Source organism: Nicotiana tabacum, chromosome 9, assembly GCF_000715075.1.
Source record: "Nicotiana tabacum cultivar K326 chromosome 9, ASM71507v2, whole genome shotgun sequence".
Taxonomy (NCBI): domain Eukaryota; kingdom Viridiplantae; phylum Streptophyta; class Magnoliopsida; order Solanales; family Solanaceae; genus Nicotiana; species Nicotiana tabacum.
The window spans coordinates 104393994-104466082 of NC_134088.1; the positions used below are offsets into that span (position 1 = coordinate 104393994).

At 41.2% G+C, this 72089-nt stretch overlaps 1 protein-coding gene and 1 pseudogene across 1 annotated transcript; one reads left to right on the forward strand and one right to left on the reverse strand.

Moving 5' to 3' along the window:
• Positions 1 to 253: 253 nt before the first annotated feature.
• Positions 254 to 697, forward strand: LOC142164068 (uncharacterized). Its single transcript, XM_075221239.1, has one exon. The coding sequence runs from the start codon at positions 254 to 256 to the stop codon at positions 695 to 697; it is 444 nt and encodes a 147-aa protein (XP_075077340.1).
• An 11055-nt stretch (positions 698 to 11752) lies between these two features.
• Positions 11753 to 42629, reverse strand: LOC142164069 (agmatine hydroxycinnamoyltransferase 1-like; annotated as a pseudogene).
• Positions 42630 to 72089: the final 29460 nt, after the last annotated feature.

A 72089-nucleotide genomic window follows, 5' to 3' on the forward strand; every position in this document is an offset into this window, starting at 1 on the left:
ATCCCGCCCCAACAGTCTAATTAATTTTTATATTTGTTTCTTTTAAAGCTAGTTGTAGCAAGGGCCCACAACGCTATGAAGTACCAAGGAGTCTGGATCATAAAGCAGGCAGTTGCAAAGGTGATTCCTGGTATTGATAGCAAGGACGAGTGGCCTTCTTACTGTGATAAGATAGAGAGACTCAAGCCGATTTAAATATGGAAGCAAGTTAGATGGCAAACCCCCTCAGCGGATACTATCAAGGTCAATACCAATGGGAGCTTTATCAAAGAAACTGGTGCAGCAGGTATTGGGGGGTATTGTGAGAAACAGTAATGGTGACTTACTCATGGCTTTCTCAGTCAATGTACAGAGTAATAGCAACAATATGACTGAAGCTCTTCCAGCTGAGTTTGGAGTGAAATGGTGTAGCCACCATGAGCTCACTAATTTTGTTCTTGAACTTGACGCTCTGATCATTGCAAATATGTTGACAAAGAAAGAGGCCAACAATCTCAAGATTATGCAGATTATGGACAGCACCATCAACTCCATAAATGATGCTAATGTCTGCGTGCAACACTGTCTTAGGGAGGCTAACCAAGTAGCTGAATGCCTGGCTAAACTCGCAACTACTTCCAATCAGGCCAAGTTTTTCCAGAACTTCCAACAACTCCCAAGTATAATTAAAAGTGTATTCCTTCTTGATAAATGGTAGCTGCCCACAATAAGAACGAAGTATGAAAAATCTAATTCCTTTGTTAGCTTAAAAAAAGAAAAAAGTTGTAGCAAGGTCAATACTTCAACTCGTGACGCGGAATTATGGAATCTCATTTTTGACTTGTGAGAAATTTCAAGAAAATTTTACACTTGTTTCCTTTACTAAAAATATAAATAAAAATCAAATTGTGGACAGTAAGACCGCCCCGACTATATGAGTGTGATACTGTGATACAAGTTTATTTTAGGATGGATATCTAAATCTAATTTTTTCAATATGTCAATAACACGTGGAATTTTTGTTTGACGATGTTATTTACGTTATTATTTTTTCAATAAGTCCTTTTACATGCGGATAATTCTTTCTTATTAGCAAAAACACATAGAAATATTTTTTGATAGTGGGGATCGACATAAAAAAAAAATTGGTGCACTTGCACCCCATATGTTGTTGACTAAATCTTTTGGCCCACCTAATTTTACTATTTGACCAAGATCGAGAGGTTGCATCGAAGGATGGCCTCGTAACAGAACATACTAAATCACAAGGACAAGGTACCGAGTTCAGAATCGAGGTACCTATCGAGATCGAGGCTAGTAGCGATCGAAGTCAAATGAGACAGATATCGAGCAAGATCGAAGATAGCATAATAGCAGAAAGGAGAGATATCCGTGACTGGTCGAGGATCATGGCATAAATCTTGGTGACTGGTCGAGGATCATGACATAAATCTCGGAACGGATCAAATCAGAAACGGTTAATTAGCTAATCATGGGATTTTCTTCTGTAATTAGAATTATACCATAAGTGAAATTCCTCTACTATATAAAGGGGTTTTTTAATCATTTGTAAGAGACGGTTGACAGATATCAAAGCAATATAATTCTCTTTCTCGTTTATACTATTGTTCATCAGCTTGTTATACTTTAATTGTTCTTGCATCAACCAGTTCAAGGGTATCCAAATTCGAGGGTTGAGTTCCATCCTAACACTGGTTTGCTTTACTTTATTGTTAATTTTTATTACTTATCCTCACATTTATCAATTGGTATTAGGTGAAATCACGTATCCTTAGAATCATAATATAAGTTTAATTGTTATCCAATTTTAAGGGTAAACAGTTTGACGCCCACCGTGGGGCTAAGGATAATAGTGATTGCTTAATATTGATTCCGATAACACACACTGCTTTACACTTGTTCTCGTAAGAATCTTTGCTTTCAGGATAAACATGTCAAACTCACATGCGGCACCTACACATGGTGACTGCGGCCTCAGATTTCACAGGAAAAATGACAATATATCCCCCCTAGGGATCGAGGTGCCTCAGGCTGACCTTGAGGAAGCACCAATTGCAAATCTCGTCGATGTCAGTTCACACGTCGCCCTAAATGCAAATTTGGGCATTGATCCCGAAGGTAGCATATGAAGGGAAGTTCGATAAGGTGGTCGAGGTACGCAGGGCAGAGAAGATGGTGGAGTTAGCCTCCAATTGATATTCGAAATGTTACAGGCTCAACAAGCTGTTATAGCACAACTACATAATCAGCACCGAACACCAAATAGGATCGAACCAGAAGTCGTCCATAGGGCCGAGCCTATGCCGGAAAGGTCGAACACCAACGAATCTGGGACTGACCCCGCTATTATAAAAATGCTCGTGGAGCTCACTAAATGGATTGAATCGGGAGAAAAGAAAATCGAGGTAAATGACAAGAAAGTAGAGACATATAACTCCGGGGTTGACAAAATACCGGGGGCACCACTGATTCTAAAGGGTATGGATTCAAAGAAATTCTTACATAAGCCTTTCCCCCCAAGTGCGGCTCCGAAACCCATTCCAAAGAAATTTCAAATGCCAGAAATTCCTAAGTACAATGGGACCACTGACCCTAATGAGCATGTCACTTCTTATACATGCGCAATAAAAGGGAATGACTCGGAAGACGATGATATCGAATCAGTTCTACTGAATAAATTTAGAGAAACCTTATCGAAAGGAACAATGATATGGTACCATAATTTGCCACCTAATTCCATCGATTCCTTTGCCATGCTTGCAGACTCCTTCGTAAAGGCACATGCCGGAGTAATAAAGGTTGCAACTAGGAAGTCAGACCTCTTCAGGGTGAAACAAAAAGACAACAAAATATTGAGGGAATTCGTATCTCGGTTCCAGATGGAAAGCATAGAACTACCACCAGTCACAGACGATTGGGTTGTTCAAGGCTTTACTTAAGGTTTGAACGAATGAAGTTCGGTGGCATCACGACAGCTAAAGAAGAATTTAATTGAATATCCAGTGGTAACCTAGGCCAATATACATAATCGGTACTAGTCAAAGATCAGGGTCGAGGATGATCAATTTGGGACCTCTTCCGGTTCCGTTTATCCAAACAGGCTCGTCGGCAGAACTCAAAGGGATATCAACAGTGAACCCAGTTGGGCAGAGACCGGTATCAACCATACAACGTAGATCTTAGAAACAGTGGCCTAGGATGCAATACCATGCGAAATGAACGAAGGAATGATTGAGGACAGAGATCTCTTGGACTCATGAGCAAAAGTGGCTTTGATAAACATGCCGATCCCATAGAAGTACCACAATTATCAGAATACAACTTCAGCATCGACACATCAGGTATTGTGTCAGCCATTGGGAGAATCAAAGATACTAGATAGCCCATACCCCTACAAGCCAATCCATCCCAAAGAAACCCCAATAAAATCAGCAATTATCATGGTAACATGGTCATAGAACCGAAGACTGCAAACAACTAAGGGAGGAGGTGGCCCGTCTATTGAACGAGGGTCACCTTCGAGAATTCTTGAGCGGCCGAGCTAAAAACCATTTCAGAGACAGGGATGCAAATAGGAAAAACGAGCAGGAAGAACCACAACATGTGATTCACATGACCGTTGGTGGGGTCGATATTCCACAAGGGCCCGTGTTCAAACGCACTAAAGTATCAATCACCAGGGAAAAATGAACTCAAGACTATGTGCCAAAAGGCACTTTATCATTCAATGATGAGGAAGCAGAAGGATCTCGCAACCCCATAATAATGCTTTGGTAATCTCTATCCTTATAAATAAAATTCAGGTTAAACGTATTTTAATTTATCTAAGAAGCTCGGCAAATATTATTCGATCGAGGGTCATGGAGCAGCTTCGCTTACAAGATCAGATCGTACCCGCAGCTCGGATTCTCAATGGCTTCAACATGGCGAGTGAAACAACTAAAGGAGAAATCATCCTACCAGTAAATGTAGTCGAAACTATTCAAGAAATAAAGTTCCATGTGATCGAGGGCGATATGAGCTACAACGCACTGCTCGGAAGACCCTGGATTCACAACATGAGGGTGGTCCCCTCAACCCTTCACCAAATGATGAAGTTCCCAACACCGGATGGAGTACAAACGGTGTATGGGGAACAGCATGTTGCCAAAGAAATGTTCGTGGTCGATGAATTAACATCGGTATCAGCTCTTTCGTCAACAAAGGGATCGGAGTCCAAAGGAAAACAGGAAGCTAAATACCAACCACAGCCACCAGCCTCGACTCAGTTGGAGAAGCAGGGAACGGACGAGGACGATGACTACTGGATCCCTCGATCCTTCATAATCCCCGAGGATTCCGATGCCACCAAATCGATGGTCGAAGAGTTGGAGCAAGTCATACTAATCGAGCATCTACCCAATCGAGAAGTATACCTGGGTACGGGGTTAACCCCCGAGCTCAGGGAAAAACTCATTAAATTGTTTATCAATAACATGGATTGTTTTGCTTGGTCCCGCCTAGATATGTTAGGGATCCCGCCGGAGACTAATACACATCGATTGAGCTTGGACCCAAAGTTTCGCCCGGTAAAACAAAAGAGAAGGCCCCAGTCCGAGGTAAAACATGAATTCATCAAGGTCGAGGTAGCCAAACTTCTCAAAATAGGATCCATTTGGGAAGTAAAATATCCCGAATGGTTTGCAAACATAGTCAAAGCCCCTAAAAAGGGAAATACACTTAGAATGTGCGTAGACTATAAAGATTTAAACAAAGCATGTCCTAAAGATTCTTTTCCTCTGCCGAATATCGATCGCATGATCGATGCCACTCCCCGCCACGAGATCCTTAGTTTTCTCGATGCCTATTCCGGGTACAATAAAATACAAATGAACCTAAAGGATCAAGAAAAGACTCCATTCACCACTAAGTACGGTACCTATTGTTATAATGTAATGCCGTTTGGACTAAAAAATGCTAGTGTCACTTATCAACGCTTAGTAAATCGAGTGTTTGAAGAACAAATAGGTAAATCAATGGAGGTTTATATTGACGATATGCTAGTTAAGTCCCTGTGAGCATAGGACCATTTGACACATTTGCAGGAGACCTTCGATATACTAAGAAAATACAACATGAAGCTCAATCCAGAGAAATGTGCATTCGGGGTCGGCTAGGTACCTCGGTTTTATGGTATCAAATCGGGGGATCGAAATCAACCCTGATAATATCAAGGCAATCAAAGACATCACAGTCGTGGACAATGTTAAGGCCATACAAAGATTAACAGGGTGCATAGCCGCCCTAGGCCGATTCATCTCGAGGTCTTCAAATAGAAGTCACAAGTTCTTCTAACTGCTCAAAAAGAAGAACGATTTTGCATGGACCCCGGAATGCCAACAAGCATTGGAAGAATTAAAGCGGTACCTCTCGAGCCCGCCACTGCTTCATACTCCAAAAGTGGACGAACAATTGTACTTGTACTTAGTAGTCTCAAAAATCGTAGTAAGTGGGGTCCTAGTTCGAGAAGAGTAAGGTACGCAATTTCATGTTTACTATGTTAATCAAACTTTAGGTGAGGCCGAGACCCGGTACCCACACATAGAAAAATTAGCGCTTACCCTAATAAGCGCCTCTAGGAAATTAAAACCATATTTTCAATGTCACACGAGCTGTGTGGTGACTACTTACCCCCTTCGCAATATTTTGCATAAGCTCGAACTTTCGGGTCGATTGGCCAAATGGGCCGTCGAGATCAGTGGGTACAATATCGAGTATCGACCTCGAACGACCATCAAATCTCAAATCTTAGCGAACTTTGTGGCCAACTTTATGCCAGCCCTCGTACCCGAGGTCGAAAAGGAACTATTAATAAAGTCGGGTACATCTCCGGGTTAGGCATCGTTTTGAAGCTACCCACGGGTAATACAATTAGACAAGCTATCAAAACTGCCAAGTTAACTAACAATGAGGCTGAGAATGAGGCCATGATTGCAGGTCTCGAGCTAGATAAAGGTTTGGGAGCAGAAGTCATCGAGGCCAAATGTAACTCCCTGCTCGTGGTAAACCAAGTCAACAAAACCTTCAAGGTTCGAGAAGATCAAATGCAAAGATACTTGGACAAACTATAAGTGACTCTACATCGGTTTAAAGAATAGACCCTACAGCATGTGCCTCGAGAACAAAACAGCGAAGCCGATGCCCTCGCAAATTTGGGGTCATCAGTCGAAGATGACGAGGTTAGCTCGGGGACTGTCGTACAACTTTCAAGGTCAGTAATTGAAGAAGACCATGCCAAAATCAACTCCACAAGTCTGACCTGGGATTGGATGAACAAATATATCAAGTACCTAAAGAACGGGAAGCTTCCATGGGATCCTAGGGAATCGAGGACTCTACGTACGAAGGCTGCACGATTCACATTGGCCGAAGACGGAACACTGTATAGAAGGATGTTCGATGGACCATTGGAAATATGTTTGGGACCAGGAGATACCGACTACGTCCTACGAGAAATCCACAAGGGCACCTGTGGAAATTATTCTGGTGCTGAATCATTAGTCCATAAAGTCATCAGAGCAGGATACTATTGGGCCGATATGGAAAAGTATACAAAAGAGTTTGTTTGAAAGTGCGACAAATGTCAAAGGTATGCGCCGATGATTCACCAAACCGGAGAGCAACTCCACTCGGTCTTATCCCCATGGCCATTCATGAAATGGGGAAATGGGGAATGAACGATGAATAATTACCAAACAATTGGAATATATCACTCCTCAAACGATATTATTGCTAAGGTAGGACCTTCTCAATTTTCATTTATATTTTATACTAACCATTTGCAGGTGTTTAATTGATGACATCAAAGGATTCTTCAAACACAAAGTCCTTAGGTCTGAAAGCACGCGTTGTTCCATCGAGATTTTTAACGAGGCAACCATTGTTCGTGCTAACTTAGAGAAATTCAACAGTATTCGAGGCTCCTTTACAATCAAACTCTATACTGGGGGGGGGGGGCATCACCCTCGAATAGTTACAAGGAAAATATTTCGTGTCGACAGGGTCTCGATAGGAAAATTTTGTAAGGGTCAAACAGTCGAACGAACCATGCCTATAGAGATTACTCGAGCCCTAATGGCAATTATGTACACATGTTAATATATTGAAAAAATTATTTTTTCCTTGCCAGATATTTCATGCCTTAGAGAAATTTTTACTTTACAATGTTATGCTTGTGATCTGTTGTGTAAACTGACTTAAGGGCCTGTCACAACTAAAGTTCAAACAATTAACCCCGCACTCGGGGACTGCCATCCAAAAAATCGACATGATCGAATTACTAAAACCTCGAAATTGTAAGACCTTAAAATAGGCAACCCTCAATTTTATAGGCCACGACCACCCCTCTCGGGGACTGATACTTCGAACAAATTCAAAGTATAACAGGGGAACAAGCCCAAAAGGTGAATTCCAAGTTAAAGGCTACGACCAAATTAACACGGTTCAGAGACGTCCGATTTTCGTTATAAAACAGGCATTCGAATATTTTCATAAACTGGTTAAAAAGGCTACCCTCGGCTGAATTACTAAGAGTCTCGATAATATCGACCCTCAAAAACCCTAATGGGTACAAAGTTGTTCGAACTCTCGAACAAATTCTTTATTTTATGCTAAAGCATTACGAAACAAAGGGTCTCAATAATATCGACCCTTGAAAACCCTAATGGGTACAGAACCGTTCGAACTCTCGAGCAAATCCCTTATTTCATGCTAAGGCACAATAGATTTTATATGATTAAACAATAAACTTTTCAAGCCGAAAGGGGGAGAAAGCCATTCTTTTTACTATGGTCGTATCGGCCTAATTCAAGAGCTTAAAAGGCCATTTTATTTTTGAGTTCGAGAAATCATCCTCACTTAATTAAAACCTAAGGGTCACCCTACTCCGAGTTCGAGCAAGTACTCACTCGATTATAAAAAATACACTAGTCCGGCTTCGATCAAATTGCCTAAGCCTCGAACTTATGAACAAAATTTTCTTAAGGCACGAATGAAATAAAATTTTCACAAGGCAGAAAGTGAAATAAAGATAGGTTGGAAAGGAAAGAGATCTTTATATATATGAGAATATTTACAAGGTCCGATCAGGATCCTACATAAAATATCAAAAGTGAAAAATCCTAAGGTTCCCAATTTTCTCCGGGGGCAACTTCTTCTCCATCGTTCTCCATCGAGGTCCTCCCCACTCTCGGACCCGCTCTTGCTCTCGGCGTCATCATCATCATCGGAGGAGGCCAGCGCTCCAGCATCAGCTTCACGCTCTCTAGCTTTTAATATCTCGTCAGTAAGATCGAAACCTCGAGCGTGGATCTCCTCGAGGGTTCCCCTCCGAGATTGGCATTTGGCGAGTTCAGCAATCCAATGTGCTCAAGTTTGAGCGGTCTCGGCTGCCTCTCTCGCTTGGACTTGAGCAGCTTTAGAATTGGCCCGGTAGATGACCACGATCACATCTGCCTCGGCTTTTGCCTTTTCGACTTTAGATTTGGCCTTTGCAAGTTCGGAAGCCAACCGAGCCTCGAGATCCTCTATTTCCTTTTCCTAAGCCGAGCTCTTCTCCTTCATGCCTCGAAGCTGACTTTCGACCGATGACAATTGGGCTCGAGCAGTCTCCTTTTCTGCAACAAAACGGTCCATACCTTTTTTCCACCCCAAGGACTCCGCCTTCATCATGTTGACCTCCTCCCGGAACTACTCAATCCTATCGACCTTTTGCTGTAACTATGAGAGTGAAATGTTAGCCACCGTTCCCGAATCGAGCCCATGAGCTTTTAAGATTTTTAATACCTGCTCGATCAGGTCGGTCTGATATTTGTGAGACGTGGCCAACTCAGCTCGGAGGTCCTTGATCTCTTCTTCTTTTTGCCCACTGAGAAAGTTGAGGGCATTCCTCTCCTTGGTAAGCCTTTGAATATCGGCCTCGTACCGACTCAGCTCAGCTCGAGACCAAGAAAATGCTTCACGATGAAGCAGTGAGGCCTACGCAGAAAGAAGAAAAGATGTTATACATGAAGAGAAAAATGAACACAAGGGTAATACCAACAAGGGTAATTAAGGCTTACCCGATTCAGAGCTTGCTGCGCTTCATTGAAAAGGCTCGATGCCCCGCCTGGGTCCTTCCTCGAGACCTCCAATTCGCTCAGACCGATAGAATCTTCGACCCCAGTAAAGTGATCATGGAAGGGTGTCCTCCCTTTCGTGGGCTCCTTCAATGGAGAGGGTCTTCAAGGCTCAAGCCTCTTGAATCATCTCCTCAGAAAATGAGGGGAGCAGCGGGGAGCCTCTAATTTCTATTGCCCCAAGTGGATCACTTGGGGTGTATTCTCCATCTCGAGGGGCCTCGAGACCAGCCCCTACAGTCGTACCCACCGTTGGCTCATTATGGTGGGAGGCATCTTCAATCCTCGATGACTCGGGGACATCACCTAAGTCTCTTCTCGAGACCTCCTCATCTCGAGAAGGAGTCTCTACATCCTTTACCGATTCAGTTGCCTTTGGAGCCTCGGTGCTCATTCCCACTCGGGCCACCAGCCCGGAGTCGTCTTCTTCCTCTTCCTCCCTTAGACGCCAAATAGAGTCTTCGGTCGGGAGGATGATGTTATTCCTCGGCTTACGAGCTGCCTTCTTCTTAGGTTCTAGATCCTCGGAGGTTGAGGTTTTTATTCTCTTTTTGTCCTTCACCAGTTTTGGTGCCGGGATTGAAGTCTCCTCCTCAGCAGATAGGGTCCTCATGAAAGCATCTTTGCCAAGGCCTGTATGAAAGGAAATTAAGTAAGAAATGCTTTAACAAAATCATCAAAGACGTGGAAAAGGGGCTTACCATGCATTTTGGCCTCCCATCAGCCCTTTGATAAATCGCGCCATGAGCGCTCGGCATATTTAGAGGCCGAGGCCAGGTCCCGAACCCGGATCTTGAGGTTAGGAATTGCACCGAGCATCCAAGCGACCGCTACATCATGGAAAAGGATATTGATGAGAAGAAGCAAAGGAGCAAAACAATAAATAGGAGCTAACAGTGGGATTGTACTTACGTTGCATATTCTATTTCTCGGGAAATGGCATCTTCTCTGTTAGGATTAGGTTTGAAGTCCTCACTCAAATGAACCAACCCATCCAACCTCGGTCCTTGTCCTCATCTATTCTCGAGAACAACACTTTGGTTGCCCGGCGTTGGAGTTTGATTAAGTCGCTTCGATAGAGGCAGGGGCTGTACAACCTGATGAGGTGGTCGAGGGTGAAAGGCATCCCCTCAACTTTGCTCACGAAGAATTAGAGCAGAATAACAATTTGCCAAAAGGAAGGATGGATTTGGCCTAGGGTTATTTGATATTGACGGCAAAAATCAACGACGATGGGGTTGAGGGGGCCCAACGTGAAAGGGTAAGTGTAAACACTTAGAAACCCTTCCACATGGGTGGTGATGTCCTCTTCGAGGGTCGGGATCACCACCTTTTTTCCCTCCCAGTTGCAGTCTTTCTTTACCTACTTAAGGTATCCCTCAATTATCGAGCATATATACCTCGACACTGGCTCACATCGACCTGGAATTGATGAGGCTTTATCAGTCTTAAAGTCGGAAGTGAGGATGCACCCCATGAGAACACACACTTCAGGGCACGGCACCAGTGTTTTGTCGTCGAGCGACCGCGATGAAGAAGTGTTTTCCTTCTGAGGAGCAATTTTTGACGTTTTCTCCATTTGGATTTGAAGTTAAAATAAATAGATATGATAAGATTTGGTATTCTAAGAAGAGGTTAGCAGTGAAAATCGTAGATTTGCAGATGAAGAACTTAGAAGATGTAAAAAGCTTTGGAGATTAGCAATTTGAAAGTAGAAGTTCAAAATGGTAAAGAGAGGAGCTATTTATAGATATCACAATGACAGTTCAAAATTGGCGGTGGACGACCATCAACTGACGCGCATTTAATTCCTTGATAACTGTACAGACGGGACATTTCGGTCACTTCTTTGCTTATGTCATGTGGATGATGTCATGACAGGTCGAGGTAGAAAATCGAAGGCTCAATTCGTTTCTTGTCATTTAACTCCAAACAATGAGGGGATATCTGTATACGGTTAAAACCGGGCCCACCCGATTTTACTATTTGACCGAGACCGAGAGGTTGCATCGAAAGACGGCCTCGTAACGGAACAGACTAAATCACAAGGACAACGTATCGAGTTCAGAATCGAGGTACCTGTCGACATGGAGGCTAGTAGCGATCGAAGCTAAATGAGACATACATCGAGCAAGATCGAAGATAGCATAATAACAGAAAGGCGAGATATCTGTAACTGGTCGAGGATCATGGCGTAAATCTCGGTGACTGGTCGAGGATCATGGCGTAAATCTCGGAACGGATCAAATCAGAAACGGTTAATTAGCTAATCATGGGATTTCCTTCTGTAATTAGAACTACACCATAAGTGGAATTTCTCTACTATATAAAGGGGGTTCTAATCAATTGTAAGAGAAGGTTGACAGATATCAAAGCAATATAATTCTCTTTCTCATTTATACTATTGTTCATCAACTTGTTATTATTTAGTTGTTCTTGCATCAACCAGTTCGAGGGTATCCAAATTCGAGGGTTGAGTTCCATCCTAACACTAGTTTGCTTTACTTTATTGTTAATTTTTATTACTTATCCTCACATTTATCAATTGGTATTAGGTGAAATCACGTATCCTTAGAACCATATTATAAGTTTAATTGTTATCCAATTTTAAGAGTAAACACATATGGAAGAGACTCTCGCAAAAGGCCGTTCAGTTTTGCTGTTGGGAATGCCCAAAGGACTAAATTTCCAAAGTACTCATTGGGTACTTTTGTGATTAATCTCATCCGCGATTATTATTTGGGTAATTTTCGAACCTTGTAGATATATGATTGCGAGCTCGAGTCATAACTCTCCATAAATATGCTACAAGGCTCTGAAAATTAAAGTGATATAAGTCATGTTTTGGCTATTCTTGGAGGAAGCAACAACCTTGAGCTATCGTGAATCTTACGGAAACTAATTGATCACGAAACTTGTAGGGAATTCTATAAACCTTGAGGCGTGTCAAAGACATTGTCCTTAAGGATATTTCAACCGGTTTGGGTGTATCCTCGGGATGCAATAAGTTCTACTAGTATAAAACTAGGAGCATAAACTGACAAAGATTTATTATTGGTAGAAATCCAGCAAAAGGAAGGAGAGTATTTTCTGTATACTAAGTCGCACTCAATAAAAGGAATAATATTGTCCATATTCACAAGAAGAATGGAAATATATATATGGTTAAGGAAGGATAAGAATATTATAATAACTAATTATTGGTCATAATGGGCTAACGGCTAGAATAGAAATAATTACCCTTTATGTGAAATAACAAAGACACACTAAATGCTAATAGAAATGAATCTAGATATTTTAAAGCAAGAATTTGAACACTTCCTTTTGAGATACTAACTCATTTTATAACAATTCCCCACGTATCTTAAAGGAATAGAAGGATAGAATATTTTGCTGTATTTGTTTTTACATATAAGTACAATGCATCGAATCTGGTGTCTCGTAGACTTTGAACCAGACCTAGAAAAAATAAGATTAAGCTTACAGAACAAATGGTGAAGTTTAGAACTTCTATAAATGAAAAATTCTTTTGTAAGCCTGGGGTCTTATCTATCACATTATACTCGCACAATCTTTGTCGTTATCGCGGTTTTCCGCTAAAAGGCCATGTACATGCCTGGTTTTGATGAGTGCTCTAGAAAATTTGCCACAAATTTTATAGGAACAGCCCCACTCTACACTCATATTGATCCATCCATCAAGTGTATTCTGCAGCGCAATACTCCACCTATAAAAGGCTATGGATTATTGGATTAAGAGTTTAATAACTCAGCCTCACATTCCTTGCAGTCTTGCACTATATACACACACCATATGAACATATCTAATTTAATAGTGTACTTTTTATCAACTAATGACTTGTTATTATTCATATGAACCTATTTCATGGGATCTCCAATCACATAGGTTGGGTTATCATCATTGTTGATATATCTCAAATTAGCAAAAGTCTCAACCCCTCGATGTTTCACTTATAAGTCAAAGGATCGGCCAAATCCTCTTTTGACTACACATTTTATGTATGAAAAAATTCACATCTCTATGCAATTGCTTTATCACATTATATATTAAAAAAATATGTCTACTCTTCCCATTCAAAGATTTATTTTTCTTACAATGGTTATGGTGCCTTGGACATCACAATTCATCGACATAATTATTGTCGGTTTAACTCACCAAGAGGTTGCTTAATCAACCTCACTTCCAGGCAATTTTAATACCATAACACCAACCAAAAGGTGATCACACAATCACTATTGAGTTTTTCTCATCTGAATTAGAGATTCAATATCATCATTGTATCCTTCTAATAATGCAGTAGAAAATCTACATATAAAATACTAACTCATAGTACTTCTCAAGTAAGGCATAAAATCATCTCAAGTGCCTTTTAAAATATTCAACACATAATAGAATTTATTTTCTTTTGGTATCTTTCATAATCAAATATCAAAGTAAAACTTTTAAAACATAGAAGCATCTTTAACTTCTACATAAATATTTTAAATTGGAAACCCAAATATTTAAGAAACCCAAAGTAAAATACTGTGACCCCCACATTTTCAAAGCTATTAAGTTAGAGGGCTAATATTTTTCATAATTTATAAGAAGTATAACCAAAATAAATAAATCATTCTTCTTGTTCTTCAACTTGGGTGTAGGACATGAAATTAACTTGGTTAGCACAAATACGCTTAGTAGCACATGAGTCTAACACCCAATCTCTTGCATTAGCCATAAGATTCGCTTGAGAAATGTCACGACCCAATTCTCCCTCCGTAAGACATTGTGACGGTACCTAGTCTCTACGACTAGGTAAGCCTAACAAAATGCGTAAATAACCAAAATGGAAGTAAAACTTAACAACTAACTGCAATAGATGACTAAATAACTGGTAACAATGCCGCTCAGCATGTACAATAACCAACACTCTAGTAATACATAGTATTCCCAAAATCCGAAACATCATAAGTCATAAGCTACAGAAGGAAACTAGAATCTCTATACACCAGAGTCTAATAAAAGAAATATGGAAGGTAAATGACATAGGAGAGAATAGAAGGGGACTCGGAGGTCTGCGAACGTGGCAAATGTACCTTGAAGTCTCCGTACAACATCAAGCACTCTCAGCTAATAACGGGGCTGATAAGAAGCACCTGGATCTGCACACAAAATATGTGCAGAAGAGTAGCATGAGTATACCACAACGGTACTCAGTAAGTGCCAAGCCTAACCTTGGTAAAGTAGTGACGAGGTCAGGTCCGGGCCCTACTAGGATATAATAATAAGATAGATGATATAATAAAATGAAGTAAAACGGAGAATCTAACAGAAAGAATTCACAGAGAAATAACAACACAACACAATGTGATAACAACAGGGGCGCTCCCGAAATACCGTCTCGTAGTCCAAAAAGTAAATATGCGAGGAGATCCCCAAAGGTACCGCCATGTAGTCTCAAAAGTAAATGTGCAGAAGGATCTCCCAAGATACCTCCTTGTAGTCCCAAAATTAAATATGTAGGGAGAACTCCCAAGGTACCGCTTCCTAGTCTCAAAAGTAAACACACAGCTCAACCGATAAATACAATTGTTAACAGCAAGAACCCTACAGTTAAGACCGATAAAAATCAAGGAGAAACAGGAATTCAACTAGGTATGCTGTAGAGAGTTCAAATAAGCAGATAAAGCACGTAGAAATGTGATATTAGACTAAGCAGGATAACTATTCATGCTAGTATAACTAAATTAAGATGAAAACATGTTACTACTCAGTAAAAATCGGGTCTTACAACAAATAGCTGGTGTATGCACTCGTCACCTCACATACACGGTGCTCACATATCACAATAGTACCAATCCTAAGGGGATTTCCCCCACACAAGGTTAGGCAAGCCTTTTACCTCGAACGAAGCTCAATAAATCAGTAAGAATGACCTTTCCTCGATTATCCGACTCTGAATGACCCAAATCTAGCCAAAAATAATTGCATATCATAAATATAACTATAATAGATAATCTAATTAATGAAATCAAAACTTTAATAAGAATTTCGAAAATCATCCTAAAAAGTCGACCCGGGCCCACGTCTCGGAATCGGATAAAAGTCAAAAAATATGAACACTCATTCACTCACGAGTTCATGCGTACCAAAATTATCCAAATCTGATATCAAAATCCCAATCAAAATTCAAAAACGTAGTTGAAGAACTTCTCCAATGTTTCCCAAATTTCTCAACCAAATTCCTTAATTAAATGATGAAATCAACTATATATTAGTGAAATATATCCATAAACGAGTTAAAAATTATTACCCCAAAGTTCTCTCTGAAAACTCCTTGAATTATCGCCTCAATCTGAGATCTCAAAATCCCAAAATTGAAAATGGGATTAAAACCCTCGAACTTGGCCCTTTTCTGCCCAGCAATTTCGTATCTGCGGGCTTCCAGTCGCACCTGCGAAAATTCCATCGCAGGTGCAGACTTAACTTAAGTCCCCTGGGTCCACATCTGTGAGAGAAGGAACGCACCTATAGATGCGCTCCTACGACCAAGGAGCCGCAACTGCGACCTCATCGCTCATGCACACCTTCCCACCGCAGAAGCGAGGCCGCTTCTGCGTAAACTCACCCGAGGTCCCCGGGATCTCAACCAAACATACCAACAAGTCCTAAAATACCATACGATCTTAGTCGAGCCCTCAAATCACACCAAACAACTCTAAAAACACAAATCACCCTCCAATTCAAACTTAATGAACTTTGAAACTTCAAAGTTCTACAACCGATGATGAAACATATCAAATGACGTCCGATTGACCTCAAATGTTGCACACAAGTCATAACTGACATTATGGACCTACTCTAACTTCCAAAAATCGGAATCCGATCCCGATATCAAAAAGTCCATTTCCGTTCAAACCTTCCAAAAATTCGATTATCGCCATTTCAAGCCTTAATGAGCTACAGACCTCCAATTCACATTCCGGACACGCTCCTTAGTCAAAAATCACCCAACGGAGTAGACGGAACCGACTAAACTCCATTCTGGAGTCGTCTTCACACAGCCTCAACTACGGTCAAAATCCTAAGACATAATCTTCCGTTTTAGGGACTAAGTATCCCAGATCACTTCGAAACCACAAAAAAACCTCTCGGCAAGTCACATAAGAAGAAAAAGATACGGGGGAAGCAGTAAATTGGGGATCGGGGCTAATACACTCAAAATGACCGGCCGGGTCGTTACATCCTCCCCCTCTTAAAAGAATCGTTCGTCCTTGAACGAGCGTAGAGACATACCTGAAGTGGTGAAAAGATGAGGATAGCGGTTGCGCATATCATGCTCGGTCTCCCAAGTTGCCTCCTCGACCAGCTGACCCCTCCACTGAACCTTCATGGAAGCAATGTTCTTCGACCTCAGCTTTCGAACCTGCTTGTCCAAAATAGCCATCGACTCCTCAACATAAGATAAATCCTTGTCCAACTGGACTGAGCTGAAATCCAACACATGGGACGGATCGTCGTGATACTTCCGGAGCATGGAAATATGGAATATTGGATGAACTACAAAGAGACTAGGTGGTAGTGCAAGTCTATAAGCCACCTCTCCAAGCCTCTCAAGAATCTCGAAAGGCACGATATACCTAGGGCTTAATTTTCTCTTCTTCCCGAATCTCATAATACCCTTCATGGGCGAAACCAGGAGCAAGACTTGTTCCCCAACCATGAATGCAACATCGTGAATCCTCTGATCAGTATAACTCTTCTGTCTGGACTGGGCTGTGCGAAGTCGATCCCGAATCACCTTAACCTTCTCTAGAGCATCTTAAACCAAGTCTGTACCCAATAATCTAGCCTTGCCCGGATCGAACTAACCCACTGGAGACAGGCACCGCCTCCCGTATAAGGCCTCATATAGTGCAATCTGGATGCTTGACTGATAACTGTTATTGTAAGCAAACTCCGCAAGTGGCAAGAACTAGTCCCAAGAACCCCCAAAATCTATCACACAAGCACAAAGCATATCCTCCAGTATCTGAATAGTGCGCTCGGACTATCCGTCCGTCCGAGGGTGAAATGTTATGCTCAAATCAACCTGAGTACCCAACTCCTACTGTACAGCCCTCCGGAACCGTAATGTAAAATGCGTACCCCGGTCAGAGATGATCGATACCGGTACGCCATGAAGCCTGACAATCTCGCGGATATAAATTTGAGCCAACTGCTCGGAAGAATAGGTAGTCATCACAGGAATGAAATGAGCTGACTTGGTCTGCCTATCCACAATCACCCAAACTACATCAAACTTCCGTTGAGTTTGTGGAAGACCAACAACGAAATCTATAGTGATCTGCTCCCATTTTCACTCCAGAATCTCTAACTTCTGAAGCAATCCGCCTGGCCGGTGATGATCATACTTTACCTGATGGCAATTCAGACGCCGAGCTACATATTCCACTCTGTCCTTCTTCATTCTTCTCTACCAGTAATGTTGTCTCAAGTCCTGATACATCTTCGTGGCACCCGGGTAAATGGAGTACCGTGAACTGTGAGCCTCCTGGAAAATCAACTCACGCAGACCATCTACATTGGGCACACATAGCCTGCTCTGCATCCTCAGTGCACCATCATCTCTAATAGTGACCTCCTTAGCATCGCAGTGCTGGACCGTGTCCTTAAGGACAAGCAGATGTGGGTCATCATACTGACGCTCCCTGATACGATCATATAGAGAAGACCGAGAGACCACACAAGCCAATAATAGACTCGGCTCCGAAATATCCAATCTAACAAACTGGTTTGCTAAGGCCTAAACATCTAACGCCAATAGCCTCTCTACTGCCGGTAGATATACTAAGCTCATCAAACTCTCTGCCCGGCGACTCAAGGCATCGACCACTACATTTTTCTTCCCGGGATGGTACAAAATGGTGATATCATAATCCTTAAGAAGCTCCAACCACCTCCGCTGATGCAAGTTAAGATCCTTCTATTTGAACAGATGCTACAAACTCCGGTGATCGGTGTAGATCTCTCAAGGGACACCCTAGAAATAGTGCCGCCAACTCTTCAAGGCATGAACAGTAGCCGCTAACTCAAGGTCGTGGACAAGATAGTTCTTTTCATGCACCTTCAGTTGTCTAGATGCGTAGGCAATCACCATACCGTCCTGCATCAACACCGCGCCGAGACCAATCCGCGACGCATCACAATATACAGAATAAGATCCTGAACCTGTAGGCAATACTAATACTAGGGCTGTAGTCAAAGCTGTCTTGAGCTTCTAAAAGATCTCCTCACACTCTTCTGTCCACCTGAATAGAGCACCCTTCTGGGTCAGCTTGGTTAAAGGAGTTATAATAGATGAGAAACCCTCTACAAATCGATGGTAATACCTCGGCAAACTAAGAAAACTCTAGATCTCCATAGCTGAGGGCGGTCTGGGCCAACTCTGCACTACTTCAACCTTCTTCGGATCCACCTAGATCCTATCACTCGATATACATGATCCAAGAATGAAACTGATTCTAGCCAAAACTCACACTTTGAAAATTTTGCATATAACTTATTTTCTCTCAAGGTCTGAAGCGCAGTCATGAGGTTCTACGCATGATCCTCCCGAGTCCGGGATTACACCAGAATGTCGTCGTCAATAAACACAATGATGAATGATCAAGATAGGGTCGGAACACACGGTGCATCAAGTGCATAAATGATGTTGGGGGTGTTGGTCAGCCCAAATGACATCACAAGAAATTCGTAGTGACCATACCGAGTCCTGAAAGAAGTCTTTGGGATATCTGGCTCCCGAATCTTCAACTGATGATAGCCTGAACGTAAGTCAATTTTGGAAAACACTCTGGCACCCTGTGACTGATCAAATAGATCATCAATATGAGGCAATGGATGCATGTTCTTCACTGTGACTTTATTCAACTGGCGGTAATCAATACACATCCGCATAGAACCATCCTTCTTCTTCATAAATAAGACAGGAGCACCACAAGGTGACACACTGGGCGGAATGAAGGCCTTATCAAGTAACTCTTATAACTGCTCCTTCAACTCAAGAGGATCCATACGATATAGAGGAATAGATATAGGCTGAGTGTCCGGTAATAAATCAATGCCAAAGTCAATATCTATGTCGGGCGGTATGCCCGAAAGGTCAGATGGAAATACATCTGAAAAATCCATCACTATTGGGACTGACTCAACTGTAGGGGTATCAATACTGACAACTCTCACATAAGCTAGATGCGTGTCACACCTCTTCTCAATCATTCGATAAGCTTTAAGAAATGAAATAATTCTACTGGGAGTATACTCTAAGGTGCCTCTCCACTCTAATCACGGTAATCCTGGCATAGCCAGCGTCACAGTCTTGGCGTGACAATCAAGAATAGCATAATGGGGCGACAACCAGTCCATGCCCAAGATAATATCAAAATCTATCATACTAAGCAATAATAAATCGGCTATGGTCTCAAAACCACTAAGAACAACCAAACATGACCGATACACACGGTCAACAATAATAGAATCTCCCACAGGTGTAGACACATAGACACGAGAACTCAAATAATCACGGGCTATGCCCAAATATGGAGCAAAATAAGAGGACACATAGTAATAAGTAGATCTTGGATCAAATAAAACTAACGCATCTCTATGACAGACCGCAACAATACCTGTAATGACAGAGTCTAAAGTAACTGCTTCTGTGCGAGCAGGAATAGCATAATATCTGGCCTTGCCTCCCCTTCTAGGGCGACATCGACCTTCCCTACCTCCACCTCAAGTTGGCTGAGCAGGTGAGGCGGTAGCTGGTGCTGTAATCATAGCGTATGGACCTGATGGAGCACGTTGCGCCTGAGAAGTCTGTGGAGGTGCACCCCTCCTAAGCCTGGGTCAATCCCTCACCATATGGCGAGTGTCGCCACACTCAAAACAAGCTCTCGGAGGGAGTGGCTTCTATGACTGGCTCGGGCCAGGTCTGCTGGACTGACTGCTAAAAGCACCCCGTATAGGAGGTGTACTAGATACTGGTGGTGCATAATAAGGCTCCACTGCCTAGAAAGGGCCAGAATACCACTGGCGGCTGGAAGTGCTGAATGGACGGGGCGACTCATATAACCCCTACCACCACGAACTGTAGTTGGGGCACGAGTACCACTATAAGTGCCAGACTCTCGAGACCTCTTGGCCTCCCTCCACTCTCTCTCCCGAGCAAGCATACTCTCTAATCTCCTAGCAATACTCATAACCTGCTGGTAAGAAATATCCATCTCCAACTCTCGGACCATGCTAAGCCTGATACTAGGGTAGAGTCCCTCAGTAAACCGACGAACCCTCTCTCGAACTGTAGAAACCAAAGGCTGGTGCATGTCGGGCCAAATCGCTAAAGTGAACTGCATACTCTGACACAATCGTAGCACCCTAGCGCAACTGATCAAACTCCATATTCCATGTGTCTCTGAGACTCTAGGGAACATACTCACTCAAGAACATGTCTGAGAACTGGGTCCACATAAGTGAAGCTGCCTCAGCCGGACTACCCAACTCATAAGTACGCCACCACTGATAGGCTGCTCCTCTAAGCTGGAATGTAGTAAAAGAAACCCCACTCAACTCCGCTACACCCATAGTACGGAGAATACGATGACACTCCTCCAGAAAACCGTGGGCATCCTCTAACGCCAATCTACTGAAGGTAGGAGGGTGGTACTTCTTGTACCTCTCAAGTCTGAGTTGCTCTGCCTTAAAAACTCTTGTCCTAACCTCGAGCTGAACTGGGGCGATCGGCTGCACTAGTATGACCTCTGGGACCTGGTCAACCTGGACCCGCTGCTCTAGGGTACGGGCGGCAGGAGTCTGTGCTCCTCCCCCGGCCTAAGATGTGGCAGGAGCAAGTGGAATCAATCCATCCTGAGCTAAGGTGCTGAACATGCTCAGAAACTGGGCTAGAGTCTCCTAGAGGGCTGGTGCAACAACAAGTATCTCAGGTGTCTGCCCTCAAGCTGGAGCTACTGGGGGCTCCTCTATGGCACCTCATGTGGGTGCTCTGGCTGCACCGCGTGGACGTCCTCGACCTCTACCTCGGCCCCAGACTCGGCCTCTCGTGACTCTAGCAGGGGGCGCGGGTGCTTGGTCATCAGATCTGCATGTACGTGTCCTCACCATCTGTGAGAGAATATAATACCGAAGTTTAGAATTTTGACATCAACAATTTTCGCATGACAAAGAATAAAAGAAGTGTAGTTTTCCTAACAGTTCCATAGCCTCTCCGTACCGATCTACGAGACTCTAATAAACCGGCTTGTAACTTACGACACCCATGAACCTAGAGCACAGATACCAACTTGTCATGACCCAATTCTCCCTGCGTAAGACGTCGTGATGGCACCTAGTTTCTACGACTAGGTAAGCCTAACAAAATGCGGAAATAACAAAAATGGTAGTAAAGCTTAACAACTAACTGCAACAGATGACTAAATAACTGGTAACAATATCGCTCGGCATGTACAATAACCAGCACTCTAGTAATACATAGTATTCCAAAAACTCGGAACATCAAAGGTCACAAGCTACAAAAGGAAACTAGAATCTATATACACTAGAGTCTAATAAAAGAAATACGGAAGGTAAATGACATGGGAGAGAATAGAGGGGGACTCTGAGATCTGTGGACGTGGCATATGTACCTTGAAGTATCCGTATAGCAGCAAACACTCTCAGCTAATAGCGGGGCTGATAAGAAGCACCTGAATCTACACACAAAACATGAGCCGAAGAATAGCATGAGTACACCACAACGGTACCCAGTAAGTGCCAAGCCTAACCTCGGTAAAGTAGTAACGAGGTCAGGTCCAGGCCCTACTGAGATATAATAATAAGACAGATGATATAATAAAATGAAATAAAATGTAGAATTTAACAGAAAGAATTCACAGAGAAATAAGAACACAGCACAATGTGATAACAATAGGGGCGCTCCCGAGATACCGTCACGTAGTCCCAAAAGTAATCTCCCGAGGTACCACCTCGTAGTCTCAAAAGTAAATGTGCATGGGGATCTCCCAAGGTACCGCCTAGTAGTCCCAAAAGTAAATATGCAGGGAGAACTACCGAGGTACCGCCTCGTAGTCTCAAAAGTAAACACACAGCTCAACCGATAAATACAACAGTTAACAGCAAGAACCTTACAGTTAAGACCGATAAAAATCAAGGAGAAACAGGAATTCAATTAGGCATGTTGCACAGAGTTCAAATAAGCAGATAAAGCACGTAGACATGTGATATTAGACTAAGCGGGATAAATACACATGCTAGTATAACTAAATTAAGATGAAAACATGCTACTACTCGGTAAAAATCGGGTCTTACAACAAATAGCCCGTGTACGCACTTGTCACCTCACGTACACATCGCTCACATATCACAACAGTACCAATCCTTAGGGGATTTCCCACCCTCCCTCCCCTCCCCCGACACATACACAAGGTTAGGAAAGCCACTTACCTCAAACCAAGCTCAATCAATCAGTAAGAATGCCATTCCTCGATTATCCAACTCTGAATGGCCCAAATCTAGCCAAAACAAATTACATATCATAAATACAACTATAATAGACTAATCTAATTAATAAAATCAAGACTTTAACAAGAATTTCAAAAATTATCCTAAAGAGTCGACCCAGGCCCACGTCTCAGAATCGGGTAAATATCACAAAATATGAACACCCATTCACTCACGAGTTCACTCGTACCGAAATTATCCAAATCTGATATCAAACTTTCAATCAAAACTCAAAACCTTAGTTGAAGAACTCCTACCATTTTCCCCAAATTTCTTAACCAAATTCCTTAATTAAATGATGAAATCAAATATAGATTAATGGAATATAACCATAAACGAGTTAAGAATCATTACCTCATAGTTCTCTCTGAAAAATCCTTGAATTATCGCCTCAATCCGAGCTCTCAAAGTCCCAAAAGTGAAAATGGGATAAAACCCTCGAATTTGGCCCTTTCTGCCTAGCGATTTCGCATCTGCGGGCTTCCAGTCGCACCTGCGATGCCGCACCTGTGGAAATTCCATCGCGGTTGCGGACTTGACTTAAGTCCCCTGGGTCCACATCTACGAGAGGAGGTCCGCACCTGCGGATGCGCTCCTACGACCAAGGAGCCGCACCTGTGACCTCATCGCTCCCACACACCTCCTTATTGCAGAAGCGAGGCTCCTTCTGCGTAAATCTTTCTGCACCTGTGACCTCATCGCTCCTGCACACCTCCTTATTGCAGAAGCGAGGCTCCTTCTGCGTAAATCTTTCTGCACCTGCGAACCCAGCCTGGGTTTCCCAAATCCGCTTCTGCGATCCTCCATTAGAACATGCGTGTCCACACCAGCGGCCAACCCCACCGCAGGTGCGATGACACCAGAAGTTGAAAAACTTCAGCAACTACACGAGTCCAAATTTCGATCCGTTAAGCCTCTGAAACACACCCGAGGCCCCGGGTACCTCAACCAAAAGTACCAATAGGTCATAAAATACCATACGAACTTAGTCTAGCCCTTAAATCACACCAAATAATGCTAAAAACACGAATCACCCTCCAATTCAGACATAATAAACTTTGAAACTTCAAACTTCTACAACCGATGTCGAAACATATCAAATCATGTCCGATTGACCTCACATTTTGCACACAAGTTATAACTGGCATTATAAACCTACTCCAACTTTCGGAAATCGAAATCCAACCTCGATATCAAAAAGTCCATTTCCGGTCAAACTTCCCAAAAATTCGACTTTCGCCATTTCAAGCCTAAATCAGCTATAGACCTCCAATTCACATTCCAGACACGCTCCCAAGTCCAAAATTACCCAAAGGAGCTAACGGAACCGACAAAACTCCATTCTGGAGTCGTCTTCACACAGTTTCACCTACAGTCAAAATTCTAAGATTTAAGCTTCCGTTTTAGGGACTAAGTGTCCCAAATCACTCCGAAACCACAAAAAAAATCTCCCGGCAAGTCACATAAGCAGAAAACGATACGGGGGAATCAGTAAATAGGGGATCGGGGCAAATACACTCAAAACAACCGGTCGGGTCATTACAAAAATGTCCACAACAATTATATCATTCGCTTAGTCAAATTGTTTTTTTGACTTATAGGATTATCATTTCTCTTGAATCCTATTCTACATTGAAAAATTTATAATAGCTTAGTGTGCCCCAATAAATAATTATTATTTCCAATAAAGTTTGATCTCAAAAAATAACTCATAGTTATATGAAGAAAAATCAGTCATTATTCAACATTCACCCAAATGATCAAGAGATAAGCTAAAATTAATTTTCGAACATAAGGTACTTACAACAAAATACAATATACTTTGGTTCTCCAATATATAATGTCTCCACAAGAATCACAAATTTCATAAGCCTTTACCATATTGACATTAAAAAATTATTCTCAGCGACATAAGGGGGGACAAAAATGATTGACAACAAAATACAAACATGAGTTCTTTTAGATATATGTATAATAACCATTTTGATAAAGTCATATTTAGTAGCACTCAACTATTCGTTCATGATCTCTAGCAGCATAAGTAAACTATAAAATATTGATGTATTAAGAAATTAAGTTTTACCACTGCTCAAAACAAATAACATATTTCCTCTTTAAAATGTTAAGAGAGAAAATTTGAAACATTCAAGATAAAGAGAACTACAAAAGCATGACTTATAAGACTAAAGAGATAACATGCATTCTCTTTCACAATACAAAATGCACATAAATAATAACACGCTACAAATTCACTACATCAAATAACGCATAGCCCGAAACACTAATAAAATTAGAGAAGATTATATTTATCATCTTATGGCCAAAGTTTATCTGCCTATTAATATTTTCACGAGAATAAGCATAAAAGAATAAATGTTGAAGAGGTATATATTAGTTCAATTATGCATACATGATACTTAGATATAATGTGTAACGACCCGATCGGTTGTTTTGAGTGTATTAGCCCCGATCCCCTATTTACAGCTTTCCCCATATCTATTTCTCCTTATGTGACTTATTGGGAGGTCTAGTTTTTGGTTTCGGGGTATTTTGGGACACTTAGTCCCTAAAACGGTAGCTTAAGTCTGAGGATTTTGACCGTAGTCAGAATTATGTGAAGATGACTCCAGAATGGAGTTTTGTCGGTTCTGTTAGCTCCATTGAGTGATTTTGGACTTAGGAGCATGTCCAGACTGTGAATTTGAGATCTGTAGCTAATTTAGGCTTGAAATGGCAAAAGTTAATTTTTTGAAGATTTTGACAGGAAGTGGACTTTTTGATATTGGGGTCGGATTACGATTCTGAAAGTTGGAGTAGGTATGTAATGTTGAATATGACTTGTGTGCAAAATTTGAGGTCCATCGGATGTGGTTTGGTATGATTCGGCATCGTTGGTAGAATTTGAAAATTTCGAAGTTCATTAAGTTTGAATTGGAGGGTGATTCATGTTTTTGTTGTTGTTTGACGTGTTTTGAGGGCTCAACTGAGTTTGTATGGTGTTTTAGGACTTGTTGGTATATTTAGTTGAGGTCCCGGGGGCCTCCGGTGTGTTTCAAATGTTTAACGGGTTGAAAATTGGACTTAGGAAAATTGCTGAAGCTTTGAAGCTTCTGGTAAAATTGCACCTACAGTGGGTGGCCGCAGGTGCGGGCACACATATGCGTTAGGCCAAGCGCAGAAGCGGGAATTGAGGAGATGGCCAAGGGTCGCAAGTGCGAGGAAATTTCCGCATCTGCTAGCGCGCAGATGCGCTTGAGGTTCTGCAGATGCGGAGAGTGAGCTGGAAGGGAAGATCGCAGAAGCGGACCTTTGTCCGCAGGTGCGCACGCGCAGGTGCGACCATTTGCTCGCCGATGCAGACCCAGTCGTCCCTTAAGTCATTTCTGCACCTGCGAGGTAAATTCTGCAGGTGCGGCGTCGTAGGTGCAATTGTGCGTCCGCAGATGCGGAAGAACTGGGCAGAATAATAGGATTTTGAGGGTTTGATTCCCATTTCGATTTTGGGAATTTGAGAGCTCGGTGTGAGGCGATGTTTCGAGGTTTCTTCAAGAAGATTGTTGGGGTAAGTGATTCTAACTTGGATTGGATTATATTTCATGAATCTATTGCTATTTTCATCATCTAATTAAGGATTTGAGTTGTAAATTTGGGGGGAAATGGTAGAAACTTCATAGGCTAAAATTTTGAGTTTTGGAAGGTGATTTGAGGTTAGATTCGAGTAATTCTTGTATGGTTGGACTCCTAAGTGGATGGGTGTTCATATTTTGTGACTTTTGTCAAATTTTGAGACATGGTCCGAGGGCGGGTTTGAGCGTATTTTGGATTTTAGCTTATAATTTTGTATTTTTCTTGTGGAATTGATTCTTTTAGCCTATATTAATTATATTGTACTGGTTGTGGCTAGATTCGAGGAGTTTGGAGATTGATTAGAGGGGCAAAGGCATTGCGGAGTAGGATTTTGCGCGGTTTGAGGTAAGTAACAGTTTTAAATCATGTCCTGAGGGTAAGAAACCCCGGAGTTTGGTATGATGTGATTATTTTGGAGGTGACGCACATGCTAGGTGGCGGGCGTGTGGGCATTCACCGTGGGGAATTGTGATTTGGTCCGTCCCGCGAAACTGTGGAGTCGAATAGCCTATCGTTAATTACTTGTTTTCTCTATCTTCTAGAAATTTGACTGTCATTCATGTTAGAAACCATGCTTAGGCCATATGATATAATTGTTGGGACCCTCAGCGGTCGAGTTCTTGTTGAATTAGCCGCTATTTGTTGTCTTGTGCTCAGTCACAGTTTTACTTGCGTGTCATACATCTGTTCCTTCTTTTTTTCTTGTTTATACTTGTTATTATTTCTTTTGGCTGATTTGTATGATTTCTGAAAGCCCGAGAGGGCTGGAAAGGTTAGTGACTGAGATAGGGCCTGAGTGCCGAGCTGTGAGCTATGAGGGTATATGGATTGGGTTGCACGCCGCAACGAGCCTTATGGCTATTTATGGACTGTGGATCGGGTTGCACGCCGCAACGAGCTTTATGGCTGCTTATATGATTGGGTCGGCCTGCACGCCACAATGATATAGCGCTTGGGCTGAAAGGAGCCCCTCCGGAGTCTGCACACCCCCCAGTGAGCGCACGTACCTATTGAGTGTGAGTACTAAGGGATAAGAGCTGAGTGATTGAGCTGTTGTGACGAGTTGAGTGACTGCTGCCCTTAGAGGTTGTACTTGCTTTTTCATTTGTTGATTCATTTAGTTGCTATATGTCATTGTTGTGAAATTTATGAAATATTCTATATTCGGATTTACCTGTACTTTAACTTTATAAAACCGATTAGATTTGAACTGCCGGATTTGAATGTATGTCTATTCTCAATTCCTTATTTATTTATGTTATTTTCTGAGTTGGTTGTACTCATACTACACCCTGCACTTCATGTGCAGATCCAGGTGTGTTTGTTCACGGAGGTCGTTGAGTTCGTGCCCGATCGAGTACCGGAGACTACGAGGTAGCTGCTGGTGTCCGCAGACCTTGTCTCTCCTTCTATGTTTTCTTTCTTTTCTGTATTGATACTTAGACACTATTTTTATTAGATTGGATATCTAGATGCTCATGACTCAGTGACACCCCGATGTCGGGCTATTTTTCTGCAATTATTCTTTTTTGGGTTTTACCCCCATTTTTATGAAACACTCCAATTATTTTAAATGTCTTAATTTATTTCTGTTAATTTTTGAAAGTTTTTTGGAAACTCCGGCTTGCCTAGTATCGCGATAGGCGCCAACACGACGGGTTAGGTTTTAGGGTCATGACATAATGTTACGCAAAAACATATCAAGTGGAAGATATTACCGTATGTTTTTAAAATCCATCAGAATTCGATAAGTAGTATTCTCCATAAGGACAAAGTGAATTATCCTTAAGATTGTCGTGAATCTTACAGAAAATACTTGATCACGAAACTTGTAGGGAATTCTTCAAAGATTGAGGCGTGTTAAAGACACTGTCTTTAGGGATATTTTATCCGGTTTGAGTGTATCCTCCAGGATTCAACAAACTCTTCTAGTGTAAAACTAGGAGCATAAACTGACAAATATTTATTATTAGTGGAAATCCAGCAAAAGGAAGGAGAGTATTTTTTGTATACTAAGTCTCACTCAATAAAAGGAATAATCTTGTCCATCTTCACAAGAATAATGGAAATGTATATATGGGTAAGGAAAGATAAGAATATTATAATGACTAATTATTGGTCATAATGGACTAACAGCTAGAATAGAAATAATTACCCATTATGTGAAATAATAAAGACACACTAAATGCCAATAGAATGAATCTACACATTTTAAAGCAAGAGTTTGAACACTTCCATTTGGGATACTAACTCATTTTCTAACAATCCCTCGCGTATCTCAAAAGGAATTGAAGGATAGAATATTTTGCTGGATTATTTTTTACATATAAGTATAATGCATCGAATCTGGTGTCTCGTAGACTTTGAACCAAAACTAGAAAAAATAAGATTAAGCTTACAGAACAATTGGTGAAGTTCAGAACTTCTATGAACCAAAAATTCTTTTGTAAGACTGGGGTCTTATCTATCACATTATACTCGCACAATCTTTGTCGTTATCGCGGTTTTGCGCTAAAAGGCCATGCACACACCTAGTTTTCATGAGTGCTTTAGAAATTTTGTCACAAATTTCATAGGAGCGGCCCCACTCCACACTCATATAGGTCCATCCATCAAGTGTATTCTGCAGCGCAATACACTATCTATAAAAGGCTATGGATTATTGGATTAAGAGTTTAATAACTTAGCCTCACATTCCTTGCAGTCTTGCACTATATACACACATCATAGGAAGAGACATAATTTAATAGTGCACATTTGATCAACTAATGACTTGTTATTACCCATATGAACATATTTCATGGGATCTCCAATCACATAGGTTGGGTTACCATCATTGTTGATATATCTCAAATTAGCAAAAGTCTCAACCCCTCGATGTTTCACTTATAAGTCAAAGGATTGGCCAAATCCTCTTTTGACTACACATTATATGTATGAAATAATTCGCATCTCTAAGCAATTGCTTTATCACATTATATATTAAGAAAATGTGTCTACTCTTCCCATTCAAAGATTTATTTTTCTTACAATTGTTATTGCGCCTTGGCAATCACAATTCATCGACATAATTATTGTCGATTTAACTCACCAAGAGGTTCCTTAATCAACCTCACTTGCAGGCAATTTTAATACCACAACACCCACCAAAAGGTGATCACACAATCACTATAGAGCTTTTCTCATCTGAATCAGAGATTCGATATCATCATTGTATCCTTCTAATATAGTGGAAAATTTACATACAGAATACTAACTCATAGTACTTCTCAAAAAAGGCATAAAATTGTCACGACCCAATTCTCCCCCCATAAGACGTCGTGACGACACCTAGTCTCTACGACTAAGGAAGCCTAACACAATGCGCAAATAACAAAATGGAAGTAAAACTTAATAACTAACTGCAACAGATAACTAAATAACTGGTAATAATGTCGTTCCGCATGTACAACAACCAACACTCTAGTGATACTCAGTATTCCCAAAACCCGAAACATCATAAGTCACAAGCTATAGAAGGAACTAGTATCTCTATACACCAAAGTCTAATAAAAGAAGTACATAAGGTAATTGACATAGGAGAGAATAGAAGGTGACTCCGAGGTCTGCGGACGTTGCAGATATACCTTGAAGTCTCCAAGCTGTCACTGCTCACTGGTGATGTGGCCGATAATAAGCACTTGGATCTGCACAAAAAATATGTGCAGAAGAGTAGCATGAGTACACCACAATGGTACTCAGTAAGTGCCAAGCCTAACCTCGGTAGAGTAGTGACGAGGTCAAGTCCGGGACCTACTGGGATATAATAATAAGACAGATAATATAATAAAATGAAGTAAAATGGAGAATTTAACAAAAAGAATTCATAGAGAAATAACAACACAGCACAATGTGATAACAACAGGGGCGTTCCCGAGGTACCATCTCGTAGTCCCAATAGTAAATACTCAACAGGGGACCTCGTGAGATACCGTCTCGTAGTCTCAAAATTAAATATGTAGAGAGAACTCCCGAGATACCGCCTCGTAGTCTCAAAAATAAATGTGCAGGGGAGATCTCCCGAGGTACCGCCTCGTAGTCCCAAAAGTAAATATGCAGGGAGAACTCCCGAGGTCTCGCTTCGTAGTCTCAAAAGTAAATGTGCAAGGAGAACTCCCGAGGTACCGCCACGTAGTCTCAAAAGTAAACACACATCTCAACCAATAAATACAATAGTTAACAGCAAGAACCCTACAGTTAAGACTGATAAAGGTCAAGGAAAAATAGGAAATCAACTAGGCTTGCTACACAGAGTTCAAATAAGCAGTTAAAGCACGTAGACATGCGATATTACACTAAACATGATAACTACACATATTGGTATAACTCAATTTAGAATAAAAACATATTACTACTCAGTAAAAATGGGGTTTACAACAAATAATCTGTGTACGCACTCGACACCTCGCGTACACGGCGCTCATATATCACAACAGTACCAAATCCTAAAGGGATTTCCCCCACATAAGGTTAGGAAAGCCACTTACCTCGAACCAAGCTCAATCAATCAGTAAGAATCCCCTTTTCTCGATTATCCGACTCTGAATGGCCCAAATCTAGCCAAAACCAAATATATATCATAAATACAACTATAATAGACTAATCTAACTAATGAAATCAAGACTTTAACAAAAATTTCAAAAATCGTCCTAAAACGTCGGCCCAGACCCTTATCTCAGAATTAGATAAAAGTCACAAAATATGAACACCCATTCACTCACGAGTTCACTCGTATCAAAATCATCCAAATCTGATATCAAAATCCCAATCAAAACTCAAAAATCTAGTTGAAGAACTTCTCCCATATTTCCCTAATATTGCAACCCAAATCTGAAATTAAAGGATGGAATTAATGATAGATTAGTGAGACATAACCAAAAACAAGTGAAAAATCAATTCCCAATCGATGTCTCTAAAAATCCCTCAAAGTCTCGTCCAAATATGAGCTCTCAATCTCAAGTTTTGATAAAAATGGCTAAACCCTTGTTTTAGAAATGTTATAGACTGCCCTGGTATTTCCTTCTTTGCGAACGCGATCACACCCTCGCGAACGTGACCCCCACTTCGCGAACGCGAAGAAAAATTCTTCTCCTGCCTCTAGATTCTCTTCGCGAACGCGGGACTCCCCTTGCGAACGTGAAAAAGGAAACAAGCAACTGGAAAACCAAAAAAAATCTACAATGTTTCACAAGTCCAAAATAATCTGTTAACCACCCGAAACCAACCCGAGGCCCCGAGGACCTCAACCAACATACCGACAGGTCTTAAAACCCATACGAACTTAGTCGAGCCTTCAAATCACATCAAACAATGCTAAAAACATGAATCACCCTCCAATTCAAACTTAATGAACTTTGAAACTTCAAACTTTTACAACCGATGCCGAAACCTATCAAATCACGTCTCATTAACCTCATATTTGCACACAAGTCATAATTGACATTACGGACCTACTCCAACTTCCGGAATTGGAATCCGACCCCGATATCAAAAGGTCCACCTCCGTTCAAACTTCCCAAAACTTCAACGTTTGTCATTTCAAGCCTAATTTAGCTATAGACCTCCAAAACACAATCTGGACACGCTCCTAAGTCCAAAATCACCCATCGGAGCTAACGGAACCGACGAAACTCCAATCGTCTTCACACAGTTCCAACTACAGTCAAAATACTAAGACTTAAGCTTTCGTGTTAGCGACTAAGTGCCCCTAATCACTCCAAAACCACAAACAGAACCTCTCGGCAAGTCACATAAGTAGAAAAAGATACAGGGAAAGTAGTAAATAGGGGATCATGGCTAATACACTCAAAAAGACCGGCCGGGTCATTACATCCTCCCCTTTTAAAATAATCGTTCATCCTCGAGCGACCATAGAGACATACCTAAAGTGGTGAAAAGATGAGGACAGCGGCTGCGCATATCATGCACGGTCTCCCAAGTTGCCTCCTCGACCGGCTGACCAATCCATTGAACCTTCACTGACGCAATGTTTCTAACCTCTGCTTTCAAACCTGCCTATCCAAATTAGCCATCGGCTCCTCAACATAAGATAAATCCTTATCCAACTGGAGTGAGGTGAAATCCAACACATGAGACGAATCGTCGTGATACTTTCGGAGCATGGAAACATGGAACACTGGGTGAACTGCAGTGAGATTAGTTGGTAATGCAAGTCTGTAAGCCACCTCCCCAACTCTCTAAAGGATCTCAAAAGGCCTAATTTACATAGGGCTCAACTTGCAATTTTCCCCAAATCTCATAACACCCTTCATGGGCGAAACTCGGAGCAAGACCCGCTCTCCAACCATGAATGTAACATCGCGAACCTTCTGATCTACATAACTCTACTATCTTGACTGGGCTATACGAAGTCCATCCTGAATCACCTTAACCTTCTCTAGAACATCCTGGACCAAGTCTGTACCCAATAACCTAGCCTCGCCCGACTCGAACCAACCAACTGGAGACCGACATCGCCTCCCATATAAGGCCTCATACGGTGCCATCTGGATGCTCGACTGATAAATATTATTGTAAGCAAACTCCGCAAGTGGTAAGAACTGGTCCCAAGCACCACAAAAATCTATCACACAAGCACGGAGCATATCCTCCATTATCTGAATAGTGTGCTCGAACTATCCGTCTGTCAGAGGGTGAAATGTTATGCTCAACTCAACCCTAGTACCCAACTCCTATTGTATAGCCCTCCAGAATCGTGAAGTAAAATGTGTACCCCAGTCAGAGATGATAGATACCGGTATGCCACAAAGCCTGACAATCGCGCGGATATAAATTCGAGCCAATATCTCGAAAAAATAGGTAGCCATCACATGAATGAAATGAGCTGACTTGGTTAGCCTATCCACAATCACCCAAACTGCATCAAACTTCCGCTGAGTCCGTGGAAGCCCAACAACGAAATTCATAGTGATCTGCTCCTATTTCCACTTTGGAATCTCTAACTTCTGAAGTAATTCGCCTGGCTGCTGATGCTCATAATTTACCTGCTAGCAATTCAGACTCCGAGCTACATATTCCACTATGTCCTTCTTCATTCTTCTCCACCAGTAATGTTCCCTCAAGTCCTGATACATCTTCGCGGCACCCGGATGAATGGAGTACCGCGCACTGTGAGCCTCCTAGAGAATAAACTCATGCAACCCATCTACATTGGGCATACATAGCCTGCCATGCATCCTCAACGCACCATCAACTCCAATAGTGACCTCCTTAGCATCACCGTGCTGAACCGTGTGCTTAAGGACAAGCAGGTGGGGTTCATCATACTGACGCTCTCTGATATGATCATAAAGAGAAGGCCGAGAGACCACACAAGCCAACACTCGACTCGGCTCAGAAATATACAATCTAACAAACAGGCTGGCTAAGGCCTGAACATCCAATGCCAATGGCCTCTCTGCTGCTGGTAGATATGCTAAGCTCCCCAAACTCTCCGCCCGGCGACTCAAGGCATCGGCTACCACATTGGCCTTTCAGGGATGGTACAAAATGGTGATATCATAATCCTTAAGCATCTCCAACCACTTCCACTAATTCAAGTTAAGATCCTTCTGTTTGAACAGATGCTGCAAACTCCGGGGATCGGTGTAGATCTCACAAGGGACACTGTACAAATAGTGCCACCCAATCTTCAAGGCAAGAACAATAGCTGCTAACTCGAGGTCGTGGAAAAGATAGTTCTTTTCATGCACCATCAGCTATCTGGACGTGTAGGCAATCACCCTACCGTCCTGCATCAACACTGCGTCGAGACAATCCGCGACGCATCACAATATACAGTATAAGACCCCGAACCTGTAGGCAATACCAATATTGGGGCAGTAGTCAAAGCCATCTTGAGCTTCTGAAAGCTCTCTTCACTCCTTTTGTCTACCTGAACAGAGCACCCTTCTGGGTCAGCCTGGTCATAGGTTCTGCAATAGATGACAAACCCTCTACAAATTGATAGAAATACCCCGCCAAACCAAGAAAACTCCGGATCTCCATAGCTGAGGACGGTCTAGGCCAACACTGCACTGCTTCAACCTTCTTCGGAACCACCTGGATCCCATCACTCGATACTACATGATCCAAGAATGCCACTGGGTCTATCCAAAACTCACACTTTGAAAATTTTGCATATAACGTATTTTCTCTCAAAGTCTGAAGCGTAGTCCTCAGGTACTGCTCATGATCCTCCCGAGTCCGGGAGTACACCAGAATGTCGTCAATAAACACAATGACGAATGAGTCAAGATAGGGTCGGAACACACTGTGCATCAAGTGCATAAATGATGTTGGGGCGTTGGTCAGCCCAAATGACATTACAAGAAACTCATAGTGACCATATCGAGTCCTGAAAGCAGTATTCGGGATATCTAGCTCCCGAATCTTCAATTGATGATAGCCTGAATGTAAGTCAATCTTGGAAAACACTCTGGCACCGTGTAATTGATCAAATAGGTCATCAATACGAGGCAATGGATACATGTTCTTTACTGTGACTTTGTTCAACTAGCAGTAATCAATACACATCTGCATAGAACCATCATTCTTCTTCACAAATAAGATAGGATCACCCCAAGGTGACACACTGACCGAATAAAGCCCTTATCAAGCAACTCCTGTAACTGCTCCTTCAACTCAGGAGGAGCCATACGATATGGACGAATAGAGATGGGTTGAGTGCCCGGCAATAACTCAATGCCAAAGTCAATATCTCTGCCGGGCGACATGCCTAGAAGATCAGCTGGAAAAATATCCGGAAAGTCCCTCACTACTGGAACTGACTCAACTATAGGGGTATCAATACTAACATCTCTCACACAAGCTAGATACACGTCACACCCCTTCTCAACCATTCGTTGAGCTTTAAGAAATGAAATAACTTTGCTCGGAGTATACTCTAAGGTACCACTCCACTCTAATCGCGGTGATCATGGCATAGACAGCATCACGGTCCTAGAGTGACAATCAAGAATAGCATAATGGGGTGACAACCAGTCCGCGCCCAAAATAACATCAAAGTCTACCATACTTAGCAATAATAAATCGGCTCTGGTCTCAAAACCACTAAGAACAACCAAACACGACCGATATACACGGTCAACAATAATAGAATCTCTCACATGTGTAGACACATAAATAGGAGAACTCAAAGAATCACGGGCTACGCCAAAATAAAGAGCAAAATAAGAGGACGCATAGGAATAAGTGGAGCCTGGATCAAATAAAACTGACGCATCTCTATGACAAACCGGAACAATACCTGTAATGATAGAGTCGGAAGTAATTTCCCCTATGCGAGCAATAATAGCATAATATACGGCCTGGCCTCCCCCTCTAGGGTGACCTCGACCTCCCTGACCTCCACCTCGAGCTGGCTGAGCAGGTGGGGCGGTAGCTGGTGCTGTAACCATAGCCTGAGAACCCGATGGAGCACGCTGAGCTTGAGAAGTCTGTAGAGGTGCACCCCTCTTAAGCGTGGGGCAATCCCTCACCATATGGGGAGTGTTGCCACACTCAAAATAAGATCTCGGAGGGCATGGATTCTGTGACTGGCTCGGGCCAGGTCTGCTGGACTGACTGCTAAAAGCACTTTGTACATGAGGTGCACTAGATACTGGCAGTGCATAATAAGGCTCCTGGGGCCTTGAAAGGGCTGGAATACCACTGGTGATTGGACGTGCTGAATGGATGGAGCGACTCACATAACCCCTACCATGACGAACTGCAGCAGAGGCACGAGTACCACTATAAGTGCCAGATTCTCGAGACTTCTTGGCATCCCTCTACTCTCTCTCCCGAGCAAGCATACTCTCCAATATCCTAGCAATACTCACAAACTGCTGGTAAGAAATATCCATCTCCAACTCCCATACCATGCTAAGCCTGATACTGGGGTGGAGTCCCTCAATAAACCGACGAACCCTCTCTCGAACTGTAGAAACCAAGGCTGGTGCATGTCGGGCCAAATCGCTGAAGCGAACTGCATACTCTGACATAGTCATAGAACTCTGGCACAACTGCTCAAACTCCGAGCGCTATGTGTCTTTGAGACTATGGGGAACATACTCATTCAAGAACATGTCCGAGAATTGAATCCATGTAAGTGATTCTGCATCAACCGGACTACCCAACTCTTAAGCATGCCACCACTGATAGGTTGCCCCTCTAAGCTGGAATGTAGTAAAAGAAACCTCACTCGACTCCGCTACGAGCATAGTACAAAGAATACGGTGACAATCCTCCAAAAAAACCATGGCATTCTTTGATTCCAATCCACTAAAGGTAGGAGGATGGTACTTCTTGTACCTCTCAAGACTGAGCTGCTTCACCTCAGAAACTGATGCCCTAACCTCAGGCTGAACTGGAGCTACCGGCTGCATTGGTATAATCTCTAGAACTTGGTCGACCTAAACCCGCTGCTCTGGAGTACCGGCGATGGGAGTCTGTGCTCCTCCCCGGGCTTGAGATGTGGCAGGAGCAAGTGGGATCAACCCTGCCTGAGCTAGAGTGCCAAACATGCTCAAAAACTGGGCAAGAGTCTCCTGAAGTGCAGGGGTAGTAACAGGCAACTCAGGTGCCTGCTCCCCTACTGGAGCTACTGGTGGCTCTACTGCAGCAGTCGTGCAGGTGCTCTGGCTGCACCACGTGGTATTTCTCGTCCTCTGCCCTGACCCCGGCCTTTTGCGGCTCCAACAAGGAGCCTGGGTATATGATCATCGGATCTAGTTGTGTGTGTCCTCACCATCTGTGTGAGAATAGAAAGACAAGAGTTTAAAATTTTGAAGTCAACAAATGCGCACGATAAGGAATCAAAGAAGTGAAGATTTTCCTAACATTTCTATAGCCTCCCGAAGATAAGTACAGACGTCTTTGTACCGATCCATGAGACTCTATTAAAATTGCTTGTGGCTCATGACACCTATGAACCTAGAGCTCCGATACCAACTTGTCATGACCCAATTCTCCATCCGTAAGATATCATGACGGAACCTAGTCTCTACGTCTAGGTAAGCCTAACACAATGCGGAAATAACAAAATGGAAGTAAAACTTAACAACTAACTGCAACAGATAACTAAATAACTGGTAATAATGTCATTCCGCATGTACAATAACCAACACTCTAGTAATACTCAGTATTCCCAAAACCCGAAACATCATAAGTCACAAGCTATAGAAGGAACTAGTATCTCTATACACCAAAGTCTAATAAAAGAAGTACATAAAGAAAATGGACATGAGAAAGATTAGAAGGGGACTCCGAGGTCTGCGGACGCGGCAGATATACCTTGAAGTCTCCAAACTGTCACTGCTCACTGGTGATGTGGCCGATAATAAACACTTGGATCTGCACAAAAAATATGTGCAGAAGAGTAGCATGAGCACACCACAATGGTACCCAGTAAGTGCCAAGCCTAACCTCGGTAGAGTAGTGACGAGGTCAAGTCCGGGCCCTACTGGAATATAATAATAAGACAGATGATATAATAAAATGAAGTAAAATGGAGAATTTAACAGAAAGAATTCACAGAGAAATAACAACACAGCACAATGTGATAACAACAGGGGCGTTCCCGAGATACCATCTCGTAGTCCCAAAAGTAAATACTCAACAGGGGATCTCTTGAGATACCGTCTCGTAGTCCCAATATTAAATATGCAGAGAGAACTCCCGAGATACCGCCTCGTAGTCTCAAAAGTAAATATGCAGGGGGATCTCCCGAGGGACCGCCTCGTAGTCCCAAAAGTAAATATGCAAGAAAAACTTTTGAGGTCTCGCTTCGTAGTCTCAAAAGTAAATGTGCAAGGAGAACTCCCGAGGTACCACCACGTAGTCTCAAAAGTAAACACACAGCTCAACCGATAAATACAACAGTTAATAGCAAGAACCCTACAGTTAAGTCTGATAAAGGTCAAGGAAAAACAGGAAATTAACTAGGCATGCTGACATAGTTCAAATAAGCAGTTAAAGCACGTAGACATGCAATATTAGACTAAACAGGATAAATACACATATTGGCATAACTCAATTATAAATGAAAACAAGTTAATACTCAGTTAAAATTAGGTTTTACAATAAATAACTCGTGTATTCACTCGTCACCTCGCATACACGGCGCTCACATATCACAACAGTACCAAATCCTAAGGGACTTTACCCACATAAGGTTAGGCAAGCCACTTACCTCGAACCAAGCTCAATCAATCAGTAAGAATGCCCTTTCCTCGATTAGCCGACTCCGAATGGCCCAAATCTAGCCAAAACCAAATACATAACATAAATACAACTATAATAGACTAATCTAATTAATGAAATCAAGACTTTAACAAAAATTCCAAAAATCGTCCTAAAATGTCTATCGGGGCCTACTTCTCGGAATTGGATAAAAGTCACAAAATACGAACACCCATTCACTCACGAGTTCACTCATACCAAAATTATCCAAATCCGATATCAAAATCCCAATCAAAACACAAAAACTTAGTTGAAGAACTTCTCCCATTTTCCCCAAAGTTTTCAACCCAAATCTGAAAATAAAGGATGTAATTAATGATAGATTAGTGGGATATAACCAAAAATAAGTGAAGAATTATTACCCAATCGATGTCTCTGAAAATCCCTCAAAATCGCGTCCAAATTCTAGCTCTCAATCTCAAGTTTTGGTAAAAATGACTAAACCCTCATTTTAGAAATGTTATAGACTGCCCAGGTATCACACCCTCGCGTTCGCGTTGAACAATTAAACACTAACCAAAACTCCCTCCTTCGCGAACGCGATCACACCCTCGCGTTCGCGTTGAACAATTAAACACTAACCAAAAATCCCTCCTTCGCGAACGCGAGTGACCTCTTGCGAATGCATAGCTTCCACTGCATGCTGCTTCGCGAACGCGTTCTCCACTATGCGAACGTATAGAACAAAGCCTTGGGGTCCCAGCTGCTCTATTTCCTCTACGCGAATGCGATGCCCTTCACGTGTTCGTGATGCACTACTGACCTAAACCTTCACGAACGCGACCCACACTTCGCGAACTCGAAGAACAATTATTCTCCTGCCTCCAGCTCCTCTTCGCGAACGTGGGACTCCCCTCACGAACGCGAAGAAGGAAACCAGCAACTGGAAAACCAGAAAAAATCTGCAATCTTTCACGAGTCCAAAATGATCCGTTAATTACCCTAAACCAACCATATGAACTTAATCAAGCCTTCAAATCACATCAAACAACGCTAAAAATACGAATCACCCTCCAATCAAGCTTAATGAACTTTGAAACTTCAAACTTCTACAACCGATGCCGAAACCTATCAAATCACGTCCGATTGACCTCAAATTTTGCACACAAATCATAATTGACATTACGGGCCTACTCCAACTTCCGGAATCAGAATCCGACCCCGATATCAAAAGGTTCACCTCCGATGAAACTTCCCGAAAATTCAAACTTTCGTCATTTAAAGCCTAATTTAGCTACAGATCTCCAAAACACAATCCGGACACGCGCCTAAGTCCAAAATCATCCAACGGAGCTAACAGAACCGACGAAACTCTATTCCAGAGTCATATTCACATAGTTTCAACTACTGTCAAAATTTTAAGACTTAAGCTTCTGTTTTAGGGACTAAGAGTCCCTAATCACTCCAAAACCACAAACAGAACCTCCCGGTAAGTCACATAAGCAGAAAATGATACGGGGAAAGAAGTAAATAGAGGATTGGGGCTAATACACTCAAAACGACCAGTCGGGTCATTATAAAAATCATCTCAAGTGCTTTTTAAAATATTCAACACATAATAGAATTTATTTTCTTTTGGTATCTTTCATACTCAAATACCAAAGTAAAATTTTTAAAACATAGAAGCATCTTTAACTTCTACAGAAATATTTTAAATTGGAAACAGGTAATAAATCAACAATTTCTTCACCCAAATATTTAAGAAACCCAAAGTTAAATATTGTGACCCCCACATTTTCAAAGTTATTAAGGTAGAGGGATAAGATTTTTCATAATTTATAAGAAGTATTACCAAATTAATAAATCATTCTTCTTGTTCTTCAACTTGGGTGTAGGACACGAAATTAACTTTGTTTGCACAAATACGCTTAGTAGCACACGAGTCTAACACTCAATCTCTTGCATTAGCCATAAGATTCGCTTGAGAAATGTCCACAATAATTATATCATCCGCTTAGTCAAATTTATTTTTGACTTATAGGATTATCATTTCTCTCGAATCCTCTTCTACATTGAAAGATTTATAATGGCTTAGTGTGCCCCAATATATAATTAATTTCCAATAAAATTTGATCTCAAATAAATAACTCATAGTTATATGAAGGAAAATCAATCATTATTCAACATTCACCCAAATGATCAAGAGATAAGCTAATATTAATTTTAGAACATAAGGTACTTACACCAAAATACAATATATTTTGGTTCTCCAATATATAATGTCGCCACAAGAATCACAAATTTCGTAAGGCTCTACCATATTGACATTAAAAAATTATTCTCACTGACATAAGGGCGGACAAAAATGATTGATAATAAAATAGATACATGAGTTCTTTTAGATATATGTATAATAACCATTTTGATAAAGTCATATTTAGCATCACTCAACTATTCATTCATGATCTCTAGCAGCATAAGTAAACTGTAAAATATTGACGTATTAAGAAATTAAGTTTTACCACTTCTCAAAATAAATAACATATTTCCTCTTTAAAATGTTAAGAGAGAAAATTTAAAACATTCAAGATAAAGAGAACTACAAAAGCAACACTTATAGGACTAAAGAGATAACATGCATTCTCTTTCACACTACAAAATACACATAAATAATAACACGCTACAAATTCACTACAGCAAATAACGCATAGCCTGAAACACTAATAAAATTAGAAGAGATTATATTTATCATCTTATAGCCAAAGTTTATCTGCCTGTTAATATTTTTACGAGAATAAGCCTAAAATAATAAATGTTAAAGAGGTATATATTAGTTCAATTATGCATATCTGGTACTTAGATATAATATTGCGCAAAAACATATCAAGTGGAAGATATTACTGTATGTCTTTAAAATCCATCAGAATTCTATAAGTAGTATTCTACATAAGAACAAAATGAATTATCCTTAAGATTGTCGTGAATCTTACAGAAAATACTTGATCACGAAACTTGTAGGGAATTCTTCAAAGCTTGAGACGTGTCAAAAACATTGTCCTTAAGGATATTTCACCCGGTTTGGGTTTATCCCCTAGGATTCAACAAGCTCTTCTAGTATAAAACTAGGAGCATAAACTGACAAAGATTTATTATTGGTAGAAATCCAGCAAAAGGAAGGAGAGTATTTTCTGTATACTAAGTCTCACTCAATAAAAGGAATAATTTTGTCCATCTTCAGAAGAAGAATGAAAATATATATATGGTTAAGAAAAGATAAGAATATTATAATGACTAATTATTGGTCATAATGGGCTAACGGCTAGAATAGAAATAATTATCCATTATGTGAAATAATAAAGACACACTAAATGCTAATAGAAATGAATCTAGACATTTTAAAGCAAGAATTTGAATATTTCCTTTTTAGATACTAACTCATTTTCTAACATGAGTTGGCGAGAAACTGGGGAGTAAAATGGAATATTTTTCACAACTATATCATTTTCTGTATAAGGAGTTAATCCGTGGAGCGAATATTCTTCTTTCACCCATTTAGTCATAAACTTTGTGCCCTTATGCTCAAACCCAATTAGCGGAGGGTTCCTAGGGGTGTCAATGGTACGATCACAAAAAGGAAGTGGATTGACTTTGAGGCCTCGAGTGGCTTGGCTCCTTATGGAACCAAGAAGTGGTTGGCCGAACTGCGATCAGCCACACGGTGGTGGATTGTAAATCCAACAACCATGAAGCCACAAGTGAATCAAGTAATATGAATTTGGGTCAAATCATCAACACTTTTGAAGCTAGAGTGTAAGTTAAGAAGAATTGGTAAAGGCTTGAGGAGTATTGAATGATCAAGTGCACTCTCCACTGATGCTTCAATAAATTTGACACCCTTATCATTTAGTAAAATGACAAGATTACCCTTTCATCTTTGCCTAGTCTCCCTGTCATTTCCCTATAAATGGCTAAAGTTTTTTGAAGTCCTAACTCAATTGCAGAATTTGGTGAGGCGGGTAGGTGATATGCATAGGTTACTGCAATAGGGCATCATAAGCGAAATTATTGAAGGAGGGGTAATTATTTCAAATTAAGGCTCGATCATGGATTTTGTTGTATAATTAACAATATTTTATAGTTTTCAATAACTATTCCATTGCTTGAAAGAATATTGAATTTACTATATTGTATAATTAATAATATTTTATAATCTTCAATGATTGTCAATACAATCTCTCAATATAATCTTCTGGATCATTGAAGATTATACGGTATAATTTATTGGATTTGAATCACTCACGATATTAAAAACGATTTCAACAACGATGTAATAGTGATTTGCATGTTCATCGTGAACAAGTCCAAATTGGAGAATTTAAATAACAACTTTCATTGTTATACTTTCAAAAATACTCATGCATTAAAATAATAACATCGCATTAAGGTACAATATAATTGCACATTCGTAGAACTGTAATAAGTTTTTGTGGTAAACCTTTAACAATTTTCAATTCCTTGATTTAAAATTGTTAGGATGAAGCTTAGATGAGCTATGGAGGAAGAATGAATAAGAAAACCCTAGAAGGGTCCAGAAGAAGAGAGAGAAGTAAAAAGAGAAAATGACCATCTGCCTTTTTTTATTTCATTTAGGAGTATTTATATTTATAGCAATAAATGTGTATTTACAAGTAATTAGGACCGGATCCTATACAATGTCTATTGGGCCTATTATGTAGAAGGACTATCATTCTGGGCTCTAGCACCCCCCTCCCCCTACCCCAATCAAGCCTGAGGGTGAAGAAACGCCAAGCTTTCCAAGTATACCATAATGCAGTTGAGTAGACAAAGCCTTGGACATGATATCGGCCAACTCATCTACACTAAAAACAAAGTGTAAAGAAATAAGTCCAGCATGTAGGCATTCACACACATAATGACAATCAATCTCAATATACTTTGTGCGCTCGTGGAAGACAGGATTCTTGGCTATATGCAGAGCAGCCTGACTATTACAATACACAGGAATAGGATTGGAGATTGGCAAGCCAAGGTCACCAAGTAATGATATAGTAGGTTGTTTCTTGCTCTTCCAAGAAATAGGACTTCCACCAAGAGTGATATAATAACCATTGACAAACTTTCGAGAAATAGTGCAAGAACCCCAATCAGAATCAGAGAAACCCATAAGAGACATGTCAGCAGAATTGGAAAGTAAGATACCATGTGTAGGGTCATTCATGAGATACCTCAAAACAAGAATTGCAGTTAACATATGGGGAACCTGAGGATGTTGAAGAAATTGGCTGAGATGCTGAACAGAGAAAGAGATGGCAGGCCTTATGTGTTGTAGAAAGTTCAGCTTCCCAATCAGCCTTCTATACAAACTAGGATCAGATATAGGGGCCCCCATATCTAAATAAAGCTTGACAGAAGGATCCAAAGGTGTGGAAACAAGAGAAAAATGCTGGCAGTTGAACTCAGGTGGGAGATCAGTTGTGTATTTGGACTGAGTGATAAGATAGCCCTGAGGATGAGAGGAGATTTCCAACTCAAGGAAGTAATGAATTATGCCCAAATCCTTGATTTTAAACTGGTTGTCCAGAAATAACTTCAAGGAGTATAACTCAGTAACATTATCCCCAGCTAGCAATATGTCATCAACATAGACAGCCAGCACAACAAGAGAACCAGAAGATGACTTGGTGAACAAATAATAGTCATTGAGACTAGAAATGTAGCCCCTAAAGTGCAGGTCTTCAGACAGTTTAGAAAACCAATGTCTGGAAGCTTGTCTGAGGCCATATAAAGATTTCTTAAGTCTGCAAGCTAAAAGAGGAGAGGCAGAAGGAGAAGAGAGATCCATACTAGGAGGAATCTTCATATAAACCTCCTAATGATGGTCACCATGCAGAAAAGCATTATTGACATCTAACTGATAAACATTCCAACCTCTTTTAACAGCCAAAGTGAGGAGACATTTGATGGTGGTCAATTTAACAACAGGGGAAAAAGTTTCGGTGAAATCTATACCCTCTTTATGAGTATCACCCCTGATGACCAACCTTGCCTTGTACCTCTCAATGGAACCATCTACCCTCTGTTTAATCTTGTAAACCCATTTATAAGGAATATCCTTCTTGTATGGAGGGAGTGGAATAATTTCCCAAGTCTGATTAGACTCAAGAGCTTGAAATTCCTGTAGCATGGCCTCTTGCCAAGCAAGATGTAAAGTTGCCTACTGGTAGAAATGAGGCTCATGCATATGCAACTCAGTTTGGTACATCTTAGAAAGATTAGGGATAGGAACATTGGGTAGAACAAAAGTACATGTGTAATCTTTGAGATTAGAGGGTTGAGTGACAACCCTAGTGGATTTTCTGACAGCTTGAACAGGAACAATAAGTAAGTGAGGACTGGGTAAAGGTGTGGAACAATTGTTAGGGGGAGAACTGGGAATACTGGAAGAAGGTAGAGAAGAAGATGCAGGTGCAGAAGGAATGTCCACAAAAAGTTATGGAGGAGAGGCAGGAACAGTATGGTTGGAAGAGTGAAAGGAGAAGACATGTTCATGGAACACAACATCCCTAGAGTAAAAAATAAAAGAGGTGGAAAGATATAGAAGCTTGTAACCCGTTTTACCATAAGGGTAACCCAGGAAGAGACTAAGAATGGCCCTAGATTGGAACTTATCTCTGCCAATTCTGGGAGAAGTGGCAAAGCACAAGCAACCAAAAGACCTTAAGTGAGCATAAGGAGGTTGGTGACCATGCAATTTTTCAAACGGAGAGGTGTTGTTTAAAATGGCTAAAGGCATTCTATTAATAAGGTAGGTGGCAGTCAATACACAATCTCCCCAAAATTTGAGAGGTAGTTTAGATTGAAAGAGAAGAGCCCTAGATACTTCTAGGGAATGTTTGTGTTTCATTTCAACAACCCCATTCTGTTGTGGAGTGTGAGCAATGGTGGTTTGATGCAAAATTCCTTGGTTAGCAAAGAAAGAAGCAACTTCATGACTGCTACCAAGTTCATAAGCATTATTAGATCTAAAAGTTTGAATTGAAGAATGAAAATGGGCTGTAACCATGGAAGTAAAAGTTTTAATGATACGGAGTGCATTGCTTTTACAAGATAACAAATGAGTCCATGTGGTTGTCACGATCCAAAATCTCACCCGTCGTGATGGCGCCTATCTCAATATTAGGCAAGCTGACTGTCATGCCCCAACCTCGGGAAGCACGACCGGCACTCAACCGAGTGAACCCGGTCGAGCAAGCCTATTAAACCTTTCCTACCCGACTCATTCATAATCCAAAAAGGGATCGCATCACCATTTGTAAAACAGGGGGGATCAGTTATATAAATATATAAACGTTGCTAGTTCATTTTTTCTTATATACATTATGCCATAGTTGAGTTCCCAAAATACAACTCGATCCAACGACCACCCCAACCTACATATATGACCCACATAAACGTCTACGGAGCCTCTAAGAGTACAAAAGAGCAACATGACAATGCCGGAAACAAGGCCCCGGCTATACCTCAAAATATGAAAACTTATACAAAAGAAGGACTACATGACCCCTAGGAGAAATGGGGTTCACCAAGACTGCTGTGAGAGTAGAAAGAGAGCACCACTATCTACGATCGGCACTATCTACGATGGAACCACCTACATCCATTCAAAGATGTAGCGCCCCCGGCAAAAGGGACGTTAGTACTGTCGAATAGTACTAATATGTAAGGCAAACAACAATCTTAGTAGAATGAATAGTAAAACAAAGAGAAGGCAATCATAATAATCAATAAGTACTTCATAGAAATACAAAGAAACACCAAGTAAAGATCACATAGTTTCCAATTCAATCTTTTCATCTTTTTAGATTAATAATCTTTAGTGCCAAAGCCACAACTCACAATGCCACAGTATTTTTACACGGAGTCCGATCTCGGCTCGACCGGCTAAGCCATCTCAAGTGAGACATATCCATATCCAAAATATAAATCAATAATTCTAACACAAATGCCACCATGTATACAGCATGACGTCCGATCTCGGCCCGATCGGCTAAGCCATCTCACTTGAGACATAGCCTCTTTCAATTGTTCACTAAATTCACATTTCTTTCCCATCTTTCGTTACATGGCACAAACAGCCTCATTTATTAAGTAGTTCTTGGAACTTGGGAATATTTTACAATTCAAATATTTTCCCTTTTTATCCGTTCAAATAACATCATCATATAAGGCATTGCACACATAAGGGAAGGAGCTTGGAAACAACATAATTACTTTTTCAAATAGCATGATGACATGGTAACCATCTAAAACAATTACGGAACGTGAATCTTTCAATCCAACACACTAAGGCAAACAATTCTAGTATGATCAAGTTAGAACTTACACCCATCATTCGGACACCAGGAGTTCGATTCTAGGAAGAAGAGAGTTAGCCATATATACCTCAATTGCGCTTCTTTGGACTCTACAATTATCCGAAACCCTTAGCAACCACAATCTATTTTAGCAATATACAAATTGAACCCAGAATTAGGAAAACTTTCATGGCTCTAGCTCACTTTTTCCCCACACTCTTTATCACACATGCATGCAAGATAAGCCACCCTCATACCCATAAAGTATCACCCTAGTACCCCATTATAGCTATGTTTGAAATTAAGAGCTGGGGTGATGAAGTCATACCTTTTAGGGTGAAGAATTTTGGTGCTCTACTTGAATATTTCCAAGGATTTGAGTAATGGTTGAAGATCAATTTGATGAAAAATTAGGCCCTCCCTCTAGAACCCTCTCTCTCACTGTAGAAATATCAAAAATGAGCTTTAAAATAGACTAAAGGGGTGTTTTAACGAAATGGGGGTCGGGTTTTAAATTAAGAAAAATGGTGCCCCGACACAGGTCTGCGGTCACATATGCGACCGCATAATGGTTATGCCGTCCGCAAAGTGACCGCAGAAATGGCCCTCAGGGGCCTAAACATTCGGCTCAGGTATGCGACCAGTATGTGGTCCGCATACTTCTTCTACGGTCGCATAATGCACCGCAGAACTCCCTCCGCAGAAACCCAAGAGGAATTATGTGACCGATATGTGGTCTGCATATCGATTATGCGGTCGCATAATCGACCACAAAACTGACCTCAAATTGGCCAAACTTACTGCTTCACTCTGCGGCCATTATGCGGTCCGCATAGTGATTATGTGGCCGCATAATGGGCCACAGAAATGCTTTCTTATGCGTAACATTTTCCTCTAAGTCCGTAGGGTACTTTTCAGTCCAAAAAGTCTGAACCGTGGCTCGCAAGCTTGCCGCGAAGAATTTTTACTATAGTAATGCAGGAATCTATCTTGGCACCACGAAACCCCGAGTTTTTGGTTAAAAATTTTTACGGGTCCTTACATCCTCCCCCATTTAAGATCATTCATCCTCGAATGAGGATCAAGGTTCACTTAATACAGCTTCAGTTATGCCACATACCATCATCCCCAAATTTGCCTAACTTCCTAATTTTCTAAAAATTTCGCCAGAGTTTCCTTTGTATTTAGGCCTATCCACCTATCAGAGAGCCCTCGAAGCACACCTTAGCAACATATATAGAATTAAATGACACAACAAAATGCAAAATAACACCAATCGAAGCCTCATGGGGGACATATAGCTAGAAAGGAGTGTCTTTATATTAGCCGAATAAGTGATACAAACTTTAGGGGAAACAACTTCATAGAACTATTACATGGATATTCAAACAAATGAGGGTACTTTTCTTTCATTTCATTCTCGGCTTCCCAAGTAGCTTCTTCGACTTGTTGGTTTCGCCATAACACCTTCACGGATGCAATTTCTTTGTTTCTCAACTTTCGGACCTGCCTATCAAGAATAGCAACTGGAATTTCTTCATATGACAATTCTTCACTAACCTCGATGGTCTCAACCGTCACAATAGCGGACGGATCTCCAACTACCTTTATCAACATGGACATATGGAATACCGGGTGTACTAATGACAACTCAGGTGGTAGTTCAAGCTTGTACGCCACCTGACCTATCCTTTGAATGATTTTATACGGCCCGACATACCTTGGACTTAATTTCCCTTTCTTTCCAAACTGCATGATCCCCTTCATAGGAGATACCTTCAAGAACACCCAATCATCTTCTTTGAACTCTAAGTCCCTGCGACGAACATCCGAGTAGGATTTTTGACGACACTGAGCAGTTTTCAACCGCTCTTTTATGATCTTAACCTTTTCTATAGCCTGATGCACAAGGTCTGGTCTTATTAGTTCAGCTTCTCCAACCTCGAACCACCCAATCGGCGATCTACATCTTCTACCATACAAGGCCTCAAACGGCGCCATCTGAATACTGGCATGGAAGCTGTTGTTATAAGCAAATTCTATGAGCGGCAAATGATCATCCCAGCTACCTTTGAAGTCAAGCACACACGCATGCAATATGTCCTCAAGCGTCTGAATAGTCTGCTCTGCTTGCCCGTCAGTCTGTGGATGGAAAGTCGTGCTAAGATTTACCTGCGTACCCAAACCTTACTAAAACTTCTTCCAGAAATTAGCTGTGAATTGGGCCCCTCGATCAGAAATGATGGAAACTGGAGTGCCATGAAGCCTGACTATTTCCTTGATATACAATTGAGCATATTGCTCCGCAGTGTCGGTGGATTTAACCGGCAAAAAGTGAGCTAATTTTTTGAGTCGATCCACGATCACCCAAATTGAGTCAAATTTACGCGGAGTGCGCGGTAACCCTACCACAAAATCCATGTTGATCATTTCCCATTTCCACATTGGAATTTCTATACTCTGAGCTAACCCATCGGGCCTTTGATGCTCGGCCTTCACTTGTTGACAGTTTGAACATTTTACCACAAAGTCCGCCACACCCCTCTTCATGTCATTCCACTAGTAAACTTCCTTGAGATCATGATACATTTTTGTAGAGCCTGGGTGCACGGAATATCTAGAAGTATGCGCTTCTGCCATGATTCTTTCCCAAAGACCATCTACGTGTGGAACACATAGTCGTCCCTGGTACCGTAACGTACCGTCATCCATGCCAAGAGAAAAAGTCATAGACTTATGTTTATGAACCCCTTCCTTCAGCTGCACCAACACTAGATCACTGTATTGCTTCTCCTTGACCTCCGTCACAAGCGATGATTCCGCCCTATTCTGTACAATCACTCCCTCTTCACTAAAGTTCGTAGGACGAACTCCCAAATCAGCCAACTGGTGAACCTCCCGGGCCAAGGACCTTTGACATGCTTCCAAGTGAGCCAAACTGCCCATGAATTTCCGACTAAGAGCATCCGCCACCACATTAGCCTTCCCCAGATGATACAAAATGTCGATGTCATAATCTTTGAGCAACTCAAGCCACCTTCTCTGCCTTAAGTTCAATTCATTCTGCTTGAAAATGTATTGAAGACTTTTGTGGTCCATGAATACATCTATATGGACTCCATAGAAATAATGACGCCAAATGTTTAATGTAAAAACCATCGCCGAAATCTCTAAGTCATAAGTTGGATAGTTCTTTTCATGATTCTTAAGTTGCCTTGAAGCATATGCTATAACCTTACCATGTTGCATTAATACACACCCAAGACCGATCCTTGAAGCATCGCAGGGTCAATAACGGCGTCGAAGTCAATCTTGATTTAAATTCCTGAAAGCTCCGTTCACAAGCATCGGACCACTGGAACTTAACCGCCTTCTGCGTCAATTTAGTCAATGGAGAGGCAAGAGTGGAGAACCGCTCCACGAACCTCCTATAATACCCGGCCAAACCCAAGAAACTGCGAATCTCTGTTGGAGTAGTAGGTCTAGGTCAATCCTTCACCGCCGCAATCTTTTGAGGATCAACCTTAATTCCTTCTCTGGAGATGACATGACCCAGGAATGTAACAGATTCAATCCAAAATTCACATTTTGAGAACTTTGCATACAAGTGGTGGTGATGAAGAGTCTGCAGAACTGCCCTGAGGTGGTCAGCATGATCCTCTCGACTTCGTGAATATACAAGGATGTTGTCAATGAATACTATCACAAAAGAGTCAAGAAACGGCCTGAAGACTCGATTCATAAGATCCATGAAAGCTACCGGGGCATTTGTTAACCCGAAAGACATTACCAAAAATTCAAAGTGCCCATACCGGGTTTTGAAAGTTATTTTCGGAATATCCGCTCCCTTACCTTCAATTGATGGTACCCGGACCGCAAATCAATTTTGGAAAAGAACTTAGCACCTTGTAATTGGTCAAACAAATCATCTATTCTAGGCAATGGGTATTGGTTTTTGATTATGACTTTGTTGAGTTTCCGGTAATTAATACACATCCGCAGCGATCCATCTTTCTTTCTGACAAAGAGAACCGGTGCGCCCCAAGGCGACACACTCGGTCGGATGAAACATTTCTCTAGCAAATCCCTCAGTTGTTCCTTTAGCTCTTTTAATTCTGCCGGCACCATTCTATAAGGTGGAATGGATATAGGCTGCGTGCCTGGTATCATATCAATCCCAAAATCAATCTCCCTGTCTGGAGGTATTCCAGGGAGCTCATTCGGAAAGACATCGGAGAAATCATTCACAATTGGTACAGATTCAAGGGTAGGCACCTCAGCAGTGGTGTCCATCACTCGGACCAAATGATAAATATACCACTTCCTGATCATCTTTGTGGCCTTAAGGTAAGAAATAAACCTACCTTTCGGCATAACATTATTCCTCTCCCACTCAACAAATGGCTCGTTAGGATTCGCAAGCCTCATAATTCTGGTCCGACAGTCAAGTTTGGCAAAACATGAATAGAGCCAATCCATTCCCATTATTACATCAAAATCAATCATCCCTAGTTCAATAAGATCGGCCATGGTATCCCGACCACGCACCGTGACAACACAATCCCTATAAATCCGTGCGGCCATAATAGACTCGCCAACCAGAGTAGATACAGAGAACGACTCATGAAGCTGTTCCGGTTCTATCCCAAAGCTCGTAGCAACATAAGGATTAACATAGGACAAAGAAGATCCGGGATCAATAAGGGCATACACATCATGAGATTGAACAGTCAAGATACATGTGACAACATCTGGGGAAGCCTATGCACTCTGTCGACCACTCATAGCATAGAATCGGATGGGTCCTCTCGAACTCTGTGCACCACCCCTAGTTGTACCACGCCCTGTGGGTGCTGAAGAGCCTCGAGCTGGAGGGTGTGCTGAAGATGTGGCAGCCGTAGGACTAGATGACTGAGATGTGCCCCTGCCTGTACCCTAACGGGATACACGACACTCCCTCTAAATATGGCCTCTCATTCCGCATCCATAATATACTGGCATGTCCAGGTAGCAGACTCCCGAATGTATCCTCCCACACTTAGGGCATGGGGCCCTCTGCTGCTGCTGGAATCTCCCTCCTAATCGGCCTTGATGGTGGGACCCCCTGCTGCCCTGACCGGGCCTAAAGCGACCCCCCTGCTACTTGTCGTGCCTTGATGGCGGGGCACTAGCTGAAGACTGAGCATAAGACTAGGATGGCCCTGATGATCCTCCCCGAAAAGCTGATCTCCCACCTCCGAATGAATCCCCAAGGTTGCCCACTGATCGGGCCCTACTACTACGTTACCTTTCTAACCTGAGCTTTAACTTTCGAGCCTTCGTAGCTTGGGCAAATGCCACCATCCTTCCATAGTTCATGTCAGAATTTAGAGCAGTTGTGGCAGCCTCATTAATAACCAAAGGGCTAAGGCCCTGCATAAATCGACGCACTCTTGCCTCCATAGTCGGCATCATATGAACAACATACTTTGACAGGCGCACGAACTCCATGTGATACTCCCACACATTCCTACTACCCTGTTTAAGGGTCTCAAACTCCACAGCATGGTCTGCCTTAGTCTCGGCAGGCAAGAAATGGTCTATGAAGGCATCCGCGAAAACACTCCATCTCGCCGGAGGGCTCCCCTCCTCACGGGAATCTTCCCACATCTCAAACCAGGAATATGCCACCCCTTTCAGATGATAAGAGGCCAACTCTACTCCCTTTACTTCAGTATCACGCATAACTCGGAGAGTCTTATGCATCTTATCAATGAAATCCTAAGGGTCTGCCCCGGGATCAGTACCTGTGAACACTGGAGGGTCTAACTGAAGGAACCTTTTCACCCTAGAACCAGAAGAATCCTCTTGCGAGCTAAATAAGGCGGGTGCAACATTCGACCTCTGGGCCTGAGAAGCTACTAACTGAGTCAACATCTGAATAGCTCCCCTAAGATCCCCATCAGAAATACCGGGACCTGGAGCTGGGGCTGGAGGTGGAACAGGTATATCGACGGGAGGGATTGTGGCACCCGGTGTAGGAACTGGGGTAGTCTGTTCTGGAGTAGACGAATCAGGCAATGTGATAGTAAGGGGATTATCCTCACCCGCATTATCAAATAAGGGATCAACAACCACTCCTGGTGTGGCATTGGCTTCTTAGCCAATTCTCGCTCTCTTCTTAGGTGCCATTTACTGAAAGTTAGAACAATGCACGAGTTAGGGGAAAACAACCTCACGTTCCACTCTATCACACGATATAAAACAACAATGAAGGGTATCATTCTTAAATGTCCAAGTAGCCCCCTAATTATAGATATGGTCGACAACACATCGATAAGAAGGGCTCTACTAGACACGGCTCCGAGATATTCTAGGATACTTTAAAATCTTAGGCTTTGATACCAAGTTTGTCACGCCCCAACCTCGGGGAGCGCGACCGGCGCTCAACCGAGTGAACCCGGTCGAGCAAGCCTATTAAACCTTTCCTACCCGACTCATTCATAATCCAAAAAGGGATCGCATCACCATTTGTAAAACAGGGGGATCAGTTATATAAATATATAAACGTTGCTAGTTCATTTTTCCTTATATACATTATGCCATTGTTGAGTTCCCAAAATACAACTCTATCCAACGACCACCCCAACCAACATACATAACCCACATAAACGTCTACAGAGCCTCTAAGAGTACAAAAGAGCAACATGACAATGCCAGCAACAAGGCCCCGGCTATACCTCAAAAGATGAAAACTTATACAAAAGAAGGTTTACATAACCCCTGGGAGAAATGGGGCTCACCAAGACTGCTGTGAGAGGAGAAAGAGAGCACCACTATCTGCGACCGGCACTATCTGCGATGGAACCACCTATATCCATTCAAAGATGTAGCGTCACCGGCAAAAGGGACGTTAGTACTGTCGAATAGTACTAGTATGTAAGGCAAACACCAATCTTAGTAGAATGAACAGTGAAACAAAGAGAAGGCAGTCATAATAATCAATAATTACTTCATAGAAATACAAAGAAACATCAAGTAAGGATCACATAGTTTTTCAATTCAATCTTTCCATCTTTTTAGATTAATTATCTTTAGTGCCAAAGCCACAACTCACAATGCCACTGTGTTTTTAGACGGAGTCCGGTCTCGGCCCGACCGGCTAAGCCATCTCAAGTGAGACATATCCATATCCACAATGTGAATCAATAATTCCAACACAAATGCCACCATGTGCACAGCATGGCATCCGATCTCGGCCCGATCGGCTAAGCCATCTCACTTGAGACATAACCTCTTTCAATTGTTCACTAAATTCACATTTCTTTCCCATCTTTCGTTACATGGCACAAACAGCCTCATTTATTAAGTAGTTCTTGGAACTTGGGAATATTTTACAATTCAAGTCTTTTCCCTTTTTATCCGGTCAAATAACATCATCACATAAGGCATTGCACACATAAGGGAAGGAGCTTGGAAACAACATAATTACTTTCTCAAATAGCATGATGACATGGTAACCATCTAAAACAATTAGAGAACGTGAATCTTTCAATCCAACACACTAAGGCAAACAATTCTAGTATGATCAAGTTAGAACTTACACCCATCATTCGGACACCAGGAGTTCGATTCTAGGAAGAAGAGAGTTAGCCATACATACCTCAATTGCGCTTCTTTAGACTCAACAATTATCCGGAACCCTTAGCAACCACAATCTATTTTAGCAATATACAAATTGAACCCAAAATTAGGAAAATGTTCATGGCTCTAGCTCACTTTTTCCCCACACTCTTTATCACACATGGATACAAGATAAGCCACCCTCATACCCATAAATTATCACCCTAGTACCCTATTATAGCTATGTTTGAAATTAAGAGCTGGGGTGATGAAGTCTTACCTTTTAGGGTGAAGAATTTTGGTTCTCTACTTGAATATTTCCAAGGCTTTGAGTGATGGTTGAAGATCAATTTGATGAAAAATTAGGCCCTCTCTCTCACTCTAGAAATATCAAAAATGAACTTCAAAATAGACTAAAGGGGTGTTTTAACGGAATGGGGGTCGGGTTTTAAATTAAGAAAAATGGTGCCCCGACACAAGTCTGCGATCGTATATGCGACCGCATAATGGTTATGTCGTCTGCAAAGTGACCGCAGAAATGGCCCTCAGGGGCCTAAACATTCGGCTCAGGTATGCGACCAGAATGTGGTCCGCATACTTGTTCTGCGGTCGCATAATGCACCGTAGAACTCCCTCCGCAGAAACCCAAGAGAAATTATGCGACCGATATGTGGTCCGCATATCGATTATGCGGTCCGCATATCGATTACACAGTCGCATAATCGATCGCAAAACTGACCTCAAATTGGCCAAACTTACTACTTCACTCTGCGGCCATTATGCGGTCCGCAGAGTGATTATGCGGCCGCATAATGGGCCGCAGAAATGCTTTCTTCTGCGAAACATTTTTCTCTAAGTTCGTAGGGTACTGTTCAGTCCAAAAAGTCCGAACCGTGGCTCGCAAGCTCGCCGCGAAGAATATTTACTATAGTAACGCAGGAATCTATCTTGGCACCACGAAACCCCGAGTTTTTGGTTAAAAATTTTTGCGGGTCCTTACATCCTCCCCCACTTAGTATCATTCGTCCTCGAATGAGGATCAAGGTTCACTTAATACAGCTTCAGTTATGCCACATACCATCAGCCCCAAATTTTCCTAACTTCCTAATTTTCTAAAAATTTTGCCAGAGTTTCATTTGTATTTAGGCCTATCCACCTGTTAGAGAGCCCCTAAAGCACACCTTAGCAACATATATAGAATTAAATGACGCAAACAAATGCAAAATAACACCAACCGAAGCCTCATGGGGACATATAGCTAGAAAGGAGTGTCTTTATATTAGCCGAACAAGTGATACAAACTTTAGGGGAAAAAACTTCATAGAACTATTACATGGATATTCAAACAAATGAGGGTACTTTTCTTTCATTTCATTCTCAGCTTCCCAAGTAGCTTCTTCGACTTGTTGGTTTCGCCATAACACCTTCACGGATGCAATTTATTTGTTTCTCAACTTTCGGACCTGCCTATCAAGAATAGCAACCAGAATTTCTTCATATGAAAATTCTTCACTAACCTCGATGGTCTCAACCGGCATAATAGCGTACGGATCTCCAACTACCTTTTGCAACATGGACACATGGAATACCGGGTGTACTAATGACATCTCAGGTGGTAGTCCAAGCTTGTACGCCACCTGACCTATCCTTTGAATGATTTTATATGGCCCGACATACCTTGGACTTAATTTCCCTTTCTTTTCAAACCGCATGATCCCCTTCATGGGAGATACCTTCAAGAACACCCAATCATCTTCTTTGAACTCTAAGTCCCTGCGACGAACATCCGAGTAGGATTTTTGACGACTCTAAGCAGTTTTCAACCGCTCTTTTATGGTACTGTTCAACGACTCCGAGTATGGTACTGTTCAGTCCAAAAAGTCTAAATCGTGGCTCGCAAGCTCGCCACGAAGAATTTTTACTATAGTAACGCAGTAATCTATCTTGGCACCACGAAACCCCGAGTTTTTGGTTAAAATTTTTTACGGGTCCTTACACTGACAATCTCAATAAACCACATATCTTTTAAATTTAAAAACACAATAATTAAATTCAAGGGAAGAAATCTCACAAGTACAAATACAAACACTCTCAAACACGGTGTCACTGAGTACATGAGCATCTAATATGAATACAAGTCTGGAAAATACGGTCTATAATAGTCTGAGATCAAATATAGTAAACACAGAGATATGGAAGGAGAGACAAGGTCTGCGAAACACGACAGCTACCTCTGAATCTCCGAAAAATCAACTGTGCGAAAGAATCAACACCCACTATGTCCGGGAACACCTGGATCTACAAACGCAGTGCAGGGTGTAGTATAAGTACAACCAATACAGCAAGTAACAATACTAAATAAAGAACTGAAAGTAGTGACGAGCTTCACAGCTGAGACCAACTGAAACATAAGATAATATCTCTCAGAAATTTCCAAAACAATGATATATGACAGATGAAGTGAAACAGTAATGAAATCAAATGCATCGTCGCAGGACCACAGTAACGTATCCATTCCATTCACTCAACAGTCAGCATTCACACTCTGTAGGTACCTGCACTCACTGGGGGTATGTACAGACTCCGGAGAGGCTCCTACAGCCCAAGCGCTATAATCCGCACGGACAAATCACGTGTTGCACGGACAACTCCCGTGCTATAGTATCATATCTGGATCCGCACGGACAACTCACGTGCTGCACGGACAACTCACGTTCTATAGTATAATATCTGGATCTGCACGGACAACTCACGTGCTATAGTATAATAAATGGATCCGCACGGTCAACTCACATGCTGCACGGACAACTCACATGTTGCACGGACAACTCACGTGGTATAATATAATATCTCACTCAGTCATAAATCTTTCCAGTCTCTCAGGCTCTCAATAATCATGAAATCAGCCCAAACAACAATGATATGATGCATCAATAATGAACAATAGAGACTGAGATAAAATAAACAAGTAAATTGTGACTGAGTACAAAACAACAATTAAGCAGATAGTTCAACATGTACATGACCTATATGGGTCCCTACAGTGCCAACACATAATATACACATGATTTGTGGTTCAATTTCTCTACTACATGGAGAATGTACAGATAACAACAGATTATTCAACTACACACTTCCATGGAATTAGATGATGAAATCACAATTCCAACGGTGTACGCCCACACGCCCGTCACCTAGCATGTGCGTCACCTCAAAACCAATCACATAACACATAATCTGGGGTTTCATACCCTCAGGACCAAATTTAGAACTATTACTTACCTCAATCCGAGAAATTCTTTATTCTAATCAGCCTTTGCCTCGCGAATCGACCTCCGAACGCCTAGAATCTAGTCACAATTAATTCGATTCAATCAATTCAAACTATAGGAATAAATTCCATATGAAAATACTGATTTTCTAACAAAATCTACTGAAAAATCGGTCGTGGGGCCCATGCCTCAGAATACGATAAAAATTACAAACTATGAATGCTCATCTAACCACAAGTCCAACCATACAAATTTCACCAAATTTCGACATCAACTCGACCCTCAAATCTTTAATTAAAATCTTTGAAGATTTCTACCATTTTCAACCCAATCTTTACCCATTTGAACTCAACAATCTTTCCACAAACCTTATTGGCACGTGTATATATAAATAATACTCTCATACCCAAGAATCATACTCTTAATCCCCCATCTTTTAACCCAACACGAAATTGAAGACTAGGGTTAGAAATTCTTACCTCTTTGAAGCCCTAGCAATATCCTTGTGAAATCTTCAAACCTTGAACAAGAATTTATGGACATATAACTAGGTCTTCACTTTCTCTCTCTAAGATGCTCTCATATCTCTCTAAAAATATCCATTTTTTTGCTCCAAAAGAGCCCCTCTGCCTCAATATAACGAAATAGGGTCGGGTCAAAAATTAGAAAAGTTGAAGTCCGATGCAGATTTGCGGTCGCATATGCGACCGTATAACATGTCTGCGGTCCAAAAATCGACCGCATAACTGAAGCTCCAAAAACAGGGGTTGCCTGGTTGGGTTTGCGGTGATTATGCGGCCCGCAGACCTGTTCTGCGGTCGTATAATGCACCGCAGAACTGGTCTGCGGTCGCGTAATGTACCGCAGACTTCCTTCAATCTTGCCCCGCCTCTGATTCACTCTGCGGCCACTATGCAGTCTGTAGGGCGATTCTGCGACTGCATAGTGGGCCACAGAAATGTCTTCTTCTGCCAAAAAGTTTCCTTTACTCCCCAGTGCATTGTTCAACCCAAAAAGTTTGAGTTGCGGCAAGCTTGCCGCAAGAAATTTCTACAACCTTTGTACTAATTAATCTACCTCGGCACCACAAAACCTTAATTTTCCTTAGCAAAATTTTTTGGGGTCGTTACACATAAGTCAACATCCGGCCATCCTTTTCAACTTAAGTTCTAAACCTTGGAACTAAGTGTTCCAAATTATTTCAAAACCTCACCGGGCCAGAACCAATTATTCCGGCAAGTCAAATAACAACTGTAAATCACAATTTGAATAGTAAATGGGGAGACGGAGTTGTAATACTCGAAATGACGGGCCAGGTCGTTACATTCTCCCCCTCGTAAATAGGTGTGGATATTTGCTCTACATCTCCCGCTCAGTCTCCCAAGTAGCTTCTCTGACTGGCTGGCCTCTCCACTACACTTTCATTGAAGTTATGTTCTTTGATCTCAACTTTCGAACATGCCGGTGTAAAATGGCCACCGACTCCACATCATAAGGAAAATTACCATCCAACTGCATTGTGCTAAAATCCAAAATATGAGACGGATCCCCGTTATACTTACGGAGCATGGATACATGAAACACTAGATGAATACTTGATAGACTAGGCGGCAATGTAAGTTCATAAGCCACCTCTCCAATCTTCTTAAGCACCTCAAATGGCCCAATATACCTAGGGCTCAACTTGCCCTTCTTCCCGAACCTCAACACACCCTTCATGGGCGAAATCTTGAGCAGATCCTTCTCTCCAACCATGTAAGCAAAACATCACGGACCTTCTGATCGGCATAACTCTTCTGTCTAGACTGCGCCGTGCAAAGCCGCTCCTGAATCAATTTAACCTTATCCAAAGTATTCTGAACCAAATCAGTACCTAATAGCCTAGTCTCACCCGGCTCAAACCAACCCCCCAGAAACCTCATACGGAGCCATCTGAATGCTCAATTGATAGTTGTTATTGTAAGCAAACTCTGACGGTGGCAGAAATCGATCCCAAGAACTTCCAAAATTTATAACACAAGCGCATAGCATATCTTTCAATATCTGAATAGTGCGCTCGGACTGTCCATCCGATCTAAGGGTGAAATGTTGTACTCAGTTGAACCTGTGTACCTAATTCTCGTTGTACTGCCCTCCAAAACTGTGATGTAAACTGTGCCCCCCCCCCCGATCCGAAATGATGGAATCTAGCACACCGTGTAGGCGAACAATCTCGCGGTTATAAATCTCAGCCAACCGCTCCAAAGAATAAGTAGTACCAACTGGAATAAAATGTGCGGACTTAGTCAACCGATCTACAATTACACAAACAACATCAAACTTTCTCAAAGTCCGTGGGAGCCCAACTATGAAGTCCATGGTAATACGCTCCCACTTCCACTCGGAAATTTCAAGTCTCTGAAGCAATTCGCCCGGTCTCTGATGCTCGTACTTCACCTGTTGACAATTTAAACACCAAGCTACAAAATCAAGTATATCTTTCTTCATTCGCCTCCACCAATAGTGCTGCCTCAAATCCTGATACATCTTCGCGGCACCTGGATGAATGGAGTACCACGAACTGTGAACCTCCTGGAGAATCAACTCACGCAAACCATCTACATTTTGCATATGTAATACATCGTCATTCCTAATAATGACTTCTTTGGCATCACCATGCTGAACCGTGTCCTTAAGGACAAGGAGATGATGGTCATCATACTGACGTTCTCTGATACGATCATAAAGAGAAGACTGAGAAACCACACAAGCCAAAACTCGACTCGGCTCGGCTTGGAAACATCCAATCTGACAAACTGGTTGGACAAGGCCTGAACATCTAGGGCTAAAGGCCTCTCTACTACCGGTAAGTATGCTAAGCTGCCCAAACTCTCCACCTTACGACTCAAGGCATTGGCCACCACATTGGCCTTTCCAGGATGATAGAAAATGGTGATATCATAATCCTTAAACAACTCCAACCACCTCCGCTGTCGCAAATTAAGATCCTTCTATTTAAACAAATGTTGTAAACTCCGGTGATCGGTATAAACCTCACAATAGACACCGAAAAAATAATGTCGCCAAATCTTCAAGGCATGAACAATAGCTGCTAACTCAAGGTTGTGGACCGGATAATTCTTCTTATGTATCTTTAATTACCTAGACGCATAGGCAATCACCATATCGCCTTTCATCAGCACTGCATCGAGACCAATACGCGATGCATCACAATACACAGTATAAGACCCTGAACCTGTAGGCAATACCAATACTAGGGTTGTAGTCAAAGCTGTCTTGAGCTTCTGAAAGATCTCTTTACACTCATCCGACCACCTGAACGTAGCACCTTTCTGATTCAATTTAGTCATAGGCGCCGCAATAGATGAGAAACCCTCCATGAAGCGACGATAATAACCAGCCAAGCCGAGAAAACTCCGAATCTCAATAGCTGAAGATGGCCTGGGGAAACTCTGAACTGCCTCTATCTTCTTCGGGTCCACCTTAATTCCTTCACTGGACACTATGTGTCCCAAGAATGCTACCAAACTAAGCTAGAACTCACACTTAGAGAATTTGGCATACAGTCTCTCCTCTCTCAGCCTTTGTAATACAATACCCCAAGTATTGTGCATGCTCCTCCTAGCTACGTGAGTACACCGGGATATCATCAATAAATACTACGATGAATAAAGCAAGATATGGCTAGAATACAATATTCATCAAGTGCATAAATGTTGTTGGGGCGTTGGTCAGCCCAAAAGACATCACGAGAAATTCATAGTGACCATAACGAGTCTTGAATGTTGTCTTTAGAATATCTAAATCCTGAACTTTTAACTGGTGATACCCGGATCTCAAATCAATTTTGGAGAATACCCTCGTTCCCTGAAGTTGGTCAAATAAGTCATCAATACGAGGCAAAGGATACTTATTCTTGATTGTAACTTTGTTTAGTTGCCTGTAATCAATGCACATCCGCATAGTACCATCTTTCTTTTTCACAAACAAAATCGGTGCACCCCAAGGCGAGACACTAGGCCTAATAAACCCTTTATCAAGAAGTTCCTGAAGTTGTTCTTTCAAATCTTTCAATTCAACCGGTGCCATACGATACGGAGGAAGAGAAATGGGTTGTATGCCCGACACCAAGTCAATATCGAAATCAATATCCCTGTCGGGTGGCATACCCGGCAGGTCTGCAGGATATACATCCGGAAAGTCTCGCACTACCAGTACTGAATCAATAGTAGAGGTATATGCATCAACATTTCTCACAAATGCCAAATATGACAAACACCCCTTCCCCACCATACGTTGGGGCTTTTAAATAAGAAATTACCCTGCTGGGAACATAATCTAGAGAACCTCTCCATTCGATCTTTGAAAACTCCAGCATTGCTAACGTCGCGGTTTTTGCGTGACAGTTCAGAATAGCATGACATGGGGACAACCAATCCATACCCAGGATTACATCTAAATCAACCATACTAACCAATAAGAGATCAACTCTAGTCTCCAGTCCCCCAATAGTTACCACACACGACCGATACATACGGTCCACAATAATAATATCGCCCACTGGCGTAGATACATGTACAGGTGAAACTAAAGACTCACGGGGCATATCCAGATAATGAGTAAAATATGATGATACATATGAATAAATAGAACCAGGGTCAAATAATATAGATGCCTCCCTGTGGCACACTGAGACAATACTTGTGATCACTGCATCTGAGGCAACGACATCTGGCCTGGCAGGGAAAAGCATAGAACCGGGCTTGACCGCCACCTATTCGGCCTCCCCCTCTTGGGTGACCCCTAACTGGTTGAGCCCCACCCCGCACTGGTTGGACGGGTGGCATAACTGCTGGTGTTGGTGCTGGTGCTGTCGGACGAGAACTCTGCTGTGGAGCCTCACTCAATAGCCTAGGACAATCTCTCTTGAAATGACCAAATTCTCTGCACTCAAAACAACCCCTCCTCTATTGGAACTGCTGCTCCTGATAACCCGAGGAATTACCTGTAGAAACCTGAGCGGACGAGGCATGATGAGAACTCTGCGCTGGTAGTGCGCTGAATGAAGACTGGCCTTAGTGAGCACTGTAAGAACCGTGGCTAGTTTATGTACCACGATGAGCTGGTTGAGTCGTCTGAGCGGGCCTATAAGGGCGACCTCTGTTGTGGTAGAACTGTCCTCCAGAAGGTATCCCACCAAAACCGCCTGAACCTCGAGGCCTCTTAGCCTCCCTGTCACCATGCTCCTGGCTATGGACCACCTCTATCTGTCGAGCAATGTCAACCACCTCATCAAAAGTAGAACCAGATACCCTCTCTCTAGTCATAAGAACCCGTAGCTGATACGTGAGGCCATCAATGAACCTCTTAATCCTCTCCCTATCATTGGTAACCAACCAAACTGCGTGACGAGCCAATTTAGAAAACCTCATCTCATACTGGGTCACAGACATGTCATCCTGTCGAAGCTACTCAAATTGTCTACGCAGCTCCTCCCTACGAGACTGTACCAAGAACTTCTCCAAAAAGAGAATAGAAAACTACTGCCATGTAAGTGGTACTGCATCGACCGTCCTGCGCCTCTCATAAGCCTCCCACCATCTGAAGGCAGCCCTAAAAAACTAAAAAGTAGTGAACGAGACCCCACTGGTCTCCAGAATACCCTCTATCCGAAGCATCTACTAGCACTTATCCAGAAAACCCTGAGCATCTTCTAACTCAGCACCGCTAAATGATGGAGATCGAAGCCTAACAAATCTCTCAAGTCTCCTCTGCTCATCATCTGCCATAATGGGGACTACCATGGCCACAGCCTCTCGCGGCCCTAACTGGTGGCACTGGTGGCTGACCGTCCGATCCGGTAGTATATGTACTCGCCATCTGTGAGAGAATAGAATTACATAATTTTTTAGTTTTCCGGAATCAACAAGTTTGCACGACCGCATACAAGAAAGTGAAATTTTCCAAAGGGTTCGGCAACCTCTCGAAGATAAGTACAGACGTCTCCGTACCGATTCGCAAGACTCTACTAAACCTGCTCATGACTCGTGAGACCTATGTAACCTAAGCTCTGATACCAACTTGTCACGACCCAAAATCTCACCTATCGTGATGGCGCCTATCTCAATACTAGGGAAGCCAACAATATCAATAAACCACATATCTTTCAAATTTGAAAACACAATAATTAAATTCAGCAGAAGAAATCTCACAAGTACAAATATAAACACTCCCAAAACCCGGTGTCACTGAGTACATGAGCATCTAATATGAATACAAGTCTGGAAAATACGGTCTATAATAGTCTGAGACCAAATATAGTAAATAAGGAGATATGGAAGGAGAGAAAAGATTTGCGAAATACGGCAGCTACCTCTGAATCTCTGGAAAATCAATTATGCGAAAGAATCAACACTCACTATGTCCGGGAACACCTGGATCTGCACACAAAATATAGGGTATAGTATGAGTACAACCAACTCAGCAAGTAACAATACTAAATAAAGAACTGAAAGTAATGACGAGCTTTACAGTTGAGTCCAATTACAGTAATTTCCAACATAATAAGGTAGGCATACTTTCAAGTTCAACATTTAAGGCCAAAACAGTACTTTCATATCAAGTTCAGCTGAAACATAAGATAATATCTCTCAGAAATTTCCAAAACAGTGATATATGACAGCTGAAGTGCAACAGTAATGAAATCAAATGCATCCTCTTAGGACCACAGTCACTTAGCCATTGCATTCACTCAGCACTCAGCACTCGCACTCAGTAGGTACCTGCGCTCATTGGGGGTGTGTACAGACTCCGGAGGGGCTACTACAACTCAAGCGCTATAATCCGCATGGACAACTTACGTGTTGTACGGACAACTCCTGTGCTATAGTATAATATCTGTATCCACACGGACAACGCACGTGCTGTACGGACAACTCACATGCTATAGTATAATATATGGATCCGCACGGACAACTCACTTGTTATAGTATAATATATGGATTCGCATGGACAACTCACGTGCTGCACGGACAACTCACATGGTATAATATAATATCCCACAATCAGGCCCTCAGCCCCACTCAGTCATAAATCTCTCCAGTCTTTCGGGCTCTCAATAATCATGAAATCAGCCCAAACAACAATGATATGATGTATCAATAATGAACAATAGAGACTGAGATAAAATTAGCAAGTAAACTGTGATTGAGTACAAAACAACAACTACGCAGATAGTTCAATATGTACACGACCTATGTGGGTCCCTAAAGTGCCAACACATAATCTAAACATGATTTGTGGTTCAATTTCTCTACTACATGGAGAATGTACAGATAACAATAGATTATTCAACTACACGGCATGGAGAATGTACAGATAATAATAGATTATTCAACTACACGGTTTCATGGAATTTGACCAAATCACAATTCCTACGGTGTATGCCCACGCACCCATCACCTAGCATGTGCGTCACCTCAAAACTAATCACATAACACATAATCCACGGTTTCATATCCTCAGGACCAAATTTAGAACTGTTACTTACCTCAATCCAAGTAATTCTTTATTTCAATAAGCCTTTGCCTCGCGAATCAGCCTCCGAACGCCTCGAATCTAGTCACAATTAATTCGATTCAATCTATTCAAATTATAGGAATAAATTCCATGTGAAAATACTAATTTTCCAATAAAATTCGAAATTGCACTCAAAAATACCTGTGGGGGCCACGCCTCGAAACACGACAAATATTACAAACTATGAACGCCCATCCAACCACGAGTCCAATCATACAAATTTCATCAAATTTCGACATCAACTCGACAAATCTTCAATTAAAATCTTTGAAGATTTCTACCATTTTCAACCCAATCTTTACCCATTTGAACTCAACAATCTTTCCACAAATCTTATTGGCACGTGTATGTATAAATAATACTTTCACACCTAAGAATAGTACTCTTAATCCCCCATCTTTTAACCCAAACTCGAAATTGAAGACTAGGGTTAGAAACTCTTACCTCTTTGAAGCCCTAGCAAGATCATTGTAAAATCTTCAAACCTTGAACAAGAATTGATGGATAAATGACTAGGTCTTCACTTTCTCTCTCTAAGATGCTCTCACTTCTCTCTAAAAATATCAGTTTTTTTGCTCCAAAAGAGCCCCTTTGCCTCAATATATCGAAATAGGGTCGGGTCAAAAATTAGAAAAGTTGAAGTCCGACGCAGATCTACGGTTGCATATGCGACCACATAACATGTCTGGGGGTCCGCAAATCGACTGCATAACTTAAGCTCCAAAAATGAGGGTCTCCTAGTTGGGTCTGCGGTGATTATGCGGCTCGCAGAACTAGTATGCGGTCGCATAATGTATCGCAAACTTCCTCCAATCTTACCTCGCCTCTGATTCACCTTGCGGCCATTATGCGGTCCGCAGAGTGATTCTACGACCGCATAGTGGGCCGCAGAAATGTCTTCTTCTGCCGAAAAATTTCCTTTACTCCCCAGTGCATTGTTCAACCCAAAAAGTCCGAACTGCGGCGAGCTCGCCGCAAGAAATTTCTACAACCTTTGTACTAATTAATCTACCTCGGCACCACAAAACCTTAATTTTCCTTAGCAAAATTTTCCGGGGTTGTTACACATAAGTCAACATCCGGCCATCCTTTTCAACTTAAGTTCTAAAACTTGGAACTAAGTGTTCCAAATCATTTCAAAACCTCATCGGGCCCGAACCATTTACCCCGGCAAGTCAAATAACAACCGTAAATCATAATTTTGGCAGTAAATGGGGAGACGGGGTTATAATACTTGAAATGACCGGTCGAGTCGTTACAGTGGCTCTACTGTAATCATCAACTAAGGTTAAAAAATATCTGAAACCATTGTAAGTTTTAGGGTTATTAGGCCCCCATACATCAATATATACTAGTTGAAATGGGGTAGTTGAATGAATTTGACTATCAGGGAAAGGCAACCTTTGCTGCCTTGCCATTGGGCAAATTGAACAAATAAAAGATTGCTTGGAATAGACTTTATGATATATGAAAGGAATAGACTTTATTCTATGAAAAGGCATATGACCCAATCTTTGATGCCAAAACAAATTTATTTTATTTACAATAGGTGTCTGATCACATGGAATAGTATTTATAAAGGGAATAGTGGACTCAGACTTAATACATGACACAGAACTAGAAAAAGAAAATAAAATTGGATTAGGGAACAAATCAGCATCAGGAAGAAGATAGTACAACCTTCCAACAGTCTTCCCAATTACCAATGACCTCTTAAGAGAAGGGCCCTGTAAAGAACAATTGAACTTGGTAAGAATAGCTATACAATCCAAGTGAGAAATCAACTTATGTATGGAAATCAGATTGAAGTTGAAAGATGGTACAAGAAGGACATTAAGTAAGGTTATATCATTCTAAGGTGTAAAGAACCAGCTGACATTACCTTAACTTTATACCCATTAGGTAAGGTAACAAGAAAAGGTTTAGGTAAGGGTACAAGGTTGTAAAGTAAGTATTTATGTGGAGTCGTGTGGTTTGTTGCTCGTGAGTCTAATATTCAAGAATTTATTCCTAACTGAGAAGTTGCACATACATGAGAGTTATCAGAATCAACAGCATAAGCAGTAAACAAACCTGCAAAGTGTAGAGTTCTCAGCAGGAAAAGTCTCAAAACTAGTACTATGAGACATTTGAACTTGTTGGAATAAAGTCATCAGGTGATGATATTGTTTCTTTGTGAACCCATGAGGAGAATTGTTAGATATATTGAGATGTATGACCATTTGGCAGAACATGAGGAATGTCAGTTTGAACACAAGAGGCTAACTTCTTATTTTTAGTAAACTTGAAGTCTGCAGGGAACCCATGTAACCAGTAGCACTTGTCCATTGTATGATCAGGCTTCTTGCAATACTGGCAAGAAACAGAAGACATATTCTTCCTTGAGTCAAAGTTGACCTTTTGTGTGAAAGTTCTACTGGCAGTGGTAGGAGTTGAAGAAATAGACTTTCATCTTGTTGTATGAGAGAATAAGCCTTGCTAATAGGTGACAGAGGATTCATGATCATTATTGCATTTTTCACAGTTGAGTAGGAGTCATTGAGACCATTTAAGAATTGGAAAAGTTGTTGATCTTCTATAAACTTGGGAAGGGATCCACAAGAGCATATGGGCCCTACATATGAGGAGTTCAACTCATCCCAAAGACTTCTAAGTTTGGTGAAATATGTGGCAATATCTGAAGCCCCCTGAACAGTACCACTTATTTCTCTCTGAATCTGGAGATATTTGGATCCATTTGATTGTCCAAACCTCTCATTGATATCATTCCAAACTTCCTTGGCAGTTATAAAGCACATAACACTGATAGCAATATCTCGAGATACATAATTGGTGATCCAGGCTTTCACCATATCATTGCATCTCTCCCAGTAAGGGTAATAAGGTAAATTAGGGCTAGGTTGACTGATTCTACCATCTAAAATCCTTAATTTGTTTTTGACTGAAAGAGAAGTGAGCATACTACTCCTCCAAAGCACAAAACCATGCCCATCAAATAGCACGTGTACCAATTGGCTACCAAGACTATCAGAGGGATGGACATAGAAGGGATGAGAGGGATCGAGTGTAAAAGGTGCAAATTCCTCAGGTGTAGAAACTAAACTATCACCAGTTCTACCCATAGCATAGACTAATTAGAGGCGACTAACAACAAAAGGAAATCCTTATCCATACAATCTAACAACTCAAAAATAACGACGTGCAAATATGGAACTCACACAATTTAAACCCTAAGATATATCAAAATAATCCTCAAATGTGTAGATTAGAGTGATATTATTAGCCTTCCTCTGAAAAACCCGAAGAAGTAAGGCCTTGCATGTAGCGCAAAAACCCTAGCTTGAATCGAACGGAAATTTCTATTGAATCTTTCACAAAACTGTGACTTCTCATCAATACGAGTGTAGTAGGAGATGATTTGAGCTAAAACCCTAAACTTTTCCGACCACACATTACTAGAAATTCGGCAAAAACCGACCAAGGTGGACCGACCAACTTTGGTCGGTCAAAAAACCGACCAAAGTTGGTCGGTTTTTCAAAATATTTTATTTTTTAATTTTATTTTTACGAAACCGACCAACTTTGGTCGGTTTTCTTTGGCGCAAAAATGCGGGCAACTATTTTTGACCCTCAAAATTTATTTTTCAAGAAATCGACCAATTTTGGTCGATTTTTCAATTAAAATAAATAAAAATTAATATTAAAATTGGTCGGTTAATTCGGCCCATCATTTTAAAAAACCGACCAACTTTGGTCGATTAATTTCGTGTGAAAATATAATTAAAGAGTATAAATCAAATAAAAACAGCCTTAAAACAAAATGTACCAATAGTCTAGTGGTAGAATAGTATCCTGCTACAGTACAGACCCCGGTTTGATTCCCAGATGGTGAATCTTTTGATTACATAATTAAAATACCAACCAACTTTGATAGAAAAAAACTGACCAACTTTGGTCAGGTTTTTTTGCAATATTTTTTTTTTTTGAATTTGATCGACCGACCAAAGTTGGTCGGTAATTTCCGACCAACTTTGGTCGGTATGCCTTTCCGACCTCTAAAATACCGTCCACACGTAAATGGTCGCGTTTTGGACGGTTATTGGTCATTGCCGATCAACGTTGGTCGGTTTTTACTGGATTTCTAGTAGTGACAGATGAAAACCCCAACGGAATCTCCGATTTTAACCAGAAATCAATTTTGATGGAATCTCCGAGAAAATCTCCATTGAGAATGAAGCTTATGATGTGGAGAATCAGAATTTCCTCTATGATACCATGTTAGGATGAAACTCAGACGAGCTATGGAGGAAGAAGGAATAAGAAAACCCTAGAAGGGTCGAGAATAAAGAGAGAGAGAGAGAGAGAGAGAGAGAGAGAGAGAGAGAGAGAGAGAGAGAGAGAGAGAGAGAGAGAGAGAGAGAGAGAAAAGTAAAAAGAGAAAATGACCATCTGCCTTTCTTTATTTCATTTAGGAGTATTTTTATTTACAGCAATAAATGTGTATTTACAAGTAATTGGGCTCACGTCTTATACAATTTTTATTGGGCCTATTATGTAGAAGGCCTATCAGTTTGGGCTCTAACAAAAATTCTGAAGTTTTTAAATGTTAATTATAGGGTTGCACATGTAAGAAAAGTAATATAAATAGATAGAAGTACAACCAAACTTACACCATTAGTCCAATTTAGGCTTAGATGTTAGGATTTTCTTCCTCATTTAGAAAAGACTGGCACCTATGTGTTTCCCTCTCCTAACAAATATACATTGCACAGTTCAGATGCTAAAAGGTCAAAAAGTATTACTTAGATGGAGTATTTGCTTCAATCAAGTTGTAAGTTACTTGTTTACTTCATGTTATTCAAGATTAATATTGAGTTCCATTTAAATGGTGAAAGTTCCTCCAAAACAAAAATAAAATAAAAAATAGGCAACTCGAAAATGTTAAACCAAGGTAATACCAAAAGTCACTTTCCACTGAAAGATCTTAAGAGTGAAAGGTATGCATATAAGGTCATAAGCTTTTGAATGTTAACTATATATACTCTGAACTGTATTTCGTGCATACTTATTACACCTAAATAATTGGATCATAATAAGTTACTATTAAGGCCAAACTGTCCCGGAGAGGAATGTTCTCGCGAGGGCACCATCATATTGTAAATAAACCTGATAAAAGGAAGTTGAGTATATCAACGTGCAAACCATGGGCTAGCCAATACACCCATTGCGCTAGACGAACACTACTTAATCCATTAGAAAGGCCCATCCCACCTTTTGAAGATTTTCCTTCGGGAGATTTTCATAATTACCTATGGATTCTAAAAATATTCCATAATCTACAACTAATAATAGAATAATATATTCTACAACAAATGTTAAAATATATATACTCTAAAAAGGTAGATTTCCTAATAAAGGGGAATTCTAATTTGAAACGTATTCCATAATTAGCTCCTAAAACTCTTTAATTTATTAATTATTGATTATCACTATAAATACATTAGGTTACTATTATAACACTATCTCATACCCACACTACATCCTCCATGAAAATAGGGACTCACGTTCCATAATTTCGGATGAAAATTGCTCTATTCTTTCATCCTTTCATCATCTATACAATATTAATAATACAAATATTATATGTTATTATACAATATACAAAATATTATCTCATACCCACACTACATCCTCCATAAAAACAGAGACTCATGTTCCATAATTTCGGATGAAAATTGCTCTATTCTTTCATCCTTTCATCATCTATATAATATTAATAATACAAATATTATATGTTATTATACAATATATAAAATATTATATTAATACAAATACACAGAGATAAGTATCATACAATATCTTACATACAATATATGATATTGTGGTGAGAAGACAAGTTGGGTGATAAGAATTCACATAAATTGGAACGGAGGGAGTATACAAATATTAATTAATACTTTACAAAAATGCATAGAATAATTTTAATATAGTCTACCTTTAATTTATAGTAAAGTGTATATACATAAATAAGTATTATACAATATCCGAGATATAATATTGTGGGGAGAAAATAAGTTGGGTGATAAGAATGGTTCCAATTCAATTCCATCACCGTTTCTAAAGAGAAGAAGTTTTAGAATTTGATGTTGGAGTGACTGGTGCGATATTGTTTGATAAGAGAGAAAATATGATAATTTTAAACTTAATGTAGTGATATGCTTTAATTGGTGTAATCCCTATTTTTTAGGTTCAAGTTTTAAGCGAGAGATATTATAGATGAAAATTTATGTGTAATTTAATTAAAAAGGTGAGATTTTAAAATAAATTGTATTATTTGTAATTTTCGAGAAGTAGTTGTAAGTTATTTAAATAATTAATCTTAAATATATTGTATTCTATGTAAATTCCTCTTTTCTCCTTTGGTATAGGTAGGATACCGTTTATGGGAATCAACTGGTTTGTGACCCATTACAAAAAAAATGGTTTTATATAAAAAAAAATTGCGATAATCTTTATTTTTACACGCAAGTGATACGAAAATAAAACAATCTTTGCAGAATTATTTTTTTCTATTATAATCATAAAGGTTTATGTTGAATCCTTTACGCGCCTTTTTGTTTATCATATATTACTAGTAATTAGTGGCTGAGAAAAAGAAAAATACGGACTAAAAACATAAAAAA

Excerpts from the sequence above, each read along its gene's own strand:
- LOC142164068 (XM_075221239.1), top strand. The coding sequence starts at position 254 with ATGGGAGCTTTATCAAAGAAACTGGTGCAGCAGGTATTGGGGGGTATT.